The sequence below is a fragment of the Primulina eburnea genome, chromosome 12 (assembly GCF_022965805.1).
Source record: "Primulina eburnea isolate SZY01 chromosome 12, ASM2296580v1, whole genome shotgun sequence".
NCBI lineage: Eukaryota > Viridiplantae > Streptophyta > Magnoliopsida > Lamiales > Gesneriaceae > Primulina > Primulina eburnea.
The window spans coordinates 12,730,472-12,802,560 of record NC_133112.1 but is presented as its reverse complement, the minus strand read 5'-3'; the positions used below and the strand labels follow the sequence as shown (position 1 = coordinate 12,802,560).

General features: G+C 36.4%; 1 non-coding gene and 1 pseudogene across 1 annotated transcript; one reads left to right on the top strand and one right to left on the bottom strand.

The window, feature by feature from the left end:
* The first annotated feature begins 20,394 nt into the window (after positions 1–20,394).
* Positions 20,395–53,626, top strand: LOC140806668 (uncharacterized; annotated as a pseudogene).
* A 488-nt stretch (positions 53,627–54,114) lies between these two features.
* Positions 54,115–54,220, bottom strand: LOC140808503 (small nucleolar RNA R71). The gene has a single exon (XR_012112924.1). It is a non-coding gene; the product is annotated as a small nucleolar RNA R71 (small nucleolar RNA).
* Positions 54,221–72,089: the final 17,869 nt, after the last annotated feature.

Below are 72,089 nucleotides of genomic sequence, written 5' to 3'. Positions count from 1 at the left end.
AGAGCAGGATCAACAGGATATACAGAGAGACCGCCAGGGCAAGCGCCTAGTCCAGATGCCACACCGTCCTCCTCCTCAGCAGAAGCATCAGAACAAGAGGCCTTTCCATGGCCCACCCAAGAACAGAGGACAGCGGCAGCAGCAGCAGGGACGTGTAGTCTCGAGGACTTTTGAGCACCCAGTCTGTCCTAGGTGCACACGCCACCATGCTGAAGCGTGTATGTATGGTTCTGGGAAGTGTTACAAGTTTGGTAGTCCAGACCACTTGCTGCAGCAATGCCCACATTGGAGTCTGCCTACCCAAGGCAGAGTCTTTACTCTCCATGCAACAAAGACAAATCCCGACACCATGCTCATGAAAGGTATCTTAAAGCTTTAAGTTAATATTCGAAATTCAATGTTTTGGAAATTTACGTTTTGGGTTGAGGTTTTGAACATAGAATTGACGATAGGATTTCATGCTCTAATCAGTATTATTTTTGGGAATTTAGTTTAGGAGAACTCTAGCCTTTGCATGTCTATAAGTTTAGTTCTTGTAACTATGGGGTTCAACTTAGCGTTCCAACCTTTCAGGGAGAATTTTTATAGTGGGTTCAGCTACGAAACCCTTGATAGACTCAGGGGCTACTCACTCGTATATTAGAGAAACCTTTGCTAACTTTCTCAAGGTCAAGACCATTGGGCTAGATATAGCCTATTCAGTAGTATTGCCTTCTGGTGAGGAGATGACAGCTACTAGTGTGATCCGAGACATAGACCTCGAGCTTCATGGCAATCTTGTTTATGCGGATCTTATCGTTCTGCCGATGCCAGAGTTTGACATCATTCTGGGGATGGACTGGCTATTAAGGAAAAGAGTTTTGATCGACTTCCAGCGGAGATCTGTTCTAGTCTGACCGCATGGGATGGAGCAGTTCTTATTCGAGCCAGACAGGTACTTTCATTTACCGTGTTTGATATCTTCTGTCCAGGCTAGGAAGCTCATGCATAGAGGGTGTCGGGCGTTTTTAGCGACTTTTGTATCTGTCCCCGAGGCACCCAGTCAGTCAGCCTCAGATGTTCCGATTGTTAGGGATTTCCTAGATGTTTTTCCTGAGGACGTCTCCAGTATGCTACCCGAGCGAGAGGTGGAGTTTTCTATTGAGTTTATGCCAGGTACGGCTCTGATCTCAAAAGCACCGTACCGATTAGCACCGACAGAAATGGCAGAACTCAAGAAACAGATTCAGGAACTTCTAGATAAGGAGTTCATTCGCCTGAGTTTTTCACCATGGGGCGTGCCAGTCTTGTTTGTGAAGAATAAGGATGGTACGATGAGGCTTTGCATCGACTTCCGGGAGTCGAACATAGTTACAGTGAAGAACAAATACCCACTTCCGTGGATTGAAGATTTATTTGATCAGTTACAGGGAGCTTCGGTATTCTCAAAGATTGATCTGAGTTCCGGTAATCACCAGTTGAGGGTGAAAGATGCCGATGTTTCCAAGACTGCTTTTAGAACTCGTTATGGCCACTTTGAGTTCCTTGTGATGTCGTTCGGTTTGACGAATGCGCCAGCGATCTTCATGGATCTCATGAATCGCGTATTTCAGCTGTATCTTGATCAGTTCGTGATAGTATTCATAGACGACATCCTCGTCTACTCAAAGAATCAAGAGGATCATAGCAGACATCTGACCACAGTTTTGCAAACCTTGCAAAAGTACAAGTTATTCGCAAAGTTCAGTAAGTGCGAATTCTGGTTAGAGAAGGTGGCGTTCTTAGGCCAAATTGTTTCTAACAGTGGTATTGAGGTAGACCCAGCAAAAGTTGCAGCAGTCGGAGATTGGGTTGTGCCGTAGAATGCATCAGAGATCCGTAGTTTCTTTGGGTTAGCAGGATACTATCGGAAGTTTATTCAGGGATTCTCCTCCATCGCTGTTCCACTCAACTCATTGACAAAGAAGAATGTTAAATTTTTGTGGAGAGATGAGTGTCAGAAGAGCTTCGATACTTTGAAGCAAGCTCTTACCTCAGCACCAGTACTGGCCATGCCTTCAGGGCCCGGAGATTTTGTTTTGTATGCCGATGATTCGAAGCTCGGTTTAGGCGCAATATTGATGCAGCATGGGAAGGTGATAGAGTATGCTTCTCGTCAGCTGAAAATCCATGAGAAGAATTACCCTACCCATGATCTAGATTTGGCCGCCATAGTTTTTGCCTTGAAGATTTAAAGGAAATATTTGTACGGAGAGAAGTGCCAGATCTTTACCAACCATAAGAGCCTCAAGTACTTATTTATGCAGAAAGAGCTGAATATGCGTCAGAGGCGTTGGTTGGAGCTAGTGAAGGACTATGACTGCGACATTAACTACCACCAGGGTAAGGCTAATATAGTTGCGGATGCACTGAGCAGGAAGGTCGCAGTGATGGATCATCTAGCGATTTCGAGACCTCTTCAGTCTGAGATAAAGAGGTTTGATCTAGAGACTTATCCTCGAGGTAGAGTTCCCCGTCTATCTACTTTGACGATTTGGTCTTCTCTTCTAGGCCGTATTCGCAATGGTCAGTCAGAAGATGAGCAGTTGGCAAAGTGGAAGCAGGGGGATGAGGCCAAGGGCAGTATCTTGTATTCAGTTAGCGACGGTATTGTGAGATACCGATACAGGATGTGGGTCCTAGAAGTGATTCTATTCGAGCAGATATTCTATCAGAGGCCCACATGTCACCGTACTCTATTCATCTTGGGAGTACGAAGATGTACAAAGATCTGCAGTTGTTGTATTAGTGTCCCGGAATGAAGAAAGATATCAGATGTTTCATATCAGAGTGTCTGACGTGCCAGCTAGTGAAAGCAGAGCATCAGAGACCAGCAGGCTTAATCAAGCCTCTTCCTATTCTCGAGTGAAAATGGGAGAATGTTACCATGGACTTCGTGACCGGTTTGCCGAAGTCAGTCAGAGGATCAAATGCTATCTGGGTTATTGTTGATCGTCTTACCAAATTAGCGCACTTCTTGCCTATCAAGACGACCTTCACCATGATTCAGTATGCAGAGTTGTATATCCGAGAAATAGTCAGACTTCATGGTATTTTCGTTTCTATAGTATCTGACAGAGATCCTAGATTCCCTTCCGCATTTTGGAAGAGTCTGCATTCAGCAGTGGGTACGAAGTTGTTGTTTAGCACAGCTTTCCACCCTCAGACAGATGGGCAGTCAGAGAGAATTATCTAGATTTTGGAGGATCTTCTACGTGCTTGTGTCATCGACTTTTCTGGGGGTTGGTAGTCGAATTTGCCATTAGTAGAGTTCACCTATAACAACAGTTTCCAGGCGTCTATTGCTATGGCTCCGTTTGAAGCACTGTATGGTCGTAAGTGCAGATCTCCTGTTCATTGGGATGAGGTAGGGGAGAGATCAGAATTGGGTCCGGAGATTATTCAGCAGGCTTCCGATGTAGTAGTCAAGATCCGTGATAGGATGAGGACTGCTCAGAGTCGACAGAAGAGTTATGCGGATCAGAGGAGGAGAGATTTAGAGTTTGCCGTGGGCGACCATGTTTTCGTGAAGGTATCACCTATGAAAGGTGTCATGCGGTTCGGAAAGAAGAGAAAGCTCAGTCCGAGATTCATTGGACCATTTGAGATCCTCGACAGGGTTGGGACGTTAGCTTATCGTGTTGCTCTTCCGCCGAATCTGGCCAGAGTACACAATGTGTTCCACGTCTCTATGCTGAGGAAGTATATGGCAAATCCTTCTCATGTCTTGAACTTTGAGCCGTTGCAGCTTACTCCGAACCTGTCTTATGAGGAGAGACCAGTGCAGATCTTAGACAGACACGAGAAGAAGCTTCGGAACAAGCTGGTTAAGCGAGTGAAAGTCAAATGGCTTAACCATTCAGAGGAGAAAGCTACGTGGGAGTCTGAGCCAGATATGAGGAGTCGATACCTCGAGTTATTCGGTAAGTTTTAATTTCGATGACGAAATTTCTCTTAAGGGGGGAGAGTTGTAGAACCCGTAAATCAGACTACGTATAAGCTATGCATAATTTCTAGCATTTAAATTAAAATGATTTTTATGCATGTGAATTTAATTTTTTTCTTTAAATTTAATTATTTTATGCAGTAGTTTAGTTGTTATCTTTTCAGTTAAATAAGTGAGGCCGAACTGGAGTTGGAATAATGAGATAAATTTTAATATTAAGAAAAATTCCTAGAATTTATTTAAGATAAATAATAAGTTAATTGAATGTAAAAGAAAGTTTAAGAATTTAATTAGTTAATTAGATATAAGTAGTAAATAATTCTTTTGGGTTCAATAATTAATTAAAAAGCCTAAATTAAAATATGTGACCAATTGAGATGAGTTAATCCAGACTTATTTTAATTAAGAAATTTCAACGTAACATGTTAGTAATTTAATTTAAAGATTTAGCCATGGATGCAAGATAATGTTATTCCTTAATTAATTTATTAATTCAATAAAATATTTAATAGGTGGATAAAACTCTAAAGAATTAAAATACAATATTTTTACCTCCCATTTTATCTAGATTTTGGCCCTCACCATTGAAGATTGGATTTAATTTACAACTCACTATTATTTGATTCCTTTCCGTATCCCTTTCATGGTAATTAATCCCCTTCATTTTAGATCCTCATTAATTAATAATTAAGAAATTTTTCTCCCCACTTTAATTAGCAAAAAAAAAAAAAAAAATTCGGTCACCCTTTCTTTTTAAAAGATTTAAATTAGTTTGACAACTCAATTCCATGATATCTTTCCTTAATCTTTTCTAGGTAGATAATTTCCCCCAATTTTAAATCACCAACAATTAAATAATTAACCAATTTTCTACCTTGTTCCTAGACCAAATAATCGACCCAGTGCACCCTCATTTATCCTTCAAAAATCTTTTGATATCAAATCATTCCTTATCTCATAAACTAGAAAGATAGAAAGATTCATTCCTCCCTTTTATCTTGCAACCTCCTCCTTCACTTCCTAGACACTTTCTTTTCTCCATTTTCGAAACTTCAGAGCTTAAACTTCAAGAGAAAACCGTGAGAAATTAGTGAGGAAACAAGAGAGAAAACTAGTAGAAAGTAAAGCGCTCCATCTCCTCCGCGCCGCGTTGTCGTTTCGTTTGTTTTTCTTTCAAAAAAAACCAAGGCATGTTTATATTTTCTTTTACTCCTCAATCAAGACATACTGATTTTTAAACAACACATGTGCATGATTTTTTAACCATGAAAACCGAAATGAAGACAGCTTATTTTTCGAAACATGTACAGAAATTTTTTGTCTTCCTTGTGCTCTTCACGATTTCGGCTGTTATTGTTGTTTTAGGAGGGTGGCTCGATCCTAGGCTCCAAAGGCTGCACCTAGGCACGTACTAGTGTGTTTCAGGATCACGTTGGTCCATTAGTTCAAGCCCCATGCACGCTGGAATTGAGAAAATACAGCAACTCTTCCCTAGTGTCATATTGAGTCTCGATTTTCTGTTTTGCTGTCAAGGGGGAGATGATTCTGATCTTGGCTGCCCTAAGGGCTATAGCCATGGTTAGAACGTCTCCTTATTATGCCTAAGACAAGACCAAGTCGACCTTTCAAGGCTTGGTCCATGGTTGCATCGGTTTTCAAACAAAACAAGACAAGCCCCTTTGATCCCTTCATTTTCTGCACAAGTTGGTTTTCGGTTTTGTGGTTTGGTGTGGATCTTGGTTTGGATTCTGGCCCTTAGCCATGGTTCATACCATACCTCTTGATGTCTAGATCATGCCATGGTCAATCAAATGGCCACTGGAATGGTCCATGACAGCAAGAAAGATTGCAACACCACACGCGTTCATATGCGTTCTCGGGTGAACAGTTTCGGGTTGTTTTGGTGTTGTTTGGATTGTATCTGGCCTAGGGCCCTTAGCCATAGTTCACACCATATCTTAGGATGTCGGTAAGAAGCTCTGGTCGGTGGTTCAAGCCCCAATGGCCAATAGCCTCGCAAACAAAGCGATGCAAGTGCAAGCGCTGCTGCTGTAATTTTTGGACAGCAACTTGGTGATTCGGTTCAGAGACTAGTTTGATTTCTTGGTTGGATTTTAGCCTATGGCCTTGGGCTGGACAGTACCTCATCAAGTTAGAAGGTCATGTTTTTGGCCGTTCGTGATTTGGTTAAGTTTAGAGGTCGTACGAGAATTTACGGTGCAATGTGCCAAAGTGACTCTCGAAAGAGCGTTTCATGTTTTGGCCTCCATTTACCAAATTTCGACTTGTACAATTTTTAACAGCATTATTTCATCATTTTAGGTGTATTTTAATCATGACTAAATGATGATTCGATGTTGGTTCGGGTTGGTACGGAGTCATGGTTAGAATTTAAGTTGTTGGTCTAGTTGGCCCCATTTTTGGGTTCAATTACGAAGTCTTTCTCAAGTTAAGATTACTTGCATTTTTCTCATGTTAGAATTAGGTCACAGCGAGCCTGGGAACGATTCAACCCATTCGGTAAAATGATACAGGAAGTATAATTATATTACGTGCATAAAAATATAAAATGTTCATTTTTGAGATTTATGCGATATTGCTTGTGGTCACTTCACTATCATGGGATTGCAGCTTATCATGGGATATTACTTCATCCGATGGCCACTGACCGGTTCATGTTCATTTATTGGTACGGATATCCAGTCCAAGGGCTGTGATGATCTCTACCGTCCAGTATACTGTGGTTTAGTCTGATCAGACGATTCAGTTCATTTTATGGGCCACTTGCGTAGAACATAATCTCAACGGAAAATTATGATATACTATTTTATGATAGGGCTCGATTGAGCAAACATTTCACTTAAGATTTTCAGTTCAGTTATGAACGTATTTATAATTATTAATGACATGATATTCTCACGTTACGCCAGACTTATGATAATTTTTACCTTGCATGCTATTTTACTATATTAACTTGTTATTTACGATATATGCATGATGAGTCTTTAGACTCACTAGACTTGATTGTTGTAGGTACTGATGAGGTCGGGACCGAGGGCGTGGACCAGTGAGCCATCTTGGGTCGGCAGTAGTAGGAACCCGATGACCTCATTTTCAGCACTTACATTTTTATTTCAAACTCATATTTTATTTTGTTGAATTATTTTAAGTTGTTACTTTGAAACAAACATTTACTTCCGCTGCTACTTTAAACATTGAATATTTTTTTATCAGTTTATTTATGAATGAGGCATTTTATTTATTTTAAAAGAAAATTTTTAATTTTTGTGCAAATTTTCAAATACGAATTTCGGGCCTCTACAAATTACATGACTTATTTGTTGATCTCAAAGCTTATGAGTATGAACTGCAGACAAGAGAAAGAGAACCTTCAACACCAACAGTCACTACTGCTCTAAGTGCCATAAAACTAGAACCAACTGGTTCAATTAAGAAGACTGCAAAACAAATGAGTAATGACGCAATGTCATTATTTTTCAATAAATTTGGAAACTTTATGAGAAGAAATAAATATTATTTCCAGCGACAATATCAGAATAACAATTCAAAAGAAAATCCAAATTATTGCAAAAATTGTGGCAAGATAGGACACTTCATTGCTGACTTCCATAAACCAAAGAAGGACATTCAACATTCAACTGAAAAAGGAAAGAAGTCAGTTGATTTCAGAAGACGAGACAAGAATGATAAAAGATCATTCAAGAAGAAACATGAGGTCCTGATAAAAGCAAATCCAAATGGGGCTGAGACTGATAGTGAAGAGTCAGAGTCTGAGAGCTTGAGCTGCTTCAGCGATGAAGATGGAGTAATGGCCAATGAAGCAGAACTGGAATCAATGGTGAAAAGTTATTTGATTTCAGTTCAACTAATTTTACACGAGAATAACTCATTTCTACACTGCATGACATGGTCAATGAGTATCACAAGCTTGCTCTTTCATTTGAGAAAGCCAAAGCTAAGCAAACTGATCCCCAAGACAACAAAATTGAAACTGGCGAGTCGTTGAATTGTTGAGTCTAATAAGGGAGATTGCGAAGCAAAAAGCTGAAATGATTGAGAATCAAGATTTGATTCAGCAGTTGAAAAATGAAATTTTAAAACAAACTGATCTGATTCAAGCATGGAACAAGTCATCAATCACGCTGACTGAAATGGAAGGTTTACAAAAATCATTTGCTGACAAAACTAGTTTAAGCTTTAATATCAATGATGAAACCTCTGCACGTGATACAATGTCAAAGTTGAATGAGCACAAAGGAAAGTATATTAACTTTGTGAAATCAACTATGGTAAATGAACTTTCAGAACCAAGTAAACATACTGTCCAACCGATGGAAAACAAATCTAAACAATATGGAATTGGATATAGTCCCAAGAGTTCAACTGATTCACGAAGCTAGTCAACTAAACGGTTCAACTATAATCAGTACTCTAGGAAGGCTATTACAATTATTACAACTGTAAGCCAGTTTAGAAGAGATATCGGATGAACAATCAGTTGAAAAAGGTTAAAAATCATATTGTTTCTTCTGCACACAACACACCAAACACACACGTCGGGAAAAATCATATGGAACACAACAGCTGGAAAGTCAGTCAGACTGATTTAAGTCTGAGTTCCTAAAAGACTAATCAGTTTAGGACCCAAATAGATGTGAGTACCAAAACTATTCATTGTGTGTCATTGCAGGTGACAGGTACATTAGCAGAAAATCAATGTGGTACTTTGATATTGGATGCTCACGACACATGACAAGGGATGCTGATTTGCTATCCAAACTTATCAAATACTCTGGTCGAAACATTAATTTTGGAGACAACTATAAAGGTAGAACTCTGTGTAATGGTAAGCTTATCCATAGTAACGTTATTATTAATGATGTCTTAATTTTTGATAATTTGAAGTATAATTTGATTAGCATCAGTCAGTTATACGACAATAATTTTTCAGTTCAATTCAACAAACACACGTGCACAGTTAAGAACTAAACTGATGAAATCATTATAATTGGTAATAATTGTGGTAACACCGACAAGGTGAGTTGGACTAATCAACCTAATGCACCAGTTTGTTTTGTATTTTCAAAATCTTCTAAGAATGGTTGTGGCATAAAAGGTTGAACCACTTAAATTTGAAATCCATAGCTCATCTGAGTAATCACGATCTTGTAGCCGGTCTGCCTAAAATTGATTTTTCAAAAGATAAAATTTGTTCAGCATGTCAGTTTGGTATACAAGTAAAATGTTCATTAAAAAACAAGGGTAGTAAATCTTCTTCCGAGTGCTTAGAAGTGCTGCATATGGATCTTTTTGGTCCTATACAAGTCATGAGTTTAGAAGGAATGAAATACAACTTTGTAATCGTTGATGATTTTTCAAGATTTAATTGGGTTATTTTTCTCAAATCAAAAGACCAAACTGCTGCACAACTAATTAAGCTTTTCAAAAAATTATTAAAATAAAAATCAATTGGAATTGACAAAATAAGGTATGATCGAGAGACTGAAATTGTCAATCAAAATATTTCTCAATTTTTAGAAAATACTGGAATTAAGCATGAGTTTTCAGCAGCTAGAACACCTCAGCAAAATGGTGTAGCTGAAAGAAGAAATTGTACGCTTAAATAAGCAGCTAGAACGATGCTTACTGATTTCGATATATCTCAGAGATTTTGGACTGAAGCAATAAACACTGGTGTTATACTCAGAACAGATTAGTGATTAATAAAAATCATTGAAAACACCATATGAGATCTCGCATGGAAAGAAAAGTGTTGTATCCTACTTCAGAATATTTGGTTGCAGATGTTTTATTCATAATAATGCAAAAATCATTTGAAAACTTTTGATGCTAAATTTGCAGAAGGAATATTTTTGGGTTATTCACTAATTAGTAAAGTTTATAGAGTGTTTAATAAATGTACTTTGAATTTAGATGAATCAATTCATGTCGTATTTCATGAATCTACACTAACTGATAAGACAAATGATCCAGTTGAGCTAACTGATCGCTTTACATAAATAAGTTTAGAGGATGATAGTGAAGAAGAAGTTCACATCGATTGAAATTTCCTTCAATCACCAGAAGCAGAAGTAGTGGATCAAACGGTTGAACGAGAAATTTCTCCTAACAATCAGTTGGTGGGACAACACGATGATATCCAAATGCCAACTGAAACTGAGGGAGACATTCAGTTACAAACTGAACCAGTTGATGAAGTAGATCTGACTAATCCAAACTATAGATGGAACAAATCACATCCACAAGAATTGATGATAGATAAGCCATCTGATTCGGTAAACCTAGAAACCAAATGTTTAATTTATTTGTTCATTCAGCATTTTTTTTTCAAACTGAACAGAAGAAAACTGATGAAGCTCTATCTGATCCTAACAGGATAAATGCTATGCAAGAAGAGCTAAATCAGTTTACCCATAACAATGTCTGGACTTAAGTTCTAAGAGCTGTTTCTAAAACAATTATAGGTACAAAGTGGGTTTACATAAACAAACTGAACAAAGATGATTCAGTTGTGCGCAACAACGCTAGATTGGTAGCACAAGGATATAGACAAGAAGAAGGATTGATTACGAGAGACATATGCACCATTTGTACGACTGGAAGAAATCATAATATTCCTCGCCTATGCCTCTTTCAAAGACTTCAAAGTTTACCAGATGGATGTCAAGTGTGCATTCGTGAATGGTCAGTTACTGGAAGAAGTGTACATTGAAAAACCACCAGGTTTTGTAAATCACTATTTTCCTAATCATGTTTATCTCTTGAACAATGCTTTGTGTGGTCTTAAACAAGCTCTCAGAGCTTGGTATGAATCTTTATTAAAAAATTTAACTGATCATGATTTACTGTTTTAATAGTGGATAAAGTTCTGTTCAAATTTCAAAGAAATATCATATTTCACTTGTGCTAATTTATGTTGATGATATTATTTTTGGGTCAACTAACCCCAAATTAATCGAGAATTTTGCCAAGATAATGCATGATAAATTTGAGATGTGCATGATGGGTGAACTGAATTTCTTTCTTGGTCTGGAAGGGAAGCAATTTGAAACTTGTACATTATCCGTCAAACAAAATATACAAAGGAACAACTTAAGAAATTTGGCATGGAGACATGTTCAGTTGCAATTACTCCCATGAGTTCATTGATTAAATTAGGATAAAGATAAAGGGGGAATATCAGGTGAGACGACACTTACAGAGGTTTAATAGGTTCTTTACTTTACCTAACTGATAAATGTCCTGATATTCTATTTGTTGTTTGCATGTGTGCTAGATTTCAAGTTGATCCTAAACTATTACATTATACAGCTACCAAACGAATATTGAAATATCTTAAAGGCACACAAAATGTAGGCTTATGGTATGCTAAGGACTCATATTTCAAATTAGTTGGATATTCAGATGCAAATTACGCAGGATGTAAAGTAGATCGTAAAAGCACCAGTGGATCATGTTAGTTTCTAGGAGACAGACTGATTTCTTGGTTCAGCAAGAAGCAAACATCCATACCAAATTCCACAACTGAAGCAGAATATCTATCTGTAGGAAGCTGTTGTGCCCAACTGCTCTGGATTCAGCAATAACTGAAATACTATGGAGACATTGCAGAAGAATCACCAATATTATATGATAATACAAGTACCGTTGCGATTACAAACAATCAAGTTCTTCATTCAGGGACCAAACATATTGATGTCAAACATCACTTCACTAGAGTACATGCTCTCAAGAAGGAAATCAGACTGGAGTACATATCAACTGAACAACAAGCATATGACATCTTTACCAAGCCACTTCCCGAGACTAAGTTTTCTAACTTTCGCATTATTCTTGGCTTAATTGATTTGTCTTAATATTATTCGCTTGATTATATATTTTTGTTGTTATTTAGCTATTATCATTTTGAATGCAAAATAATAAAGCAGTAAAATAATGAACACCGATGAACAAAAAATATGAATTTTATTGATAATATGTAGCTGCTATTACACAATTTAGTTCCCTATCTACTACATCTTGCCAAAGAGACATCCAACTGGACATCTCCTCAGAGGAAGTTCACATGAAACTCTTTGAAAAGGAAATTTTGTCCAAAACTCTATGCTCCTTATTGAGCATAAAATAGTACAGACCTTCATCGGTGGCAAGGTCTGAAGTATGAATGACGGAGAGAAGCCGCATATATTTGATTTCAGTTGCCGTTTTTTCATCTGTGGCAAATATTCCATCTCTTTGGAGATTTTGCATCTCCTGAATCTTCCACTAGATTCAAACCAACTGAAGAAACGAACATAAAAATATGAAGAGACTTCAGTCAACCGTCTACATTTATATTATCCGAGGATGAGATTCTCTTACTCTATTTAATTATATTCGTTTGTTTAGGGGGAATGTTGATTTTTGAATTGGTTAGCTGATAAGACAATTATCAGTTGGTCTTAAACTGAGCTGAATCAGTTTTTAACTGATCACTCAGTTATTTACCTAACTGATCTTATCACGTAGGTTAACTGGTTATCGATAAAATTCCTCATTAAATGTTGTGACTGTCAAAATTACGTAATTAATTATCATTCCTTGTGTAGTGATTGACAACGTTGCCCCACGTAATACAATCTACTTATTTACAGTTACACAACACATATACACGTTTTTCTTTATTCACATGAATCTTGGACTGACACGTGTTCAAAAATTTGAAGAGTCAACAACATAAGTAATCGTGCCACCCTTATTCAGTTCTTTCTCATGTCATTTTATTTTCTCAGAGCTTCTATTCAATCAGAGCATTCAAATCTGCCGAACAGTTTTCTTTGCAGAAATTCACTACTCAAACAAATGGCAAGCCAAACACTATCATTCATTCTCAATGTCATGGCTATCGAATTCGAATCTGTCTTATCGGTAACAGATGAAGCAGTTCGGAGTGTACTTCTGAAAATCAAAGCTGCGGGTTTGAAGATATTTCTTAGGCTGGAAAAACATGCGATTTACCCCAAGGAACTTTAAGAAATCTATGCCAACAACACTATCTTCGACGACGGCAAATCCATTGAACCATCAACAACCAGATGCTGACCATGAATGAGGATTCCTTTAGCACCCTCTTCCAACTAGCATCTGATGGTTCATCTCCTTTCTCGGAGATAAAACTTGCCGATATTGAAGAAATGCAGACGCTGCTATCTGCTGATGGGAAGAAGATCAAGGTATCTGATCCCAAGAAGGAATTGAAGCCAGAAATATAGTTGATGGCTGACATCGTTGCCAAGGGTGTTCTTGCCAAGGCAGGCTCTTTTGCTGACCTCACCCTTGAGAAATTTAAGGTTATGATAGAAATAATGACTGGCAGGAGGCTGAACTGGTCGACCATCATCTTCAATATACTGAAAAATATGGTTCTGTCTTCCAAACAATCCAATGGCTTTGTTGTTCCACTCAGCTACCTGCTGAAGAAATCTGGCTTAGTGGATGACTCAGCTGAGAAGTAATCCAAATTCCAGGTCTTGAGTGCCAAAAATGTTCAGCAACCCAAGACAAAGCTGGACATCTCTCCTGAACAGTTTGTAAAGATCAAGAAGGAGATTGGGATGCTGCAGCTCCCAAATCTAAAAAGAAGGCCAGGACAAAGGACTTGGAAATGACAAAGACAATCAAAAGGAAATTTATTGTTAGCGAAACTGAATCGGAGAAAACTCCATCTACGAAAATTGCTAAAAAGCCAAGGTCCCAGAAGACCAAGCCAGCTGTCGGTGAAGAGATTCCAGCTGGTCGCCTAATGTCAACTGGAGCTGAACCACCGCTAACTGCTATACAAATTCGAGCAGTTCCAGTTGCATCATCAGTTGATGAACCTCAGCAAGCCAAACCAATTGCTCCTCCAAAGAAGATTGTCATCGAATCTAGTGAGAACTGAAATTGGTTGGACTTCGCGCATCCACCATCGTTGTCAATAAACCAACTGTTCTACCTGTTGCTTGATCCAAGGTTGTGGTGATTCAAGAGAAGTTGTGAAACGTCCGCCCTTTTTATTGCTTAAAAAATACTAGAATTTTTTTTTTAAACACTCAATTTTCGACCATATACATAAACCTCATGAAAATATTTTCTCCTTTAAAATAAAACATCATTCAACTAGCATTTTAAAAATAAAGTGAAATAGTCATAAAAATGAAATCGTCAACTGTTTTACCCAACCTAAAAAGCAATAAGTTTGAAAAGTGTAGCCCATACAAAACCTCTCAAAAAAATAAATAGTCTTAAAATCTTTAGCATAAATCATGAGTCATAAATCGTAAATGCGGAAAAAGTAGAAACGCTGGTCCTCGGGTTGTGTGCACCTTCAGTCCAGTCAAATCATCTATCAAGACCTCCATCAAATTCACCAGCATCCAGCACATGTAGTGAGTCTAAAGACTCAACACACCATAATCTTTATAACAAATAATACGTATAAAACCACATGCAACAGTGAAAATACTTTTACGTAAAAATAACTTTTTTCATGACATGCAAACATAAACTTTAACTTTTTCCTTTTTCCTCAACATTACATAAAACCTTTAACATGATCATAAACATTTTCCTTTTTCCTTTTCCTTTTCCTTTTTCTTTTTCGAATTCAGGTCGTTAATTATGACTTTCCTTAAATCTCAAAAGTCAATGGATCCATCTACATGTAACCACAGCACTGGGCGGTGGGGATATCAGCAACACTCTCATCAGTCAACTGAGCCTTGGCCTATCATCTTTCGAACTGAAATACGATCGTCGGGGTTCTCTCTGGGGCCTTTTCTCATAAATGGGTTGCTTCTGGGGCCTTTTCCCCTCACGATATTCCCATTCTTACTGTTACCTCATATTCGTAAGGATGGAAATACGATTGTCGAGCTCCCATTGGTACCGTCACCCTCACGATATCTCCAACATAATCGAATTAGTCACAATTACTTTACTTCCTTCAACGTTTACATTCTCATTACTTTATAAAAGTCATGCATAACATAACATTTTTGTTTTTGAAACCAAGAATGCAACATGTCTTTTAAATGTCTTCCTTAAATCATAAAAATCCCTTAGACATTTAAAAGTCATAATTTAATCATGAACATTACATAAACATTTAAAAATAATCACAATATCATAAAAATAGCATTTAGGGCACTGCCATGACCTTTACAAATTTCTAGGTGTAAAAAGACCGTTTTACCCCTAGACGTAAAATTCCTCGGTTTTGACTTTTTCTTGAATTCATGGACTCAAGCATGTCAGAAATAATTATTTAAGACTAAATTAATTTTCTCATAATTTTATTTAGCATAAATATTAAACTTTTTCATTTATCTTTCATTAATTGTTTTGATGGTGTTTTAATCCCGAAAAATCTCAAACTATAATATAAAATTTCTAAATTAAAAATTTAGTCTTTTTATATTATTTTAGCCCTTATGAACTACGACTCGACCCCCATGAGCCGTTTTTCAATTTATTAGTTAAAAACCCTAATTTGACACCTAAACTTCGACCCCGAGCCAACTTCCGATTTTTACGAGTCACCCTTGAGTCAAGTTGATCCAAACCCTGACCAACATCCTAGAGTACCCTACTGGACCCTAAGTTCCCCATGCACAAAAACTGTGCTTGCTCTCGAGTAGGAGTCCTTGTGTATCAGGACTCCTCCCAGCCCTCAAACCCGAGTCCTAGCTTGGCTAGGACTCTACTCTAGACTCAACCAAGCCCCTAGCCATCCCTGAACCCAAGCCAAGGCAATACGTCCCCCTTGATCAAGAAACCCGATCCCCTGAGCCATATGACATCAGAAATTGGTTCTTGCTTATTTCGATTCAAGTTGCTATGTTTGAGTGGTCCTAGGACACCTTAAATTCGTTCGTAAACTTCACCAGTTCATCACTTATGATCATGGCAGCGCCTTTACCTAAAAACAGTCATGAATTTCAAAACTCAAGTTTACCCATGTGTGCATGCAATATTCCGAAAAATAATGATAGAAAATTTGTGCCTTTCATGCATACAATAATTAAAACAATATATGATATGATGGAAGAGAAAAGGAGATGTATGGCATGCCTTTGCGTTTTAAACGCACGATTAAATGTTGATGATGCGAGGAACATTGACGTAGGAGACCTTAGGATGATTTTCTTCCAAACCTTGCTTGGTTTATCCTTCCAAGTTTCATGCGTGCCGTGTCTAGGGTGGGGAGAGTTTCTGAATATTTTAATGAGAGGGAGACGTGTACAATGGTAGGGTTTTGGGGTGGATTTGTATATTTTATACTAATTAAGTCACTAACCAGGCTTTAGTCCTATTAAGCCATTAAATTTGGCCCATTAGTCTTAATTAGGATTTAATAAAATATTACCAAGGTTTTTGTTTAAATAAATTTGTGAATTTATTAGCCGGATTGCCGAAAAAGCTCGCATTTTTATTGAAAACCGACACCGATAAAATTTACGTCTCGGTGTATAAAATCACCTCAAAACATCTTATTTTCAAAAATAAGAAAAAGCATCACCCTAAATTTGAATAAATAAAAACAATTAACCACTAATAACATTTTCTATTTTTCAGCCCTCGGTCTTCGTTCCTCCATCGCAACTCGAATAACCTTTAAAAATACCTTTTAATGAAACCATGTAGAAAAATTAATTTTAAACATGCAAATATGCACAACATAATTAATTCATAAAATTAAAACATTTAATTAAAATACAAGAGAATTTAATAATTACATGCATGTGGTTTGCGTGGACCTTTAAACTTTCGGGGCATTACAAGTTGGGTGTCACCACCTCAGGGCTGAGCATTTTTCACGCCCTAACTGACCCAAAAGATAAGGGCCAGTTGATTGAAGAGCCCAGACCGACCTGTAACTTCCGAAAAACCAATCTACGTAAACCACATGCATGCAAATTATTTTAATTGCTTTAATTAATTGATTTTAAAAGTTAGGATGATGTTTAGTATATGATTAAATGTATGATTGAATGATTAAATGATAATATGACATGATTACATGAAATTTAAGGATTTTAACCGAATAGTCGATAATAGGTAGGGGAAAGGAGACCGGGACGACCAAGACAAGAATATTTATTTTTCATTAAATATTGCAAGACTTCCCAATATGATTAAAATGATTTAATTTTTCTAAAAATGTTGAAGCTCGATTTATTTTACGATTCGAGACCGATTTTTCTCGGGAAGCTGGTTTTGGGCAAACAAAGAGTTTTAAAATAACAGAAATATTATTTTTGAGAAATTAGTTTTTTAAACTTTTATGATTTAATTATATAAGTGTCATTGCGCCCAATTTAATTATTTAAAGTAGGCCCAATTATCCTTAAGCTTGCAAGTCCAAAACCAAAGCTCGTTAACATGTTAATTAATTTATAAATAGGACTCTTAGGCTTTCAAAACTCCACAATTAAACCTTGTGGCAGAAAAAATCTCATAGCACATGCATACAAGAATTTCGAAAATATCAAGGAAGGAAAAATCTTGAGTTATTCGTCGTCCGGTCGTCCAACTTCGCACCCTCTCCCACGATCGAATACTCGAGCGTTATAAACACAAAGGCACGTTACTAAACTCTTTTAAACATCATAAAAATCAAAATATGTGTGTTTCATTTATTATGCATGAAAAAATATGGGTGTTCGATTATTTTACGGTATGATACGTATTTTCAACGTTTTTACGATTTTACGCATGTTGATGAAACGTTATAATTCCCGAGGGTTAAAGCTGCCAATATATGATTAAATATGAAGGAAATATGAGAATTTAAAAAGAAAACAAAATCTGCAACCGAAATGGAAACATACAGAAGAGGACCGTGGGTTTGATGGGATTGTACAAAATTCAAGGACTAGGATAGGGCGCATGGGGTCATGGGGCTCGACCCGGTCTCGAGGAAGGCTCTTACTGGTCATGGTTAGGTCCTAAGAAGAGTACTAGTAGGGCTAGGGCTTGAGTCATGGGCTGCGGAAGAGTCCACGTGAAGTGAAAGTCTCCCCCACGTGTGGGTTGGTGTAGCAGCGGTCATGGGGGCTCGCTGCTAGGGCTTGCGCGGGCCAGGTGGGTCCTATAGGGTCTAAGGAAGTTGGTCAAGGGGTGGGCCAGGGGTGTCACGGCTGGGCTCGCCGCTGGCTCGACCGCATCATGAGAAGCACCTCCACGCGCAACTGCTGGTTTCCTGAATTGGTGGCTCGATGCATGGGTTAAGTGGATTAGGCTGGGTCTGGGCGTCGTCCAGGGTTGGTTAGGGTCAGGTGGGCTCGGTGGTGGCTCGGTTGGAAGTGTCCTAGTTTGGCTAGCAGTCTTTGAGCGTCGATAGGTTCAAGGTGCGCAGCAAAGGGCTTCTGTCCAGAAGTGTTTGAGAGAGCTAGGGTGTAACGCCCGAAAATCAGTCCATATAGACCGCATGCATGAAAATTATTAAATTACAAAAATATTTTTATTAAATGATTTTGGATGAATGAACAATATATTATGAGTGAATAAATGATTAATTGTGTAATTTTGTTTGATTTCATGCTTTAAGGATTTTCAGATGAATATCGGTGGTTGGCCGGAACGGAGAACCGGAGACGATTAAGGTATTAAAGATTTAAAAGCTAAATTTTTATTTTTAGTTAAGAAAATAGTTATTTTAAGTAATTTTAGAATTATGAAATTTTTAAAGTCAAATTTAAATTAAATGGTGGGAACAAGGGAATTATATATTTTATAAGGAATTTTTTTGAAAATAGATAATTTTTAAATCTTTTAATTTGAGGCCTAATAATTTAATAAAACTTAATGGGCGTAATTTTTAATATTAAAGCTAGACTTAATTAAGCACATTAATTAAGTGATTAAAGAAGCCTTTTATTATTATTTTATTTTTAAAAGAAGAAAATAATAAATAAATAAGAGTCTTAGTCCTACACAAACCTAAACACACACACACACACACAACACCTACATGGACACACACATTCACGTAAAGAGGAAGAGAACAACGGCCATTCTTCTAGCTATCCAAGGAAGTTTTGATTTTTTTTCTCCGTCGTTTTCGACTTTTTTCCTTGTTCTTCTTTCCAACAATGATCACCCTACTCCTTTTCATCCCAAGGTGGGTTTTTTGTGGAGCTTTGACAAAAAAAAGAGTAGGAAAAAATAGAAATCGTCCTCCGTTCGTCACCGACTTCCACCGCTACGGTATTCGTATTTCGAGTGTTTTAAATGCAAAGGCACGTTTCTAAACCTTCTTTTTGCATCATTCAATCATATTATGTGCGTTTATTCGTGTTTGCATGAAAAATATGAAATCCTCTTTTTATTTTCGTTTTTATGGCATAACATGGACAAAACTTGAGTTTTTGTGTTTCTAAACTCATGATTATGATGCATAAAGGGGCTGCCATGGTAGGGCTACGGCAAGGGACGATTTTAACATGTTTAAGGGTCACTGGCACATTGCACATTGTCACAAGATAGTGAATTGGCGATAGTGCCAAAGTCTGTGACGGATAGGTCAAGACACCGGATGTTTGGTTATATCGATGTTGAATAGAATTGAAGTTTCTTCTATTATTGAAAATCGATATAGGAATGCCAACGTCTGGACACCGGGATCCCCAGAATAGGATTGAGTCTAGTCTGGGACTTGGAGTCACGAGTCTGATTAATGATTTTATATTGATTATGTTTCAGATTTTGATACATGTTGCTGATATTTTTTACATGCTTTTACATTGTTTATATGATTGCATGTTTCGTTGATTTATACTGAGATGTATTTCTCATCGGATTTATCCGGCTGTTGTCTTGTTTGTATGTGTACATGACAACAGGTGGGACAGGATCAGGGTCGAGGAGATGATGAGAGATCGTGATTAGAGTGTAGACTACGGACTTTGACGTTGCTGTAGATATGATTCAGCACTAGACATTTAGTTTTACAAGACATATACTTTTATACTGACATGTATATGAGATGAATTCCATTATGTTCCCCATTTAATATTATGTTTTAAAAAAAAATAGACCATGTTCATTATAATTGATTAAATTGTCCTAATAATGATTAAGAAGATGATTAGCGTCCATGTCCCCACAACAGGTGGTATCAGAGCGATAGATCCTTTAGACTGAGATAGAAGCTAGTGAGCGGGGTAGATTGGGTTTTCTTTCCTGCTATTGATTGCTAGCATGATTTACTGCTTTAATACATGTCTACCTGATTTATCTGATTTTGATATGGTAATGTGTATTATTGAGAATGGATCAGAACCGATTCTTGATCATATGTGGGATGATCAGAAAGGGGTTGAGACAGATTTGTCAATTGTGAATGCTAACCTTTTTGATAATCAAATATGCCTCCCCAAAGAGTACGGGAACAGGGTAGCACTTCGAATCCTCCAATGGATATGACAGCAACATCAATGGAAACATTGTTGAAGGGTACTGAGACTTCAGTTGATTGCGAGAGTTGGTTAGACGACATCGAGATGCTGTTCGAGTCCTTGGATTACACTGATGAGCGGAGAGTGAAACTGATATGGCAACAATTGCATGACGTTGCAAAGAACTGGTTGATTACAAAAAAGCGGGCATTGGAGCATCGAGGTACAGTTATTACTTGGAATGTATTTAGAATTGAGTTTTATTAGAGATTCTTTCCAGTGTCGTACAGGAAGGATAAGGGATCGGAGTTTGCGAACTTGAGATAGGGTCAGCTGAATATTGAGGAATATGTGGCCAAGTTCTCTACACTGCTACGATTTGCTCCACATGTTGCCGAAAATGACGAGGCTGTTGCGGACCAGTTCATTAATGGCCTGAATCCTGAAATCTTTACCTTGGTGAACACTGGGAGACCGAACAACTTTACTGATGACTTGAACAGAGCGAAGGGAGCCGAAGCCGGTCTGATGAGACAGAGAGGAGCTTCGTTTGTGCCTCCAGCACCGAGACCACAGCAACCACCTCCCCGATTTGAGAGTGGCAGCAGTAGTGGTGGAAAGAAAGAATTCCTGAAAACTAGAGAGAAGCAGTTTAAAAGATCTGGAATCAGTTCATCCAGTTCTAGTGGCTCGAGACAGACCGGTCAGGGCCAAAGTTATACAGGACCTTATTGTAGCACTTGTGGAGGGAAGCATTCCACTGAGCAGTGCCGAGGAGTGTTTGGCAGTTGGCGTATCTATAGACAGCAGGGACATTTTGCTCGAGTTTGTGCCCAGAGAAATACTCAGAGATCCCAGGGTACCGAGTCATCTGGATCAGTAGCTCATACTGGTAGACGACTAGCTGTAGTTCACTCGTTCCAGCCAGCACCAGATCAGTCACAGCAGAGGCCAGGAGAGAGCCAAACAGTTAGCCAGCCTCCTAGACAGAAGGTCAGAGTGTTCGCTTTGACTGAGGAGCAGGCTCAGGACGCACCAGACGATGTTGTTGCAGGTAACTGTTTTATTTCTGGTTACCCTACTTATGTATTAATAGATACTGGTGCATCGCATACATTCATATCTATGCGATTTGCATTAAGTCATGCATTGCCTATTGAGTGTTGTAGTGTATGTGTCTTCTCCTTTGGGGACATGGTTGATATCAGTAAAATGTGTGAAACATTGTATGCTAAAGTATGATGGGCATGAGATTGAGATAGATTGTATGGTGCTTGTGTTGTCTGATTTTGACTGTATTATCGGTATCAATATGTTAACCAAGTACAGAGCCACTGTTGATTGTTTCCACAAGATTGTGAGGTTCAGACCGGAGATGGCTGATGAGTGGAAATTTTACGGTAAGGGTTCTAGATCTAGAATTCCTTTGATATCAGTATTATCTATGACTCGATTGTTACAGAAAGGAGTGGAGAGATTCCTTGTCTATTCAGTTGATTTACTGAAATCGAGTCCATCATTGGCGGATTTGCCTATGGTATGTGAGTTTGCTGATGTCTTCCCAGATGAGATTCCTGGTTTGCCTCCGATTTGAGAGATAGACTTCAGTATTGAGTTGATGCCAGGTATAGTTCCGATTTCGAGGGCTCCGTACAGAATGGCACCAATTGAGTTGAAAGAACAGTTGGAAGATTTACTGGCCAAGGTATATATTAGACCGAGTGTGTCTCCTTGGGGTGCTCCAGTACTGTTTGTGAGAAAGAAAGATGGTTCAATGAGACTTTGCATCGACTACCGGCAACTGAACAAAGCAACGGTAAAGAATAAATATCCTTTGCCTCGTATTGATGATCTGTTTGATCAGTTGCAAAGTTCTTCAGTATATTCCAAGATCGATTTGAGATCTGAAAACCATTAGTTGAGAGTTAGGGATTCTGATATCTCGAAGACAACGTTTAGAACTAGGTATTCCATTTGGTTTGACGAATGCACCGGCTGTATTTATGGGGTTGATGAACCGTATCTTTCAAAGATATCTGGATGATTTTATGATCATTTTTATTGATGATATTCTGATTTATTCCAAGAATATGATTGAGCATGCTGAGCATTTAAGAACTGTGTTGAGAATTCTGAGGGCTGAGAAACTGTATGCTAAACTGTCGAAATGCGAGTTTTGGTTGAGACAGTTTGTATTCTTGGGTCACATTATATCTGGAGACGGTCTATCAGTTGATCCCAGTAAGGTTGAAGTCGTGATTTCTTGGCCGAGACCGACATCAGTGCCCGAGATTCGCAGTTTATGGGTTTGGCAGGATATTATCGACGTTTTATTATAGATTTTTCCAGCATTGCCAAACCTATTACTCAGTTGACTCAGAAGAATGCTCCGTTTGTATGGTCTGAAAAATGTGAGACCAGCTTTCTTGAATTAAAGAAAAGACTGACCAGTGCACCGATTTTGACGATTCCATCAGGTACTGGTGATTTTGTAGTTTATTGTGATGCTTCTCACCAAGGATTGGTTTGTGTATTTATGCAGCGAGGACATGTTATCGCTTATGCCTCAAGACAGCTGAAGCCACATGAAACCCGTTACCCAATTCATGATCGTGAATTGACAGCCATAGTCTTTGCATTGAAGATATGGCGACATTATCTGTACGGTGAAAAGTTTGAAATATATTTTGATCACAAAAGTTTGAAATATCTTTTTTCACAATCCGAATTGAATATGAGACAGCGAAGATGGCTTGATTTACTGAAAGATTTCGATTGTGAAATCAAGTATTATCCAGGTAAATCCAATGCAGCAGTTGATGCACTGAGTAGGAAGGTATGTTCTTTATCCCTTTCGACGATCGGTGTTTCGAATTTGATAGAAAATTGTTGTTTGTCTGGGTTAGATTTTGAAACAGATCGTCAGCCTCTGAGATTATGTACTATTCGAGTTGAACCAGAACTGATATTGAGAATCAAATAGGCACAGAAAGTTTATCAGATTGTGCAGAATTTGATTGCTATTGTCAGAGCTGGACATCAATCGGAATATCAGGTTCGTGACGGTGTTTTGTATATGAATAATCATATTGTTGTGCCGAATGTTTCAGATTTTAGATAGCGGATACTAGCAGAAGCTCACAGTAGTCGTTTTAGCATTCATCCTGGTGGCAAAAAATGTATAATGATTTGAAGACACAGTATTAATGGAAACAGATGAAATCTGATGTTACTGAATTTGTAGCCAAGTGTCTGAATTGCCAACAGGTGAAAGCAGAAGGAAAGAAACCAGGAGATCTATTGCACAGTTTGTCTATTCCTGAATGGAAATGGGATCACATTTCCATGGATTTTGTGACACAGTTACCGAGATCCTCCAGAGGTTGTGATGCGATTTGGGTCGTGATTGATCGATTGACCAAATCGGAATGCTTTATTCCATACAAGATGACATACAGACATGACCAGATGTCCGATATTTGTGTCAGAGAAGTGGTCAGATTGCACGGAGTGCTGAAGTCGATTGTTTCAGACCGTGATCCTCGGTTTACTTCGCACTTCTGGCAGAGTTTACAGCAGGCTCTAGGTATGAAGTTAAATCTGAGTACCACATATCATCCACATACTGACGGACAGTCAGAGCGGACGATTCAGACATTAGAAGATATGCTGAGAGCTGTAGTGCTTGATTTTAGCACTAGTTGGCAAGATGCCTTGCCTCTTTGTGAGTTTTCGTACAACAAAAGCTATCAGACGAGTATTGAGATGGCTCCTTTTGAAGCGTTGTACGGAAATAAATGTCGATCCCCTCTTTATTGGGATGATATCTCTGAAGTTCCTGAGACTGGACCTGATATGATCAGAGATATGAAGGAAAAGTGAAGCTGATACAGAAAAGAATGAAGGCAGCTCAAGATAGACAAGCTAAAAATGCCAATGTTCGATGTAGACCATTGATATTTGAGACAGGAGACCGAGTATTCCTGAAGATTTCTCCTTTCAGAGGAGTTGTCAGATTTGGCAAGAAAGAGAAGCTGTCTCCACGATACATTGGGCCGTATGAGATTCTCGAGAAGATAGGAGATCGTGCCTATCGACTTGCATTGCTGCCTTTTTTATCTGGGATACATGATGTCTTCCATGTATCGTTGTTGAGGAAATACCTGCATGATGCTTCGCATGTTATTCAGCCAGATGAGGCCGAGCTAGATGAAACTCTGAGCTATTTTGAAAAGCCGATTCAGATTCTCGATCGAAAGGAAAAACATCTCAAAACGAAGACAATTCCGCTTGTGAAAGTTCAGTGGAGTCGTCATGGCATCGAGGAAGCTACCTGGGAGACTGAATCAGACATGAAACAGAGATTCCCAGAGTTATTTCATTGATGTGAGTTTTCAATCTAGCTTCTGTTATACCTTCTTATTGATACGATCTGATTGCCTGTGATTTCGGAGACGAAATCGTATCTTGGGAGGGAGAAATTTAATACCCGGGATTTTATTTGATAATTTACGATTATTGATTTATAATTTGCTGTAATTATGGACGGAAAGGATCGGACCGGGAAAGATGAGAAAATACATGAAATGTGTGCGAGGAACAATACCCCTCGCGCATATGCGCGACACTGTTGCGCACATACGCGCGAAGTGGGCAGAGGACCTCGCGCATATGTGTGGTGGGTGTGCGCGCATATGCGCGAGCTGTGCGATGGTTCAAATAAAATTCCAGAGACCCTCGCGCATATGCGCGACAGGAGGGCACGCATATGCGCGAGCTGCCGAGGAAGTTAAATGTTTAAATAGTAAGTCTCGCGCATATGCGCGAGGCTAAGACGCGAATATGCGCGAGGCATGCAGAAGGGATAATCGACACTTAGTCCATTACGCAACGTGTATATATATATATGTATACTAGAATTATTTAGATGTTCAGAGGAAGAAATCGAAAGATTTAGAGAAGATTTTAAATTCTTGATCTAGAACTCAAATTGCGAGAAATCCGTCAGTTAGATTTTGAATCTGAATTCAGTTCTTTGTTCTTATCGACGCAGGCTACAACTGGACGTAAGTTTTATTAAGTTTTGATATGTCTTGAAATTATGATATTACCAGAATCGAATATGATTCATATATGATATTCTTGACTTGTTAGACATCGTAGAATCGAATATGATTCATATATGATGTTCTTAACATGTTAGACATCGTAGAATCGAAGTCAGATTGAGAAACAGATTGATTATGAAATTGTTATGATTTTCAGAGTTGAATTGATTGAGAATTGATATCAGAATTGTATTATTATCAATTATGAGGTGTTGGGATTGATATCTGATTGATGTTGTATCGCTGGGTATATTGAGACTGCGCCGCTATGCAATTGAAACAGAATTTAATTGAGTTCTGATTATATCCAGTACTGATTGAGTAGTGTATTGATATTATACTCCTTGATATTGTCATTTCCAGATTGAGTATTGACAGATTCGAATCAGATACTTCTACAGAATCAGATTTACAGAAAGAAAGGTTTAAGTCAATGTGGTACCGGGAGAACGACTCAAGTATGATATACTTGAGTTTCCCTAAATCACATACTTATTGTTATTGTGTGCATTGATTTGAATTGATATGCTTGTTCTATTGATTTATAGAAATCATGTATTAGACGAGTGATCTTGTGACATAGGTGCCGATAGTGATGGAATCGTCACTAGCACATTGCATATTGTCACAAGATAGGGAATTGGCGATAGTGCCAAAGTCTGTGACGGATAGTTCAAGACACCGGATGTTTGGTTATATCGATGTTGAATAGAATTGAAGTTTCTTCTATTACTGAAAATCGGTATAGGAATGCCAACGTCTGGAAACCGGGATCCCTAGACTAGGATTGAGTCTAGTCTGAGACTTGGAGTCACGAGTCTGATTAATGATTTTATATTGATTATGTTTCAGATTTTGATACATGATAAACATAAAAATTGTACATTAATTAAATTTTTTATAATATAAATATATAGTTTTTGTTTTTTAAATATTATATGTTTTATAATAAATTGTATAAAATATAAGTTGTTGTGTAATTATAAGTTTTTACTATTTTAACAGGTTCGATAAAAGAAGAATAACCTTGGCGTTGCAAATAGGATTATGATGATTCTTGGACCTGTATAAAGTTGATGATAATATCTACAATATTGGTGACAAGCATGAGATAAAAATCCTCTCACAATTGGTATCAAATTAAACAACAAATAAAGTTACCAAAGGAGTGGCAGTTTTACCATGCTCTAGTATTTTGACCATATCTCTCAAATTACTTGGTCAAATGGTTTGAAAAAAATACCACAACTAGACAACTCAATTATCCAAATGTTTCTTTTTATGTAAAGAAGCAAATTCGGAGAAGAAGATTTTCAAAAGTGATGTGTAATATAATATAATATCTTGGAACACCAATGAAGACTTATGTGTAAAAAAATAATATTTTATTTGTGGTTGTCTCCCCAAATTTGGCTATAAATAGGGGTGCATTGTAATGTATTGAGATATCCTTAATTATATGAACAAACCTTTGAGTTCATAATATTTCTCTCTATATTTTTCCTTTATTTCTTCATTTAAATATAATTAGCATGATAATTTCATATTCAAAGTTTTACACTTTGAATAATGAATAGCTAACTTCCTAAAGTTGAGATGAAAATGTGAAACTCTTGGCATGATAATAAGGTTACTAAAAGGTAAGAATCTATGTTTTATATTATTTAATCATTATTTATTGTTTATGTTATATTTATTTCTTTAAGTATTTTTATAACCTACTTATAAGTGAGAGTTTTGATTTATTGTTGCTATATGTTACACGAAATTCTTGGAACCATTTAAATGTTAGTTTGGTATTACCAACCATTTAAAATGGATGCCTTGATTTATTATATATGAATATATTATAATATTAATTTCTTGGTACCATTTAAATCTTAGTTTGGTATTACCAACCATTTAAAGTGGGAATCTTGATTTACTATATATAAATATATCATAATATTAATTTCTTGGTACCATTTAAATGTTAGTTTGGTTTTACCAACCATTTAAAGTGGGAACCTTGATTTAGTATTTACAAATATATATAGCACAATAAATACTTGACCACATTTATAAGTTTTAGTTTATATTATATACTTATAAGATAATAATATATAACATAATATAATTATGATTATTTAATATATTGGAACCATTTTATTAAGTGGATTTCAATATTGTTCGTTAATGTTAATTTTATTAAAATACCAAGAGTGGATCCTTTAATCTCAACTACTTAAATTAAAATTTGAACAATTAAAATTTACCCATTAAAGATTTAAACAATTAAAATTTAAAAAGAAAAAAAACAATAACAATAACAAAAAGACATTATAGTGGACTTGTAATTACCTTAGCTTCCCTGTAGATACGATATTCGGACTCACCGAATTATACTACTTGTGTGGACAACCTGCTCTTGGGAGTGCAACAATCAGAGTCGCAACAAGTTTTTGGCGTCGTTACCGGGGAAGTATAATTTAATTTCAAGTCTATTTAATTTCCTTTATAGTTCATTTTTATTTATTTGAATTTTTATTGCTTTTGTGTGTTTTTATTCTTTTGCATTTGCATTTGCATGAGCATTTGGTCACGTACACTTAGTGGTCGACTCATTCGAAATAACCCTTTATTTTTACAAAACATGGCGGAAGAACCCATCCAAGAAAATGAAGATGAAATTCAATCTCAACATGATCATGATAGACGAAGAACACTTAGAGATCACATGAATCCTACACGTACTAGTGCACCTTCATGTCTAGTTTTTCCCCCTGATGCATCTCATTTCAATTTTAAGCCTGGTATTATCCAACTTTTACCCAACTTTCATGGCTTAGATTCTGAAAATCCATACATGCATTTACGAGAGTTTGAAGAAGTGTGCAACACATATAATGATCTAAATTGTAGCATGAACACCATTCGCCTTAAGCTTTTTCCTTTTTCTTTAAAAGATAAAGCTAAAACTTGGCTACAAAATCTTAGATCGGGATCCATTCGAACTTGGGATGAATTGCAACAACAATTTTTGAAAAAGTTTTTTCCATCGCATAGAACAAATTCTTTCAAAAGGAAAATCATCACTTTCACTCAAAAACAAGGAGAAACTTTTTATCAGTGTTGGGATAGATACAAAGAATTGCTTAATCTTTGTCCACATCATGGTTTTGAAATTTGGAGAGTTGTTTCTCAATTTTATGAAAGCTTAACACTTAAAGATAGGCAAATAGTTGAATATATGTGTAATGGAACATTTGAAGATAAAGATCCAAATGAGGCAATTGAGTATCTCGATTTATTAGCTGAAAATGCTCAAAATTGGGACACAATAGGTACAATTGAACCATCAAATAAGATTCAATCTCCCACATCTGGTGGAGGTATGTACACTCTCAAGGATGAACATGATCTTCAAGCTATATTTACCTCTTTGGCAAGAAAAGTTGAGGCACTTGAATTGAAAAATAATGGTCAATTAAAATCTGTTCAAGAAATTGCATGTCACATCTGTGATACAAGTGATCATTCTACAAAAGATTGTCCCACTTTGCCCTCTTTTAAAGAATGTCTCTATGAACAAGCCAATGTTTTGAACAATTTCAAAAGGCCAAATTTTGAACCATTTTCTCAAAATTACAATCCAGGTTGGCGAAATCATCCAAATTTTAGTTGGAGGAGTGATAATGCTGGACAATTTTCACAACCAAATTTCCACAATCAACAAAATTTTCAAAATTATGCACTTTATGTTACTCTACCTAAAAGAAATTTGGAAGATACATTGAATTCTTTCATTGCAAAGCAAGAGTCTATCAATACTCAAACTACTCAAACCATGACAGATTTGAAAGATACTCTTGTTAAATTTGCATCTGCACTTAATGTTCATGAAAAAGGTAAATTTCCTTCACAACCTCTGCCTAATCCCAAGGATCATCATTCACAAACTGGAACTTCTGGAACTCAACCGATGGATCAAGTAAAATCTGTTATTACCCTTCGAAGTGGTAAGGTTGTGGAAAAATCCATTCTTGAACCTTGTGAAGATGATGATAAATCAACTCCAAAAGGTAAGGAAGTGGAGCCCATAATTTGCGAAGAGGAGGTTCAACAGACAGTGTCACCACCATTCCCTCATGCATTGAAAAATACAAAAAAATCAAATTTGAATTCTGATATATATGATATTTTTAAACAAGTAAAAGTTAATATTCCTTTATTAGATGCAATAAAATAGGTACCATCATATGCCAAATTTTTGAAAGACTTGTGCACTGTGAAAAGAAAATTGAATGTGAAAAAGAAAACATTTTTAGCCGAACAAGTAAGTGCAATCATTCAAAATAATAATACTTTGAAATACAAAGACCCTGGTTGTCCTACTATTTCATGTATTATTGGAGAACGAAAGATTAAAAAAGCCTTGCTTGATCTTGGAGCTAGTGTGAATTTACTTCCATATTCTGTTTATCAGGAACTCAATCTAGGCGAGTTAAAATATACTTCGGTAACACTTTTACTTGCCGATAGATCTGTTAAAGTTCCAAGAGGTATGGTAGAAGACGTATTGGTCCAAGTTGATAACTTTGTATATCCTGTCGATTTCATAGTTTTAGATACAGAACCTATCGAAGTTTGTAATGCAATTCCTGTAATTCTGGGTCGTCCATTTTTAGCAACTTCTAATGCTCTTATAAATTGCAGGAATGGAATAATGAAGTTGTCATTTGGTAACATGACCTTGGAGCTCAATGTTTTTAATCTTTGTAAGCAACCACATGACAAAGGAGATGAAAGTGAAGATGAAAATTTTAGTGAAACTCTTGTGGAAGAAAACATTCAAGAAGGGAGTATTCGTGATCAATTAGATATTTGTTCAATTGAAACAGTTAAAGAAAATATTGAAATTGATCTTGATGATTTTATCAGGTATAAATCGTTACCAGGATCAGAGAAAGAATTTGAGGCGAAATATGAGAACAAAGAGTTAAAACTCTTGCCAGAAGAATTAAAGTATGCATTTCTTGGAGAAGATGAAACATATCCGGTGGTAATTTCTTCCAAACTTTCAAGTAATCAAGAAGGTAAATTAGTTGATATGCTTAAAAGACATAAAAATGCAATTGGTTGGACACTAAAAGATCTCAAGGGCATTAATCTACTAATTTGCACTCACAAAATTCACGTAGAAGAAAATACAAAAACATCTCAACAACCACAAAGGAGATTAAATCCACACATGAAAGATGTTGTGAAAACTGAAGTTCTCAAACTACTTGATGTTGGGATTATCTACCCTATTTCTGATAGTAAGTGGGTAAGCCCAACACAAGTAGTTCCAAAAAAATCTGGCATCACAGTGATAAAAAATAAAAAAGGTGAATTGTTAACAAGTCGAGTCCCATCTAGTTGGCGGTTGTATATTGATTATAGAAAATTAAATTACGCCACTAGAAAAGATCATTTTCCATTACCATTTTTGGATCAAATTTTAGAAAGAGTAGCAGGTCATCCATACTACAGTTTTCTTGATGGATGCCATTTAGATTATGCAACGCCCCAGCAACATTTCAAAGATGTATGCTAAACATTTTTTGCGACATGGTTGAAAATTGTTTGGAAATTTTCATAGATGATTTAACTGTCTTTGGGAATACATTTGATAATTGTCTTGAAAATTTCGAAAAAGTTTTAAAAAGATGCGAGGAAAAAGGTCTTATTTTAAATTGAGAAAAATGTCATTACATGATTACTTCTGGAATTGTTTTGGGACATGTCGTGTCATCTCATGGAATTAAAATTGATAAAGCAAAAGTTGATGTCATTGCCAATTTACCCCCTCCAAAAACCATTAAAGAAATTCGCTTATTTTTGGGACATGCTGGATTTTATATGAGGTTTATAAAGGACTTTAGTTTAATCTCTAAACCCATTTGTAACCACTTAACAAAAGACATTGAATTTGAGTGGACTCAAGAATGTCAAAATGCTTTTGATAAAATCATTCGACATTTAACATCAGCTCCTATCATGCAACCTCCTGATTGGTCTTTACCATTTGAAATCATGTGCGATGCGAGTGATTATGCAGTTGGTGCAGTATTGGGTCAAAGAAGAAACGGTAAGCCTTATGTGATATATTATGCAAGTAGAACTTTAAACAATGCTCAAATGAATTACTCCACAACTGAAAAAGAACTACTTGTTGTAATATTTGCATTAGATAAATTTCGTTCTTATTTGATTGGATCAACGACTATTGTGTTTACTGATCATTCTGCTATTAGATATTTGTTGACCAAACAGGATGCAAAGCCACGACTGATACGATGGATTTTGTTGCTCCAAGAATTTGACATTGTGATCAAAGATAAAAAAGGAACCGAGAATGTCGTAGCCGATCATTTATCGAGACTAGTAACAGGATCATCTTGTGAAATGACACCAATTAACGATAATTTTCTTGATGAACATCTATTTTCAGTTACTACTACACCTTGGTTTGCTAACATAGTAAATTTTCTTGTGACAGGAAAAATGCCACTGCAATGGAGTTCTCAAGATAAAAGAAAATTTTTGAATGAGGTAAAAAACTTTTATTGGGATGATCCGTATTAGTTCAAGTATTGTCCAGATCAAATTTTTCACGTTGCATACCAGACAATGAGGTAAGTAGTGTCATTAAATTTTTTCATTCAGAAGCATGCGGAGGACATTTTTCTTCAAAGAAAACAGCTGCAAAAATCATGCAGTGTGGATTTTATTGGCTCACTTTGTTTAAAGACACCAACGAAATCTGCAAGATCTGTGAAAATTGTCAAAAATTGGGTGCGATTTCAAAAAGAAACATGATGCCTTTGAATCATATTATTGAAATCGAAATCTTTGATTGTTGGGGAATTGATTTTATGGGACCTTTTCCACCGTCGTTTGGATACTTGTATATTTTAGTTGCAGTTGATTATGTTTCCAAATGGATAGAGGCAATTATATGTCGAACAAATGATCATAAAATCGTCATCAAATTTTTAAAAGAAAATATTTTTAGTAGATTTGGAATTCCTCGAGCCATGATAAGTGATGGGGGAACTCACTTTGTTAATAAACCATTTGCTTCATTAATGAAAAAATATGGTATTACTCATAAAGTAACTACCCCTTATCATCCTCAAACAAATGGACAAGTTGAATTAGCTAATAGGGAGATAAAGCAAATTTTGGAAAAAACTGTTAACTCAAATAGAAAAGATTGGTATCTGCGACTTAATGATGCAATTTGGGTATATCGAACAGCTTTTAAAACATCATTGAATATGTCTCCCTATAGGTTGGTTTATGGAAAACATTGTCATTTGCCTGTGGAATTGGAACATAAAGCTTATTGGGCGATCAAAACTTTAAATTCAAGCATGGATGATGTCAACAAATTGCGTAAATTGCAACTTAATGAACTTGATGAACTCAAAATGACGCGTATGAGAATTCAAGGATTTATAAAGCAAAAATCAAATCATTTCATGATAAAACAATTCTTAGAAAATCTTTTGAGATTGGTAAAAAAATTTTGCTTTATAATTCTCGACTTCACATATTCCAGGAAAATTACGATCAAGATGGACATGCCCATATGTTGTAAAGCATGTGTATACTTATGGAGCTGTGGATATTGAAAATCCTAAAAATGGTGATATTTTTAAAGTAAATGGACAAATGCTTAAACCATTTTTAGAAAATGAAATCTTTGAAGAAGAGTTTATTTCTCTTTTTGATCCTTGATTTTTTTTTGTGTTGCATTTAAGTTTGTTTGTTTTTATTTCAGGTTTTCTTAATCTTTTTATTTTCCCGGTTAAATGGCGGATAACGGTACTCCGTGACTCTCATAGTCGGTTAAATCAGTTTCCCACAATTGCTGATACAAAAATAAAAAAAATCATTTCTTTTCTTTTCAAAATGGATGAAATTCTCTCAAAAATTTGTAAATATTTTCCCTCCGTTTCTGAAAATGTTCTAAGAAAAATTCATGCAGGAAGGTGTGAAAGATTGAGATTGCTAATGCAAAAAGGAATTCCAGAAGATATTCGTCTCGTAATATAAGCTAAGGTCCGATTAGGAGGAAAAGTTCCACAATCATTGCTCATTTGGTATTTGCCTGGATTAGGAAAAAGCACTTATGCGAAAAAACGAAGGGCCAAAAGTTTAGGGGTTTGTCATAAGTGTGCAAGATGGACTTGTGACAAACGATGCAGATCTTTGGGATGTGTTTCCAATAACAGAGAAGATAAAATTGGTTTCATAAAGAATGGGCTGAGTAAGGAGTCTTTAGATAACATCTTATTGACTCTTGAGACGCATTCTAGTGGACATGTGCATATTGAACTTCTCCGTTTATGGAAACAATTCCAAGATGAGCGTCATAGTCTTGGGAATCCGACTAAAAAAGACCTTGTTTGCCAATTTATAAGAAAATTGGATGGGAAGCATATCCTCGACTCATAGAAGGCGTTGAAGCCGTTTCTGGACGTAAAACCAGAGGAAAATTGTGAGCCACAATCACACTACTGTTTATATGCATGTGTCTCATTATTGTTTTTACTATTTATTCTGTTTACAGCTGTGACCCATAGTTTTGTTATGATAACATATTACCCCTATAAAATCTCTCATCTTTCTCTCTATTTTCGCAGACCAAAAAAGAAAGTAAAAACATGGCTGGTTCCTCTACACAAACATTGAAAAATATTTGTGTATTTTGTGGGTCGAGTCCAGGAAAAAATGAAGTGTTTGTAGAAGCAGCGAATAATCTTGGAAAGATATTGGCTGAGAGAAAAATTCACTTGGTGTATGGGGGAGGTAATATTGGGTTAATGGGATCTGTTTCAACTTCTGCTCATCTTGAAGGTAGTCAGGTTTTGGGTATTATTCCCACAGCTTTAGCTGAAGGAAATATTATAGGTGTTACGATTGGGGAGGAATTAAAAGTTTCTTCTATGTATGAAAGAATCACTCAAATGATTGAAAATCCTGATGCTTTTATCGCACTACCAGGTGGTTTTGGTACATTAGAAGAAATTTTTCACACTGTTTCTTGGGCACAACTTAATATCCATAATAAACCTGTGGGCTTGTTGAATATCAATAATTGTTATGACAGTTTGTTGACATTTCTTGCTAAAGGTGTGGAACAGAATTTCATTTTAGAAAATTCACGACGGATGCTCATATGTGCTTCGATTGCCGACCAATTAATTGATGATTTGGAAGATTTTGTTCATAAGCCTGATCCGATGATAACAAAGATCATTTGGTCGCAATCAAGCAGTAAGAAAAGAAAGTTGGATCATTAATTCAAAAGTCGTGATTTGTTTGCGTTTGTTTCAGTTTGTTATCTTCAATAAAATTTCAGGTGATATCTCTTTCATTATGTACTCTTTATTAATAGTTATTTTGACATTAGGGACAATGTCATATTCTGATTGGGGGGGAGAAAAAATTAAATATATATATATATATATATATATATATATATATATATATATATATATATAAATATTTTTTTTATAATAAAATCATGTTTATTGCTTGTATCTTTGTAATTTTTGCAAAAATATCTACATTACATATTTGAAAGGTTTAAATTAGAAAATTTATTAATCTATCTAAGGATGTTTAATTTTTATTTGGCAAAAAAAAAGTCACTTTTTATATTCTGATTACTATAAAAATATGATTTATAAAATCTTTTTGAGTGATTAACCATTGTGATAAAATCAGGTATTAAAGTATATGGCCCAAGATATACCTTATAAGAGTGCCTAAAATTTTAAACTCACACATATTTTGTGAGTGAGTGGAGAGGACTGAGAAAACAGCTTTCAATCCTTTATTGATCATGAGAGAGACTATCTATTGTTTAGATTTTAAGTTCTTATTTTGAAAAAAAAAATTATATTTCCTGGAGAAAAAAAAAGAGAAAAAGTAAAAAAGAAAGATATTGAAGATCTATGTAATTTTTAAGTTATATGCTACGACCCATATATCTCTCATAAAAAAATAAAAAAAAAAAAGAAAGAGAGAAATTTATTGTACAAATTAAATAAATAAATAAATATGTGGTCAAGAAGCATAAACTTAGTCTGATTCCATGATGTTACAAAAAAAAAATATACCAGGAAAAAATATATAATAAGAAAAACTAGATTTTGAATCAATGGATTTTCTATCTTTTGATTAATTTGGCTCGTTTGTCTGTCTGCATTCTGTAAACCATTTTTCTGAGCATTTATCTGTATTCCAACTCCATGAGAGAAATCGTTGCCATAAATTGAAACATTTATTAACCTGTGAGGATATGGAGTTGAGACTCTTACTAGGAATTTTTGAAGGGCGTGTACATTTAACTACCTGAAATAAGCTTTGAATTGATCATCTCAAATTATTTCATAAATTATAATTATGATGATCTTGATATAACTTTGACAGTTTTCAAATTTAATTCAAACACTTAGATAGTTCTGATTACATTTCTATTTAAATTCATCAATTTGTTTTGTATTGCTATTAACGCTAAATTGCTAGGGACTAGCAATAAGCTGGTTGGGAGGTGTGATAAACATAAAAATTGTACATTAATTAAATGTTTTATAATATAAATATATAGTTTTTGTTTTATTAAATGTTTAAATATTATATGTTTTATAATAAATTGTATAAAATATAAGTTGTTGTGTAATTATAAGTTTTTACTATTTTTACAGGTTCGATAAAAGAAGAATAATCTTGGCATTGCAAATGGGATTAAGATGATTCTTGGACCTGTATAAAGTTGATGATAATATCTACAATATTGGTGACAAGCATGAGATAAAAATTCTCTCACAATTGGGATCAAATTAAGCAACAAATAAATTTACCAAAGGAGTGACAGTTTTACCATGCTCTAGTATTTTGACCATATCTCTCAAATTACTTGGTCAAATGGTTTGAAAAAAATACCACAACTGGACAACTCAATTATCCACATGTTTCTTTTTATGTGAAGAAGCAAATTCGGAGAAGAAGATTTTCAAAAGTGATGTGTAATATAATATAATATCTTGGAACATTAATGAAGACTTATGTGTAAAAAATAATATTTTATTTATGGGTGTCTCCCCAAATTTGGCTATAAATAGGGGTGCATTGTAATGTATTGAGATATCCCTCATTCTATGAACAAACCTTTGAGTTCATAATACTTCTCTCAATATTTTTCCTTTATTTTTTCATTTAAATATAATTAGAATGATAATTTCATATTCAAAGTTTTACACTTTGAATAATGAATAGCAAACTACCTAAAGTTGAGATGAAAAGGTGAAACTCTTGGCATGATAATAAGGTTATAAAAGATAAGAATATATGTTTTATATTATTTAATCATTATCTATTGTTTATGTTATATTTATTTTTTTAAGTATTTTTATAACCTACTTATAAGTGGGAGTTTTGATTTATTGTTGCTATATGTTACACTAAATTCTTGGAGCCATTTAAATGTTAGTTTGGTATAACCAACCATTTAAAGTGGATGCCTTGATTTATTATATATGAATATATTATAATATTAATTTCTTTGTACCATTTAAATGTTAGTTTGGTATTACCAACCATTTAAAGTGGGAATCTTGATTTACTATATATAAATATATCATAATATTAATTTCTTGGTACTATTTAAATGTTAGTTTGGTTTTACCAACCATTTAAAGTGGGAACCTTGATTTAGTGTTTACAAATATATATAGCACATTAAATACTTGACCACATTTATAAGTTTTAGTATATATTATATACTTATAAGATATTAATATATAACATAATATAAATATGATTATTTAATATATTGGAACCATTTTATTAATTGGATTTCAATATTGTTCATTAATGTTAACTTTATTAAAATACCAAGAGTGGATCTTTTAATCTCAACTACTTAAATTAAAATTTGAACAATTAAAATTTACCCAATAAAGATTCAAACAATTAAAATTAAAAAGAAACAAAAACAAAAACAAAACAAAAAGACATTGTAGTGGACTTATAATTACCTTAGCTTCCCTGTGGATACGATATCGGACTCACCGAATTATACTACTTGTGGACCACTTGCTCTTGGGAGTGCAACAATCAGAGTCGCAACAATACATGTTACTGATATTTGTTACATGATTTTATATTGTTTATATGATTGCATGTTTCGTTGATTTATACTGGGATGTATTTTTCACCGGATTTATCCGGCTGTTGTCTTGTCTGTATCTATACATGACAACAGGTGGGACAGGATCAGGGTCGAGGAGATGATGAGAGATCGTGATTAGAGTGGAGACTACGGACTTTGACGTTGCTGTAGATAGGATTCAGCACTGGACATTTAGTTGTTGAACCTTAGTTTAAGTTTAATGTATGTTGTACAAGAAATGTACTTTTATACTGACATGTATATGAGATGAATTCCATTACGTTCCGCATTTAATATTATGTTAAAAAAAAATAATTTAGACCCTATTTATTATAATTGATTAAATTGTCACAATAATGATTAAGAAGATGATTAGCATCCGGGTCCCCACAGTTAGGGGCATGGACAATATATTAGAGATGAAAAGGCAATGGTTAAAGTTTGGGATTAAAATATACAAGTTTTGAATTATTTTGGGATTTAAAACGCCTTGCGAATTAGTAAGTAGGTTAATAAATAGAAAGGCTCGGGTTTACGTCCGAAAAAAAAAATATTAGATGTCAAATTTAAGCTTATATGATACTATGGGATAGGCTCGAGTCGAAAAAGGTAAGAAAAAGTCAAAATCGAGAATTTTAGAGTCCAAAGGCAAAACGACTATTTTACACTTGGGAAAATACGAGATAGCTTGGCAGCGTCCGAAGGATCATAATGCATGTTAAATGATATTTTATGATTTAAAATGATGATTTTGATGATAATATGATATTTTATGATTTATGGTAAAGTTGTGCAATTTCTACTGTTTAAAATGATATTTTTGGAAAGTTATGTTATTTTATGATTTAAAAAAAAGAAAAATATTTTGAGGGATGTGAATTGACTGTGACATATGATATATGATTTTTGGGGGATCCATTTATGTTGAGGACGGTGAACTTACAATTTTATGGAGATGTCGTGAGGGAAAAGAAGCCCTAAAGGGAACCCATTTACGGGAAAAGGCCCAAGAGGAAACCCATTTGTGGGAAAAAGACCCCGAGGGAACCATTCTATGGGAAAAGGCCCTCGAGGGAACTTGACGATCGTATTTCCATGGTGGGGCCTAGTACACACCCCCATGGGCCATGTGGAGCTGAAGACTGATCAGTCGACCGAAAGATAAAAGCTAGTCACTTTCAAGGATCAAACTTCACTTAAAATGATATATGATTGAAAACTTTATGATTAAAATGATTTTATGATATATGGTTTATGATGATGATTAAAGCAATTTTGAAATGATTTTGAAATGATTTATTTATTCTCAAAGCTTTATTTAAATGATTTTTAAAGAATTTATTTATGCTTAAAGTTATTTTAAAATGATTTTACGATTTATGATTTAATTATGTTTAAATGATTTTAAATTATTTATATATGTCCAAAATCTATTTTAAATAAAATTATGATTTTTTTAATGCATGTGATTGTATAAGTATTATTTGCTATTCATGTTTAGAATGTGCTGAGTCTTTAGACTTACTAGGTTTGTACGATGCAAGATTTGATGATTTATGAGAGGCGGTGACGATTGAGTGGATCGAGTGCAATAGTACAAATCAGAGGACCTTTATGTTTCTGCACTTGCTTGTTAGATAAATCATTTAAAGATTATGTTAAGGATTTTTATTAGAGATATTTATTATGCTTTATGTTATTGTTAGTTGATCTTTTAAAAGTCGATTAGGAGTTTTTGTTAGTCGATGATTTATGATTTATTTTATGCACTTGAGATTTTTTATGTTAAATTATTATGATTGTTGATTATGTTAAATTATTTTATTTAGATAGTATTTTCAAGTTTATGATTTATGACTAGTACAAAAAAATCGAGGTCGTTTCAGTTGGTATCAAAGCCAGATTCCCCAAAGGGTTGTGTATTGTCACTTCGAGAAACTCAAGAAGTCACGCCTAAAAAATGTGAGTCTTTATTGTTTTATATTTTATATGCTAAAATTCTTTTAAATGCTTATATGATACATGATATACATGTTAGTTGCATGTAGCATGAAAAATGATTAATGCATGTTGGTTAGTGGAATTAATGAAGAACTTAGAAAAAATAGGCTGCATGTACTACTTGAGCTGGATTTAAGAGTCGACTTCGGGAAATTTTGGGTTATGAATGCAATTTTCAAGATTTTGAGGGCCGAATTGAAGAATAAGATTTAAGTTCGAGGTTAAGTTTGAGATGGTTGAGGGAATCTAAGCTTTGCAATCATCAAGACAAGACAAATTTCGAGGACGGAATTTTATTTAAGGAGGGGAGAATTGTAACGCACGAAAATTAGTCCACGTAGACCGCATGCATGAAAATTCTTAAATTGCAAAAATATTTTTATCAAATGTTTTGGATGAATGAAAAATATATTTTGAGTGATTAAATGATTAATTGTGTAATTTTGTTTGATTTCATGATTTAAGGATTTTCAGACGAATATCGGTGGTTGGCCGGAACGGAGAACCAGAGACGATTAAGGTGTTAAAGATTTAAAAGCTAAACTTTTATTTTTAGTTAAGAAAATAATTATTTTAAGTAATTTAAGAATTATTGAATTTTTAAAGTCAAATTTAAATTAAATGGTGGGAACAAGGGAATTATATATTTTATAAGGGTTTTTTTTTTTGAAATAGATATTTTTAAATCTTTTAATTTGAGGCCTAATAATTTTATAAAGCTTAATGGGCATAATTTATTATTTAAAAAGCTAGACTTAATTAAACCCATTAATTAAGTGATTAAAGAAGCCTTTTATTATTATTTTATTTTTAAAAGAAGAAAATAATAAATAAATAATTAAGAGTCCTAGTCCTACACACACTTAATTGTTAGAGTAGTTGCCCTGCAAGTCAACGGTTGGCTAGAGAATTTATTGAATTAAGTGTAATAAACAATCTTTTTTTTAATATCATTTAACTTTTTATGGTCTTATTTTACTTTATCTGTATACTCATTCAATCAGCATAGATAAAGTCTTTGATTATGCTTTAATACAAATGAATCATAATTCGATGTTGAAACTCATTTGTAAACACTGTATTATCTAAATTCGTTCCTAGTCGATTCAGCCGCCTAAAACATAGATAAAGGTCGCTTGAGCTCTAGACTAGCATCTATGATGTTGTGTACCACGTTTCTTGGTAAGGGCATAGAGATGTCCAAACATGCAGATGGATAGTCATATGATGATTATACCGAACAACCCTCCCTTGGACTTTCCAAGTGATTATCATTCATCGAGAAGATAAGTCCGTGGTTATGATTGTACACCATTAGTCCTTATGACCCGAGACAATACTGAGGTTCTATATGCTATGGCTGTACTTTGACTCGTTTACCGACTCCAGGAGAGTCATCAGGTGGCGAGATTGAGTACAGTTGCGACACATATAGGAGCCAGTATATTGTAGTCGGGGATTCACCGCTTACCTGCGGGGTGTGGATAACCTATATGATCTGATAAAATAATAATACATGGAATCTCTGGCCAAAGTATGATATGTACATTAGAGAAGGAGTTCTATAGTTGTACATGCAATGCCGCTATTTATTCTCAAAGATGTGTCTCATAGTTATCGAATTATTATGCAACCTTCGATGAACCAATGGCTGTAGATTCGATCGGGATATATGAGATGAAGGGACCGTATTATACATTAATCATAGCCGACTGGTTCTTGCAGGCACTATCAGTGATATCTAGGGAATCATGGGGAGATGCTGCTAGACGCTCTTACCAAGATTCGATGGGTTTAATCAGAAAATGATTTCTGACATTCTCATGATCAATGGTTGATGCATAGAATGTGGCAAATTAGGGTAAGCCCAAATAAAAGATTATGTCATGAATCACAATGTAGAGCCCAATTTCGTACACGTAAAACCCATGCATTTATTTAAATTAGTAAAGCATTTAATTTATTTTAAAGGAGTTTAGTCATGCATAATTCATTTAAATGCATTATTTTAAAGTATCTACGTTTATGTGATGCACGTTAAAATTTCTTTCGAGTTTCATGTTTCAGGCGATCATTCGAGGCGGGATTGAGGAAAAGACCCGGGGACGATTTTTGGCAATTTAAAGATGGTATCTTATTTTAGTTGAGTTTGAGGGCATTTTCAATTAATTTATTGAATTTTAGCATTTCAAGTCTAAATCATGTATTTATCAATTTTAAGAGTTTAAAACTTTTAAAATCTAGCATGGTGTGTGTTATATTTTAATTAAAGAATTTTATTTAAAAGTTAATTGTGAGTTAGTGTTTTAATTAGTAGACAATTATTTTAGTAAACTAAAATTCAGTCTCCTAATTACACTAAAACACACGCCTCACACACACATTACACGCTTTTACACATACCTGTAACGCCTAAACACACACACACTCTATCATTCAGTTTTTATTATTTTGAGAGAAGAAAACCTAGGGATTCTCCTTCCCTACAGCAGCCGCCCCGTCCCCTTCACGATCCCAGCAAGTTTCGTGAGTTTTTATCGCAAGTTTTAGCGCCACGATCGTCCCGGATCAACCTCGCTTTCATCCCCGCTTCGATATCGCCGGTTCGGTAACGTTTAATATCAAAAAAGCACGTATATTCTGTTCTTGCTGTGTCGATCAAGTCATATATTGTATTGCGTTGTTTTTATGCGTAAAAGTTATGTATGATGTTAGTAGTTTGAGCGGATCATAGATCGGATCAATTTCGAAGGAAAAGTTTTAGATCTAAAACTCGTTTTCGCTGTCTTTTCAAATACTGCGATTTTTCTGTTCATATTTTGAGAAAACTTTCAACTAGAAAAATGTAGAATTTTTCGATGCCTTCGATTTGACATAAAACTCGAGATTTTTGGACGAAAAATGAGTGAGTTATGATGTTTTTCGTGAGACTGCTCAAACTGTAATTTTCAGAAAATGTGTTATTGATGTGTTTCTTGAAGTTTTACGTTGCAGGCTTCGTTGGGGCTCAACGGGTGATCGCCGCTGCACATAGGTACTTCGGTTATGATGTTGGAATGGTCATCGATGTTTTGTTTCGTGTCGATAGGCACTAAGATGGTTCTAGAGTCGTAGGAACAATCATTGATGTCCAATTCGTTGTTGTGTCGTTGGTTGTGAATTGTTACCCTCGGGGGTGATGTTTATGCACTTGGGTTTGGTATAATACCTTAGTGTTCTAAGAAGTGTCTCGTGGTGACGTTCATAGTCCGAGGAATCGAGTCTAGAAGACTAAGCAAAAACATGTTCAGAATCTCGTAAGTTTCGACCGACAGTAGCCACACGGACCTTGCCACGGACCCTGACACGGGGTCCGTGCATTTGTTTTCTCGTGAGTGTCAAATTTGCGCAGATACACGGACCTTTACCCGGACCCTGGCACGGGGTCCGTGCCTTCACTTTCTCACAAGTGTCAAAGTTGCGAGTGGACACGGACCCTTACACGGAGGCAGGCACGGGGTCCGTGCCCCTTTTTCTTTCCGAGTACATCCTTCACCGTAGGTAGACGGACCTGTACACGGACCCGGGTTAGGGGTCCGTGTACACACTGTTTGGGAAAAATATTATTTTTGGTTTCAAGGTTTGATGCCATGGTTTAGAGCAAGGATTAGTAAGGTCATGTCATGGGAAGTTATAGAAGGTCCTAAGATATGATCGAGCTTGAGAGTAAGTATAATTTTTCTACGTCTAAGCTATGCAAGTTAAGTATGAAATTCATGTTAGTATGTCGCAGCGACGGCCCCAGTCGAAGTCCAACGAATCCCTCAACGCCAAGTAAGTATGAATGACGTGCAAAGGAAATGTTTTAAGTTTCAAGGTATGCTAATTGTCTTGTGACCAAAGAAAGTTAGGATTGGAAAGCGTTAAATCATGAACGGGGACCAATCCGCCCGTTAAATTATGAACGGGTTAGATCGTGGTTGTGAAGCATTAAATTATGAACGTGGATCAACTGGCCTGTTAAATTATGAACAGGGATCTTATGTATGCGGCAGTGGATACGTCCCTGTCAGCCCAGTACTGTGGTGTGTCTGATCAGGCGTTTATCATGTTAAGGGTCACTTACTTTGAAACATCCTCTACGTAAAATTATGCAGCCAAGTATGTGAAGTATGATAGCATGTTTAAGAAAAGTTTATGATCATGGCACGTCGTAGTATATATGTTCAAGTTCAAGTTTATTTCAAGTTGAAGTTTATGCAAGTTCAATTTAAAGTTATGTATGTCCTATATTAAAGATGCATGCGATTTTATTATTTGTACTCGTTATTTCCACTTTATACGTGTTGAGTCTTTAGACTCACTAGACTTGATCGATGCAGGTGAGTACGATGAACAGGAGACAGGAGGTGGCGACCAAAGGGCAGGCTTGGGCTGAGCGGCAGGCTAAACCCGAGGACCGCAAGTTTATGTTTTTAAGCACAGTTTTAAATACTCTGAATTTTTATGATTTGAATGTGAGATGTTTTGAGACAGCGTTCTTTTAGCAACTTTTTAATTGGTGATGGATTATTTTAAAAATATTTTTATGAATGTTGGGTGATGACCGTATGGATGTTTTTATTTAATAAAATTTTTTAATTTTTCCGCAAATTTCAAGTAGTAAAAGTACGGTACGTTACACACAAAGAGTTGTGAACCCATGACTAGCTGTATCCATGAACAATTGAGGGTCACACAAGCACTGGTTTACTTGTTCCCGTTGAGATATTAAATTCAATGAGTTTAATTTTTAAGAAATAAGTTTGATAATATCAATTGATAAGCTTATAAATAAAGTTTATAAAAGCTTATAGAAATTTTGAGAGCATGACTGTTAAGACAGTCAAAGGAGTACACCTGCCTTATTTAGATATTGATGATCTCGAAATTAAAGTGTGCATCATAATAACAAACAAGTTGAAATTGTCACATTGATGACATTATATCGTCGATCGAGATTATGATGAGATTAATGTAATGGGAGCATGGATCATGGGCTTGCAAGAGTATAAGCTCATCATGGAAATTTATTAAAGTTCAAATGGGCTTTAATAATTAATTATATTTTAATTAAGTTAAAATATAGCTCATTAAGTTTTTATAAAATATGGTATGGATTTGTGTAATATGGAAATATTCATGATACCATAATTTTAGAAACTTGCACACCAAACAAAATAATGTTAATGCATGATATCCTCAAAATATATGTATTAATAATCGAGATTGGCGTTTGATATGGCATGCAATTAAAATCTATATTTAACTTAATTAATTGGATTAATTAAGTAAATGATGGATTAGTGAAATAAAAAGGATTTTATTATTTCTTACTTGCACAGGCATGCATTTCTAAAGTTTGGTAGGTGATTTGAAAAAGAAAAAAGGCTTTGATTTGGCATGCAATATTTTTTAGAATATTTAATTGACTTAATTAAGTAAATTGAATATTAGAAATAATAAAAAGAGTTTGATTTTCATTAACGTGCAGGGGCATCCGATAGCAAGGAACGAGATTTTTAATATTTTTCGGCTCTTCCATTCATTGTGCTCTCAAAAAAGTTTGGAACAAAATTGTGTTTTATCTCTACGAAAATATCTTCTATACTTTCTAGTGCAAGTTAGAAGAGGAACAAATATTTCAGTCGTGGAACAGATTAGGAGATCGAAGAACGTTCGTAGGGATTTACAACAAGAGCTACGTCCGCTAATACCGGAGTAGTTGGAGCCAAGTGATTTAATTCACTAAAGGTAAAAACTAAACATCCTATGTATGTTTATTTTATTAAAATCATACGAGTGTCCAAATAATATATCTTGAATGTCAAGATCTAAAATTTTTAAAACTTCCGCTGCGTTTGGGCACGAGGGAAACCGAAATACAAAAGTTGTATCAGATCCAAGTTCTCTAAATTGTATGGTTTTAACGGTATTGAATAATTTATTTTTAACCACCCAAGAAATTTTTTCAAAAAATTATAGCACCACAAAAGTTTTTATTTTTACAGAAATAAAAAAAATTATTTTCGGATCTGCCTGGAACTGGTCCGGACAGACGGCGCTCGCAGGTGCTGCGCGAAGTGCGCGTGGAGCGCGCAGCAGGGGCGTGGCCAGCGCGTCGCGTGCGTCTGCGGGCACAGCGTGCCTGCGATTGCCAGAAACGTTCGGGCAGTGCGCGGGCAGCTCGAGCGGCTGCCCGAGAACGTCTCGAGCACAGTGCTGATTATTGAGCTTGAATTGTCTGGGCCTAGGGTGCGATTTTCTGATTTTCAAAACTCTGTATTAAATTGATATTTTATGAAAATGAGTTCAATTTATTTTTTTGAAAAATTAATTTTTGGAAAATTAATAATTTTCTTGTAAACTAAATAATTGGAAAATGATTTTAATTATTTATGGTAAAAGTGAGTTTTACAAGAAATCAATTATTATTGATTTAATTGAAAATTAAATAAAGATGTTTATTTAATTTATTAAATTTTTTAATAATTGTGGTGGTTAGTGATATAATTATTAGATATATGATTTATCATTTAATTAAATTTGTTTAATTAAATTGATGTTAATATTTGATATTAAAAACATGAAGGATGATCGAGAGCCTTGACCAATGTGTTAGGTGTATGTTAGGATATTTTACTATTTTATTCATTTTGTTAATATTTGATATTATTAAAGTGAGCCTGGTCTATGACACGTTCCCACCCCATGAGATGTATCCCTTATGTGACATGGCTGTTTAAATGTAATTAATAGAAATAGTGGGAGATCAAGACTGGAAGATAGTGGACCCGATGCACAAGATGAAGACATGTAAAATATTGGAAGATCATGTAATAGTTGCATTTGCATCCCTGCATTCACCTAGGTTTTGGACCTGGATCCATGTCTGGCTCACATGGATCTAATAGCGTTGGCGATCGATCATCCTTATTAATTGTTGAATGTCATATTATGATATATGCGATATATAGTAGTATGCATGTATGTATATTATTAAATAATATAGGTGCATGAATCCGTCAAACATACAAACTCGTGGCACGCAATTTTAAATTAAAATGATGAGACAAATTTAAAATTAAAATCCCTCATTTTGAATATGATTCAAAATTTATATCAAACCGTAATAATAAAAATTAAAAAAGTGTAATTTTTTGTTGTCTTCCATCAATCGTGGTTTCACGTTGATCGCTAGTCGCGGACAATATCTGGCTCATATTATTTGGGAGGCCTAGACGTCGGAAAGCTGTGACTTCCACCGGACATATGATGTGAATTGAGTGGAACTCCCATGACTTCGGCTCATATTATTGGGGGAACTCATGGCGACCGTCTACTACAATTCAATATTGATGGGTTGGTTTGACACGTTAAAATAAACGGCGTCATATTATTGGGTCCTTATTAAACGTGAGGCAAAACACGCGGAGGTTGCATAGGGATGCAATTGGATTCTACCTTTTAGAAACTATAATTGGCTGATATTATTCGGGATTATAATTGGCTAATTGGACTCTACGTGCTCACTAAGGAAATACGATTTTCTTTTTTCATCAAAGGGTTGTGGAAATGCCAAAAGAGTGGGAGGGAATTTATAAAATAAAAATCCATATTTTATATCTTAGAATTATTTTAAAATTATCAGCAACCATTATTCTGTTTCCGTATCAATATATTTTCGATTTCGTCACGTAATCAATTTTTTTTATTTACAAGCTAATCGAATCAAATTTTCAAGACTGGATGGGAAAATTGTTCTGAATTCGGAGAAAATGGCATCCACACTATTTTCAGTCCTGTTGAACTGACAAAACATGCAAGATGGTAGGATAATAGTATGCAAGCTAAAGTGTAACAAGCTCGCTTCTATGTCAAATGAACTGTAGGGACAGTTTGAGGAAATTTTGAATGTTGCTGACATTCGAATGCACGTGCAAGAGTTGCATGGTGCATGAAGCTATACACGCCAATTTTAAGGAGCTCATGACTACACGCATGCAAGACAGGGCTTTGGCCCATGAGCATGGTGTACATATGAGTGGGATTATTGAGAATGTGGTGGGCCTGGAATATGTGATTCCTAACGAATTATTAGATAACATCAATTTGTTGTTTTTCTCTTCCTCATTTTGACGGGGTTATGGTGAACTTTAATTTGAATAAGATTTATGATAGCCTTGAAGAGCTAGTCAATATGCTTATAACTTATGAGATCAGCATAAAACAGGAAATTATTGTTTTTTCTTATGGGCCTCTCGTCAGTCGAAAATGGCCCACAAGATAAGGGAAAGAAATGTTATGCCCTTCACAAGAAAAACAATCCCAATAAGAGGCAGACTCTAAAGGACACTTAAAGGGTCTACAAAGCCCGATAAGTCAGAACATATTTATTTCACTGCAAAAATTCCGGACATAAGAAATTATATGCGCCAGAAATGTTTTGGAAATTATAAGTGAATGTCCAAGTAAACACGATTTCAACAAAAAAAAAGGAGAGTTTGATGATCCAAATACCGCACAAATATGGCACGCTAGACTATGTCACATTTCACAAAGAAGGATGCACAAACTAGTGGGAGAAAGCATGTTTGACTTGTCAAACATAAATTCTCTATTTACTTTTGAGTTTTGTCTAAAAGAAAAATGACCAAGACTACATTCGATGGAAACGTGGAACGTGCGCATGGTCCACTGAATTTGATCCACACATACGTTTGTGGTCCGTTAAGTGTTAGCAAAAAATATGGGCAATCCTACTTCATTACCTTTACTGATGACCATTCGAGGTATGGATACTTTTATATGATGAAACACAAATATGAAGTATTTAAAAAGGTTCAAAAAATTTAGATCTGAAGTAGAAAAACAACTAGAAAGAAGTATTAAGACACTTTGATCTAATCAAGGTGGAGAATACTTGAGTGCTGATTTTTTGGTTTATCTAAAAGAGAATGAGATTCTCTCACAGTGGACTCCACCAGCAACACCATAATTGAATGGTGTTTCTGCACGTCGTAATCGAACCTTCATGGACATGGTACGATCCATGATAAGATTCACTGAATTGACTACATCGTTTGGGGCTTTGCGCTTGAAACTACGACAATTTGTTGAATAATGTCCATACTAAAGCAGTTGATAAAACACCATATGAGATATGGATGACAAAAATTCCCAAACATTCTTACATGATATGGGGATGTACTGCTTATGTGAAGCAGACAGTGGGAGATAAATTGGATAGTAGATCCACTTTGTGCTACTTTGTAGGATATCCAAAGAATTCTGTTGGATATTATTTCTATTATCCTAATGAAGCAAAAGTGTTTGTTTCATGAAATGCTACCTTTTTGGAAAAAGAATTTCTATTAGATAGAAAAGGCAAAGATGATAGAACTTGAAGAAATTCAAGATACTTCCTCAACTGTAGAAGTTGAACCTAATCCCCAACAACCAGTAGTTGAAGTACACGCTCCTAGAAGGTTTGATAGGGTTATCAGACCACCTGCAAGATACACGCTTCTTCATGAAAAAGGCCATGATGAGCCTTGTGCCTGAGATCAATATATGGTCTCAAGCAGGCGTCAAGGATTTGGAACCTCAGATTTGATGACACTATCAAGGAATTTGGTTTTGCTAAGAATCTTGAGGAACCATACGTGTACAACAAAGTTAGTGGGAGTGCAGTGACATTCCTAGTAATTTATGTTGATGACATCCTATTCATTGGGAATGATGTAGGATTACTGCAATCAACTAAAGTATGGTTAGCAAATAAATTCTCTATGAAAGACATGGGTGAAACATCTTATATATTGAGAATACAAATCTATAAAGATAGATCAAAAAGGATGCTGGGGCTCACCCAAGCCACTTATATCGATACCATCCTAAAGCGATTCTCTATGGAAGAGTCCAAGAGAGGATACTTACCAATGTGTCATGGTGTTACTCTATCTAATGCGATGTGCCCCAAGACTGATGGAGAGATAGAGATGATGACACATATTCCATATGCATCAGCCATGGGTAGTATCATGTATGGTATGATATCACACATCCTGATGTTGCTTACGCTCTGAGTGTTACAATCAGATATCAGGCGAACCATGGTCTAATACATTGGAAGGCCGTGAAAGATATTCTTAAGTGCTTGTGAAGGACTAAGAATTTGTTCATGGTATATGGGAGTGGAGAACTAAAATTGGAAGGCTATGCTGATTCTAGCTACCAATGTGACGTAGATAATTCAAAATCGACCTCTGGTTTTGTATTCATGCTAAATGGTGTGGCTGTATCTTGGAAAAGTTCCAAGCAAGACACTGTTGCGGATTCCACCACTGAAGCTGAATATATTGCTGCATCTACTGCAGCAAAAGAGGCTATTTGGATGAGTAATTTTGTCCAAGAGTTCGGCGTTATTCCTATTGGAGTTGATCCAGTCCCGGTGTACTGCGACAACACTGGTGCCATTGCGCAAGCAAAGGAACTAATGTCTCATCAGAGATCCAAACATGTACTGAAGAAGTTCCACATCATACGTGAGATTGTGGGAAGAGGAGAAATATCGGTCGAAAGAGTCCCCTCTGCAGATAATGTTGCTTATCCACTTATGAAACCCTTGCCAGGACCATTGTTTGAGAAGCATCGCGAAGAAATGAGATTAAAGTTATGGGTAGTTGGCTGTAGGGCAAGTTGCAGATTGTTAGAGTAGATGCCCTACAAGCCAACGGTTGGCTAGGGAATTTATTGAATTAAGTATAATAAACAATCTTTATTTTAATATAATTTAACTTTTTATGGTCTTATTTTACTTTATCTGTATACCCATACAATCAACATAGATAATGTCTTTGACTATACTTTAATAGAAATGAATCTTAATTCGATGTTGAAACTCATTTGTATACACTGTATGATTTAAATTCGTTCCTAGTCGATTCAGCCACCTTAAACATGGATAAAGGTCAATTGAGCTCGAGACTAGCATATGTGATGTTGTCTACCGCATTTCTTGGTAAGGGCATAGAGATGCCAAAACATGTAGATGGGTAGTCATATGATGATTATACCGAACAACCCTCCCTCGGACTTTCCAAGTGGTTATCATTCATCGAGAGGATAAGTCTGTGGTTTTGATTGAGCACCATTAGTCCTTACGACCCGGGACAAAACTGAGGCTCTATATGCTATGGCTTTACTTTGACTCGTTTCTGGCTCTAGGAGAATCATCAGGTGGCGAGGCTGGGTACAGTTGCGACACATATAGGAGCCAGTGCATTGTATTCGGGGATTCACCGCTCACCTGCGGGTGTGCATATCCTATGTGATATGATGAAATAATAGTACATGGAATCTCTGGCCAGAGTATGATATGTACATTAAATAAGGAGTTCTCTAGTTGTACATGCGATGTCACTATTTATTCTCAAAGATGTGTCACATAGTTGTCGAATTATTATGGAACCCTCGATGAACCAATGGTTGTAGATCCGATCGGGATATATGAGATGAAAGGACCGTATTGTACATTAATCATAGCCGACTGGTTCTTGCAGGCACTATCAGTGATACCTAGGGAATCATGGGGAGATGCTGCTAGATGCTCTTACCATGATTCGATGGGTTTAATCAGAAAATGGTTTCTGACATTCTCATGATCAATGGTTGATGCATAGAATGGGGCAAATTAGGGTAAGCCCAAATAAAGGATTATGTCCTGAATCACAAAGAGTTGTGAACCCACAACTAGCTGTATTCATTAACCATTGAGGGTTACACAAGCACTGGTTTATTTGTTCCCGTTGAGATAATAAATTCAATGAGTTTAATTTTTAAGAAATAAGTTTGATATGATCCATCAATAAGCTTATAAATAAAGTTTATAAAAGCTTATAGAAATTTTGAGATCATGACTGTTAAGACAGTCAAAGGAGTACACCTGCCTTATTTAGATATTGATGATCTCGAAATTAAAGTGTGCATCATAATAACAAACAAATTGAAATTGTCACATCGATGATATTGGATCGTCGATCGAGATTATGATGAGATTAATATAATGGAAGCATGGATCATGGGCTTGTAAGAGTATAACTCCATCATGCAAATTTATTAAAGTTCAAATGGGCTTTAATAATTAATTATATTTTAATTGAGTTAAAATATAGCCAATTAAATTTTTATAAAATATGGTATGTATTTATGTAATATGGAAATATTCATGATACCATAATTTTAGAAACTTGCACACAAAGCAAAATAATGTTAATGCATGATATTTGATATAGGTGGATTTTACTTGTTTTTCATGTCATGTTTTGTCCCATTGTGTTGCATTTATCATTTAGATTGCATGCATTTTGTCATGTTTTAGTTTATATTATGTTTTATTATTAATCATGTGTCTCGGAGTGAAAATGCAGGAGATTCATGCAAAAAATGAAGAAAAAAGAATTATTTTGCGAAGGACTTCCGCCCGGGCGCATATTCACATCCGCCCGAGCGCAGGAGAGCTGTGGAAAAATTCATTTTGGCGAAAGTCATCCGCCCGGGCGGATGTTTATGTCAGCCCGGGCGCATCAAAGAAAATGAAAATACAGGATCTGCGAAATTCATCCGCCCGGGCAGAAACTTATGTCCGCCCGAGCGCACCTGTATTTTTGGAAAAAATTGTGGACGACTCCTGACCTTAATTCTTAATGGAGAGAATATGGAAGGGGGTAGAGGCACGAAAAGGGAGATCGTTCAGACATAATCTGAGAGCCGCCACAAGCTTGGGAGAGATTTTCGCACTTGGATCGAAGATTCGAAGATTTCCGGGCATCGTTCCTCGCAATTTTCATCAAATCTAGTATTTCTAACTTAGTTTTTATATTTAAAACGTTGTTGATTTTATTTTCATTATGAATTCTAGTAGCTAAACTTTTACATATTTTTTGGGATTTAAGGGGATCCTACCCCGAACTCTGATTTAGTTAATTCATATTTCGATTGTTACGTTATTCTTGATTATACTACTATTTTATCGTGTTGTTAAAGTGTAGCTAACTTTAACAAAGTTTTTATATTGCGAGTGAGTTTGAGAGAATAAATTGTGATAGGAACGAGTAATATAATCCGTGGATCTACAATTTACATAGACATATGAAATTAGATACGTGCCGATAGTCATAGTCCTAAGGGTCGAAAACTAGAGGATTTCATAAATCGACATTCGATTCACTCTTGATAAATAATTAATGACATTTAATTACTTCATTGAGTATAATTAGTTTGGAATAGCTCGAGAGAGTGTGTTCAATTGAATAGAAAATCCTGTCGGAAGCAGACAAACATTATTGAACGAATTAATAAATTAACGAGGGGTAGGTGAACCGAAATTCCCAACAAATTCATTTCTCATTGAATTTTAATCAACCATTTTTAGATATTATATTTCATTATTTAATTATTGAATCTTTTTATTTGCATGTTTATTCGAGCATAGTAGTACTAAAACAACTAATCAATTTTCGTTGCTAAAGATTTAATAACTGGAAATAATAATTGTCAAACACAAGCTTCAGTGGAACGAAACTCTTACTCCTGTACATTATACTATTATTTGACATCATGCACTTGCGATTAATTTTTGAGCATATAAAACCATATTTTTATTGAGGATTTCACAGTGCAAGTTTTGCTCGATCAAGTTTTTGGCGCCGTTTCCGGGGACTGTTAATTCAAAATTTTATTATTAGTTATTTTTTTTAGCATTGTTTCACTTTATTAAATTACACTCCATATTCTGTTACAGATATCTGGTGCAGTGCATGCCAAAGTCACTGACGTGGAGCTTGAGCAGTTCGACCCTTAAATTGAAAGAACTTTCCGCAGGGGAAGACATCAGCAGCGACTGAAAGAACTGATGGAGAGGCACGAGAACGATCGTGAGGAGGAACATCGTGAAGATAGACATGTTGAGATGCCGCTCCGCATACCAATGCGGGAGTATGCCCGACCCTCTTTGGATGGAGCACGCCCCAGCATTGTGAGGCCTACTGTGCGGGCAAACCATTTCGAAATCAAACCAGCTATAATTCAGATGATTCAGAACACAGTACAGTTTGGAGGATCTACAGTAGATGACCCAAACACGCACATCGCAAAATTTTTTCGAAATTTGGGATACTTTTAAATTTAATGGAGTTTCTGATGATATTGTTAGATTGCGCTTATTTCCTTTCTCCTTACGTGATAAAGCAAAAGAATGGTTGAATTGTTTGCCTGTAGGTTCGATCATCACATGGGACGATATGGCAAAGGCATTTCTCATTAACTACTTTCCTCCATCTAAGACCATGAAGTTGCGGGCAGACATCACCACATTTGCTCAATTCAACCAGGAGTTTTTATATGAGGCATGTGAACACTTCAAAGATTTGTTAAGAAGATGTCCTCATCACGAACTTCCACTTGGGTTAGTCTTTCAAACCTTTTATTATGGCTTGCTTACTCCTAATCGTACTATGATAGATGTTGCTGCATGTGAAAACCTTTTGAGGAAGAATGCTGAAGAGGGATATGAGCTGTTGGAGGAGATGGCTGCTAGCAGCTATCATCCTCAATCTGAAAGGAACAACCAGCAGAGAAGTGCAGGAGTCCACCAGGTAACTGACCTTTCTGCTATTACTGCACAACTTGATGTGTTGAACAGAAAACTAGATGGCTTGAACATGGGTGGCACAGTAATGCGTCTTCAAGAGATATTCTGTGAAAAGTATGGAGGTGAACATTATGTTAAGGACTGTCGAGAAGGGGCACCAATGAATCAAGTGGGAGTCCATAACCGTCCAAGGAATGATCCGTACTCCAACACATATAATCCTGGATGGAGGCAACATCCCAACTTCTCATGGGGTGGTCAAAACAATCAGAATCAACCACAAGGAGGACAACCATACGGGAAACAACCAATGTACAGATCTGATCCTCCTAGAGAAGAGAAGTCCAATTTGGAGCAGATGATGTCTAAGTTCATCTCATCTACCGAAACTAGACTCCAAAATCAAGATGAATCGATAAAGGGGCTAGAGAATCAGATTGGACAGTTAGCAAAGATGATAGCAAGTAGAGAATCGGGCACCTTGCCAAGCAACACCGAGACCAATTCAAAAGTGCAAGTGAAGGCCATTGAGTTCAGGAGTGGAAAAATTTAAGAGTCAAGAGAAAAAGAAAAAAAATCAAGTGCCGGATGATGAGACATCTAAAGGTAAGTCTTCTAACTCTACACCAGCACCCACTGCACAATCTAAAATTGTTATACCTCCCCCTTTTTTTGCAGCAATGAAAAAAGCAAAACTGGATGCACAATTCGGTAAGTTTCTTGAGGTATTCAAAAAATTGCATATCAATATTCCTTTTGCCGATGCTTTGATGCAAATGCCTAGTTATGCTAAATTTTTGAAAGACATATTAGCTAGCAAGAGGAACTTGGAGGATCAGATGATGGTGAACTTAACTGAAAATTGCTCTGCTTTGGTGCAAAACAAAATCCCACCAAAACTAAAAGACCCAGGGAGTTTTTCTGTTCCTTGCATGATTGGGGATGTTGTTTTTCACAAAGCTTTGTGTGATCTTGGTGCAAGTATTAATCTTATGCCTTTATCTATATTCAGGAAACTCGGATTAGGAGAGCCTAAGCCAACCAGGATGTCCTTACAGCTAGCTGACAGATCTGTCAAATACCCGTGAGGGTTCATAGAGGACGTCTTGGTAAAGGTGGCCAAATTCATATTTCCTGCAGATTTTGTGGTACTTGATATGGAGGAGGATGTGGAGATTCCCTTCATTTTGGGGAGACCGTTTCTTGCGACTGGCAAGGCCCTGATTGATGTTCAAGAAGGGACGTTGAGATTGAGAGTGGGCGAGGAAGATATTACTTTTGATGTTTTTAATGATCTTAAGCACACACTGCATTCTGATAGTTGTTATAGAATTGATACTTTTGATGCTCTTGTGTCTAACTATGTGCATGATGCTCTTAGGGACCCGTTGGAAGCAACTCTCACTACTGAATTGAGAGAAGATGAATTGGATGCAGAGAAAGCCGAAATAGTGGCATACCTCAATGCCAACCAACCATGGAAGAGGCCAATAAGGATGAGATTAGAGGACTTGGGAGATTGAAGAGACTTGATCCCACAGAAGTCAAGCCTGGAGGAACCACCGACGCTTGAGCTCAAACCATAGCCTCCACACCTAAGGTACGTATACTTAGGTGAGAATAACACTTTACCTTTCATTATTTCTGTTGCTTTGACAGATGTGATGGAGGACAAACCGTTGGAAGTTTTGAAAGTGCACAAGAGTGCTTTTGCGTGGAATGTGGCAGATATAAAAGGGATCAACCCATCAGTCTGCATGCACAAGATCCTGATGGAAGATAAGTACTCACCTCTTGTGCAACCTCAGAGAAGATTAAATCAAATGATGCAAGAGGTAGTAAAAGCATAGACTGTCAAACTCCTTGATGCGGGTATTATCTATCCTATATTTGATAGTGCATGGGTAAATCCTGTTCAGTATGTGCCGAAAAAAGGTGGGATTACTGTGATCACAAATGAAAAAAACGAATTGATACCCACTAGGACAGTTACGGGATGGCGTGTGTGCATTGACTATAGGAAATTAAATGATGCTACCCGTAAAGATCATTTTCCAATTCCCTTTATTGATCAAATGTTAGAGAGGTTAGCGGTTCATGAGTTTTACTGTTTTCTAGATGGGTATTCGGGGTATAACCAAATCATGATTGCGCCTGAGGACCAAGAGAAAACCACTTTCACTTGTCCTTATGTCACTTTTGCTTTCAGATGGATGCGTTTTGGCTTGTGTAATGCCCCTGCCACTTTTCAACGATGCATGACCGCTATATTTCATGACATGATAGAAACTTTCCTTGAAATTTTTATGGATGACTTCTCGATTTTTGGCCCTTCTTTTGATGACTGTTTGCAGAATTTGAAGGTAGTGTTGATGAGATGCGAGGAGACGAATTTGGTACTGAATTGGGAGAAGTGCCATTTTATGGTACAAGAAGGCATAGTATTGGGGCACAAGATATCAGGGCATGGAATAGAGGTGGATAAGGCAAAGGTTGAAGTTATCAAGAACTTACCACCTACGGCATCCATAAAGGGAGTTAGAAGTTTTCTAGGCCACGCTGGTTTTATCGGCGTTTTATCAAAGATTTTTCTAAAATTGCAAAACCTCTATCTTCTTTACTTATGAAAGATGTGCCCTTTGATTTTAATACTCACTGTTTACAGGCATACGAGGATTTGAAGGAGCGCTTGGTGACGGCTCCTGTCTTGGTGGCATCAGATTGGGATCTACCATTTGAGGTCATGTGCGATGCAAGTGATACTACGGTGGGACCTGTGCTTGGCTAGCGGAAAAACAAGGTATTTCACACAATTTACTACGCAAGTAAGACCCTAGATGAGGCTCAATTGAATTATGCGACAACTGAAAAGGAATTACTTGCAGTAGTATTTGCTCTTGAAAAATTTCACTCATATCTTGTTTTGTCCAAAGTCATTGTTTACATGGACCACTCTGCACTTAAGTATTTACTTGCTAAGAAAGATGCAAAGCCACTCCTACTTCGGTGGATTTTTTTATTACAAGAATTTGATTTAGAAATAAAAGATAAGAAGGGTGTTGAGAATGTGGTGGCAGATCACTTGTGTAGACTGGAGCTTATTAGTAATGATTGTGTAGATCATGCCATTAACGATTGGTTTCCTGATGAGCAGCTATTTGAGGTGAGACACTGTCCTTGGTATGCAAATTTTGCTAATTTTCTTGTCACAGGCACACCGCCACCGAATCTATCGTTTCATCAACGTAAGAAATTCTTTTCTGACGTGAAACATTATTTTTGGGAGGAACCATTTTTGTTTAAGATCTGTGCAGATTCTATGATCAGACGGTGTGTTGCAGAGGAGAAATTTGGTCAAATACTTAACCATTGCCATGACCGTGAGGTAGGTGGTCATTTTGGACCAACCAAGACGGCATCCAAGGTACTTGAATGTAGCTTTTATTGGCCAACCCTTTTAAAGATGCTCGTTCTTATGTGCTAGCATGTGATAGATGCCAACGGACAGGTAACATCTCTAACCGTCATGAAATGCCATTGAATAATATCATTGAGTGTGATGTTTTTGATGTGTGGGGGATAGACTTCATGGGACCGTTCCCCAGTTCGTTCACGAAAAAGTATATTTTGGTAGCGGTTGACTATGTGTCTAAGTGGGTAGATGCAGAAGCATTTGCCACGAATGATGCTCAAGTGGTCCTGAAATTTTTAAAGAAAAATATTTTTAACAGGTTTGGGACACCACGAGCAATCATTAGTGATGGTGGCACCCATTTTTGCAACAAACTATTTGAAAAACTTTTGAGCAAATATGGTGTCACATATAAGATATCTACTCCCTATCACCCCAGAGGAGTGGTCAAGTGGAAGTGTCTAACCGGGAGATCAAGCGGATTCTGGAAAACGTGGTAGGTGTTAGTAGGAAAGATTGGTCAGTGAGGTTAGACGATGCTCTTTGGGCATATAGGACTACTTTTAAAACACCTATAGGCACTAAACCATATAGTTACTGTTTGGTAAAGCATGTCATCTACCTGTAGAGTTAGAGCATCGTGCATACTGGGCAACAAAAGCATTAAACTTTAACTTTACTGATGCAGGTGAACGACGTCTCCTTCAAGTGGATCAGTTGGAGGAGTTCCGGAATCTGGCATATGATCTTGCACTGTTATACAAAGAAAAGACAAAGAAAGCTCATGATAGACGGATCATTGAAAGAGAATTCAAAGAAGGTGACAATGTCCTGCTTTACAACTCCCGGTTGCGACTGTTTCCTGGAAAATTGAAGTCGCGATGGTCTGGTCCATTCGTGATTTCTAAAGTTTACCCATTGGGAGCTGTAGAATTGCACGACGGAAAGGATGAGACATTTACGGTCAATGCCCGCGACTGAAGCACTACATAGGTGGCATAGTCGAGCCACAACTTGGAATCACCCGGTTCCAAGACAATCCGAACTAAAACTGACCGACAGTCCAGCTCTCGACTATAAATTGAGAACTACCTCTCTCCTCTTTATCTTGTATTTAATTCGATTTTTGGTTTATGTTCTTTTTGTTTACATTGATTTTAAAAAAAAGGGGGGGGGGGACCGTGAAGCTTCCGCCCGGGAGGACATTTACATCCGCACGGGCGCAATCTTTTTCAACCAATTTTTTTTTTTAAAAAAATGCCGTGAGTTTTCCGCCCAGGCGGATGTTTATGTCCGCCCGGGCGCGTTTCTTTTCCAAAATTTTTCAAAAAGCCGTGAGTTTTCCGCCTGGGCGGATGTTTATGTTCGCCCGGGCGTGCCCCTTTTTTAGAAAAACTTTTAAGGCCGGGAGTTATCCGCCCGGTCGGAAACTTACGTCCGCCCGGGCGGATCACGCAAATTTAAGAATCTGAAACTTTCTTTTCTTCTTCCTCACTTAAAACCTAGCCGCCCCTTCGAATTTTTCTCCCCTCCTCTCTCAATCTCGCTCAAATCTCTTGTCTTGTGTAAATTTCAGGTACAATTAGGTCTCACCACCTTTATTAAACATCAAGACATCAATTTTCCGGTCACCAAGTTGTTTTCCGACCACCTCTGAAAAACTCCGGCCACCGCTGTGTTATTCCGGCCGCCACCTCAGAGTTCCGGTGAGCATTCTCTCGGCGACAAACCCTCCGACTCCAGGCTTATTTTTCTTCAGAAACCATCTTCAACAATGGAACCAAAAAAGGCTCGGGTAAGTCACACCGCCTCTTCATCTTCATCCCATAACTCTTAGTTATTTGTTAATGATACCGCGAGGGAACGCTACGAAAATGCAAAAATACATAGAGCTCCGCTTCCCGAACATGGTTTCCAGGTTGAGCAATACAAATTGATCACAGAGCTATGTGCAGGAGCTGGGGTCATCTTTCAGGTTGACGATGAGTGGTTGCCACCGACCAAGGCCCTCGATGACGCTAGCTGGATATAGAAAATAGCAGTGCGGCGGAAGGCTTTACCGCAGTTTGGCCCCATCTGGGACGGTTTTACTTTTGACCTCGTGCCACAACAGCCCCCACCACCGGCCCCGCGACCACGACGTCGCCTTCTTCAAGAGAGGATGGATGAATTTGCTGCATTTGCTGATCATCAGCTCCAATGGCAGGCTGTGAGTCAGACTTATCAGACCGCCACTGACGTCATGCTACGTTTGTCCTTGAGCCACAGTGGTATTGACCCAGCCCTTATGCCACCGCCTATGCCTGCTTTCCTGCCACCGTTTCAGTTCCACTATGCCGATGCCCCAGAGTCGGATGCTAGTGTCATTCCCCTAGAGGCACACGAGGAGGATGATCTTTGAGAGGGGAGTCACTTCTGTCCTTTTTTTTATTTCTTGCATTTCGTTTAGATCATTTCACTTATTTCTATTTCTGTTTCATGCTTAGGTTATATTACACCTATTTTGTTATGCACTATCTGTCTCTTTTTCTATTGTCTGTTGCATTGGGGACACTGCTCGACTTTAGTATTGGGGGGTGGATGGGTGTTGTTTTATGTGTTCATTTTTGGTGTTTTTTTTTGTTATATTTGTTGGCATTTAGTGTTAGTCGTTTTTGCATTGGTGTGTGTCAGCCGACGGTGTTTGGAGTAGTACTTGTTAGCCAAGGATGATTAAGGAGTGATGAGACATGCCCTGTCTGTCGTGTAATCGCACTCCTTTCACACATACTGTGGTAAAGACATAAATTTTTATTTAAAACATTGAATTCTCTTTGCACAAATGTTAGAACTAGAAGCATACATGATAAGATGGTGAAAATTTAAAACTAAAGTGGGGAACAAAGATGGTTGAAGGTGTGAATTGAGATTGACTATATTCTCTCGAATCGAGGTAGTTATCAGTAGCGAAAAAAATATATGAAGAAAAAAAAGATAGATGGAGATGTAATGTGTGGGGGAGCCGAATAAAGGAATGAAATCCTATTCATGGCTAAAGTTGGAGATGTAAGGTGTTGAAGAGCCGAATGAAGGAATGCAATCTTATTCCTAGCTAAAAATGTTAAACACATGGATTTGAATCTGAGATGATAGATTCTATTATAGTCCTTTTATTACTGTATTCCAATTCAGTCGAAAAAAAATGATAGAAAAATGGGCGCTGCTGGTGATTACTGAGTACAGAGGAATAAAGGAGAGTAAGATTTACACTAACAAGCTGATTTAAATATCTGAAAATGGTTGAGAATGGATCCCTCTGTCATTTATGATACTAGGACTAACAACACACACATACACATTCAGGTTTTAATTGAAACAATGTCTAGACCAAAGAAAGTGCGAAGAGTTGTGTTTTTACATTGATCGACGAGGGAATATGTTGAGTTTCGCTGAGGCTAGTTGATGACTATGAATTCACTGTCGAGCTACTTTGTGTCATGTTCCGTTTTATTCTTGTCACCTGTTTTGCTCGAGGGTGATCAAAAGGTTATTATTGGGGGGTTGATATAGGTGGATTTTACTTGTTTTTCATGTCATGTTTTTGTCCCATTGTGTTGCATTTATCATTTAGATTGCATGCATTTTGTCACGTTTTAGTTTATATTATGTTTTATTATTAATCATGTGTCTCGGAGTGAAAATGCAGGAGATTCATGCAAAAAATGAAGAAAAAAGAATTATTTTGCGAAGGACTTCCGCCCGAGCACATATTCACAACCGCCCGAGCGTGGGAGAGCTGTGGAAAAATTCATTTTTGCAAAAGTCATCCGCCGGGGCGGATGTTTATGTCCACCCGGGCGCATCAAAGAAAATGAAAATACAAGATCTGCGAAATTCATCCGCCCGGGCAGAAACTTATGTCCGCCCGGGCGCACCTGTATTTTTGGAAAAAATTGTGGACGACTCCTTACCTTAATTCTGAATGGGGAGGATATGGAAGGGGGTAGAGGCACGAAAAGGGAGATCGTTCAGACATAATCTGAGAGCCGCCACAAGCTTGGGAGAGATTTTCGCACTTGGATCGAAGATTCGAAGATTTTCGGGCATCGTTCCTCGCAATTTTCGTCAAATCTAGTATTTCTAACTTAGTTTTTATCTTTGAAACATTGTTGCTTTTATTTTCATTATGAATTCTAGTAGCTAAACTTTACGTATTTGTTGGGATTTAAGGGGATCCTACCCCGAACTCTGATTTAGTTAATTCATATTTCGATTGTTGCGTTATTCTTGATTATACTACTGTTTTTTCATGTTGTTAAAGTGTAGATAACTTTAATAACGTTTTATATTGCGAGTGAGTTCGAGAGAATAACTTGTGATAGGAACGTATAGTATAATCCGTGGATCTATAATTTACATAGACATATGAAATTGGATACGCGCCGATAGTCATAGTCCTAAGGGTCTAAAACTAGGGGATTTCATAAATCGACATGCGATTCACTCTTGATAAATAATTAAAGACATTTAATTACTTCATTGAGTAGAATTAGTTTGGAATAGCTCGAGAGAGTGTGTTCAATTGAATAGGAAATCCTGTCAAAGCAGACAAACATTATCGAACGAATTAATAAGTTAACGAGGGGTAGGTGAACAGAAATTCCCAACAAATTCATTTCTCATTGAATTTTAATCAACCATTTTTAGATGTTATATTTCATTATTTAATTATTGAATCTTTTTATTTGCATGTTTATTCGAGCATAGTAGTACTAAAACAACTAATCAATTTTCGTTGCTAGATATTTAATAACTGGAAATAATAATTGTCTAACACAGTCTTCAGTAGAACGATACTCGTACTACTGTACATTATACTATTACTTGACATCGTGCACTTGCGATAAATTTTTGAGCATATAAAACCATATTTTTATTGAGGATTTCACAGTGCAAGTTTTGTTCGATCAATATTCTCAAAATATATGTATTAATAATCGAGATTGGCTTTTGATATGGCATGCAATTAAAATCTATAGTTAAATTAATTAATTGGATTAATTAACTAAATCATGGATTAATGAAATAATAAGGATTTTATTATTTCTTACTTGCAGAGACATGCATTTTGAAAGTTTGGTAGGTGATTTGAAAAAGGAAAAAAGCTTTGATTTGCATGCCATATTTTTTAGAATATTTAATTGACTTAATTAAGTAAATTAATTAATTAAATTGGATATTAGAAATAATAAAGAGAATTTGATTCTCTTTAACGTCCAGGGGCATCCGAAAGCAAGGAATGAGAATTTTAATATTTTTCGGCTCTTCCATTCATTGTGCTCTCAAAAAGGTTTTGAACGAAATTGCGTTCTATCTCTACGAAAAGATCTTCTATACTTTCTAGTGCGACTTAGAAGAGGAACAAATATTACAGTCGTGGATCGGATTATGAGATCGAAGAATATTCGTATGGATTTACAACAAGAGCTACGTCCACTAATATTGGAGTAGTTGGAGCCAAGTGATTTATTCACCAAAGGTATAATATTCTAAAGTCCTATGAATGTTTAATCTTAAAACCATATGATTGCTCGAAAAAATATTTTGATGGTAAAATAAAATAAACATTTTAAAACTTTCGCTGCGTTTGGGCACGAGAGAAACCGAGATCCAACACTAAACACACACACAACAACTACACGGACACACACACATTCACGTAAAGAGGAAGAGAACAGCGGCCATTCTTCTAGCTAGTTCCGTCGTTCTTCTACTTTTTTCCTCGTTCTTCTTTCCAACAACGATCAACCGACTCCCTTGCATCCCAAGGTGGGTTTTTGGTGGAGTTTTGACAAGAAAAAGGGTAGAAAAAATAGAAATCGTCCTCCGTTCGTCACCTACTTCCACCGCTACGATATTCATATTTCGAGCGTTTTAAACGCAAAAGCACGTTTCTAAACCTTATTTTTGCATCATTCAGATCATATTATGTGCATTTAATCTTGTTTCCATGAAAAATATGAATTCCTCTTTTTATTTTCGTTTTTATGGCATAACATGACAAAACATGAGTTTTTGTGTTTCTAAACTCATGATTATGATGCATAAAGGGGCTGCCATGGTAGGGCTATAGGAAGAGACGATTTTAACATGTTTAAGGGTCCTAGGATGAGTCGTTTTGAGATGGTTCATGGCCTGGAGTTGCAGCTAGATTGATGGAACTAGAAAAAATACAACTGCACAAAATTGAGGTTCATGTAGGGGCTGTAGGTGTTGGATCTTGTTGTTTAGCGTATGGATGGTGCAGGGCTCTTGGCTATGGTTTGGGGCATGTCTTAGGGTCCTATGATGTCTTGGTGTGGTGGTTCATGAGCTAGTTGGCTGTATAGAAGGTTCAGTTCGGGTCGGTTTAAGCATGAAGTTGTTAGAAGCGTTTATGTGTCGAAAAAAGTCTCTTTGGGCCGTTTATTTCATGGGATTCGGGTTCACGTTTTATGTTGTTTGAGCATGATTTGGGCCTTGGTTAGGGGCATGGACAGTAGATTAGAGATGAAAATGAAATTGTTAAAGTTTGGATTAAAATATTCAACTTTTGAATTTTTTTGGGATTTAAAACACCTTGCAATTTAGTAAGTAAGTTAATAAATAGAAAGGCTCAGTTTTAAGTCTGAAAACATTATATTAGAAGTCAAATTTAAGCTTATATGATACTATGGATATGCTCGAGTCGATAAAGGTAAGAAAAGTCAAAATCGAGAATTTTAGAGTCCAAAGGCAAAACGACCATTTTACACTTGGGAAAATACGATATATCTTAGCAGCGTCCCGAAGGATCATAATGCAAGTTAAATGATATTTTATGATTTAAAATGATGATTTTGATGATAATATGATATTTATGATTTAAGGTAAAGCTGTGCAATTTTTACTGTTTAAAATGCTATTTTTGGAAAGCTACGCTTTGTTATGATTTTAAAAGAAAAATAAAAATATTTTGAGGGATGTGAATTGACTGTGACATATGATATATGATTTTTGGGGGATCCGTTTATGTTGAGGACGGTGAAATTACAATTTTATGGGGATGTCGTGAGAGGAAAAGACCCCAGAGAGAACCTATTTACGGAAAAAAGCCCAAGAGGGAACCCATTTGTGGGAAAAGGTCCCCGAGGGAACTCCGACGATCGTATTTACATGGTGGAGCCTAGTGCGGACCCCCCACCCCATGGGCCCTGTGGAGCTTAAGACTGATCAGTCAACCGACGGACAAAAGCTAGTCACTTTCAAGGATCAAACATCACCCAAAATGATATATGATTGAAAGTTTTATGATTAAAATGATTTTATGATATATGGTTTATGATGATGATTAAAGCTATTTTGAAATGATTTTTAAATGCTCAAAGCTTATTTTAAATGATTTCTAAAGGATTTATTTATGCTTAAAGTTATTTTAAAATGATTTTACGATTTATGATTTAATTATGTTTAAATGATTTTAAATGTTTTATTTATGTTAAAAAGCTATTTTAAATAAAAGTATGATTTTAATGCATGTGATTGTATAAGTGTATTTGACATCCATGTTTAGAACGTGCTGAGTCTTTAGACTTACTTGGCTTGTATGATGAAGGATTTGATGATTTATGGGTGGCGGTGACGATTGAGTGGATAAAGTGCAATAGTACAAACTCGAGAGCCTTTATGTTTCCGCACTAGCTTGTTAGATAAATGATTTAAAGATTATGTTAAGGATTTTTATTAAAGATATTTATTATGCTTTATGTTATTGTTAGTTGATCTTTTAAAGGTCGATTTAAGAGTTTTTGTTAATCGATGATTTATGATTTATTTTATGCACTTGAGATTTCTTATGTTAAATTATTATGATTGTTGATTATGTTAAGTTATTTTATTTAGATAGTAATTTTCGATTTTACCATTTATGATTAGTATTAAAAAAATCGAGATCGTTTCATAGGTCTGTATCTAGGGCTGGGCTTGGTCAGTAGGGTGCCTAGGTGGCTTGGCTCGAGGTGGCTCGACCATGGCTCCAGTAATTTGGGAGATGGCTCGGGTTGTTCACATAAGGGGGTCAAAAACGAGATTAATAAGAATAAAATTGGAACCATGAGTCCACCGGTGAATTTCATGGCTCACAAGGGTAGATTAGGTATTAAAAAAGTTATGTTTAAAATTTGGGAAGAAAATAATCAGTTTTGAATTTATCCAGAATTTAATCGCCTATCGAATAGCTAATTAAAAAATTAATTGAAAAACCTTGAATTAAGACGAATAAAATTATGAAAAATTATATTTAAGCTTTAATAATTATTTGGAATAAACTCATGTCATTAAAAGTAAGAAAAAGATAAAATTGAGAATTTTTATGTTTAGGGGAAAAACGATAATTTTACACTTGGAGAATACGTAAGAGCTTAGCAGCATCCCGAAAGATCATAATGCATCTTAAATGATATTTTATGATTTAAATGATGATTTTGATGAGAATATGAAATTTTATGATTTATGGATATTTTATGATTTATGATAAAAGCTGAGTAATATTCACTGTCTAAAATGCTATTTTTAGAAAGTTATGACGATTTATGATTTTAAAAGAAAATAAGAAATATTTAAAAAGCTGTGAATTGACTGTGACAAATAATATATGATTTTGTGGAGATGATGTGAGGGCCAAGGCCCCGGAAGGACCTCGTTTACGGGCCAAGGACCCATAGGACCCCGTCTGTGGGAAAAAGCCTCAGAGGGACCCCGACGATCGTATTTTCATGGTGGAGCCTAGTGCCCACCCACATGGACCATGTGGAGCTGAAGACTGATCAGACGACAGAAAGATACAAGCTAGTCACTTTCAAGGATCAAATTCACCCAAAATGATAAAAGGATTGAAAGCTTTATGATTAAAATGATTTATGATATATGATTTATGCTTAAATTATTTTTAAATGATTTTAAATAGTTTATTTATGCTCAAAAGCTATTTTAAATAAAAGTATGATTTTTAAATGCTTGTGAGTGTATATATATTATTTGCTACTCATGTTTAGAACGTGCTGAATCATTAGACTCACTAAGTTTGTATATTGCAGGATTTGATGATTTTATGGGAGGAGATGACTGTTGAGTGGATCAAGTGCAGCAGTACAATCCCGATGGACCTTTATATTTCCGCACTAGATTGTTAGATATAAGATTTAAAAGATTTATGTTAATGATTTTATTAGTGTTATTTTATGCTTTATTTTTATGTTAGTTGATCTTTTAAAGGTCGGACGTAGGTTGTTTGGTTAGTTGAAGATTTAGAGATTTATTTTTTGTACTTGAGATTTTAAATGTTAATTTATTATGGTTATGAAAATATAAGTATTTTAAATTAGTATTTTTGAGTTATGTTTTCAAAATCGATGTCGTTTCAGTTGGTATCAGAGCCAGGTTCCTTAAAAGGTTGTGTACTATCCCTCCAAGAAGCTTAAGAAGTCATGGATCAAATATGTGAGTTTTTACTGCTTTACTTTTATATGCAAAAATCCTTTTAAATGTTTATATGATGAGTGATATAAATGCTAGTTGCATGCATCATGAAAAATTTTAAATGCATGTTGGTTATGTGGTTTGGACGACGTGTACAGAGATACCTCCTAGAAGGATTTTGCGTAGGACTAATGAGGTTAGACATGAGGAGGATATTCCACAGCCTCCACCTGTTCAGGATGCTTGTGCCCGTGTACTAGCCGGTATGGCACGTTTATTAGAGCAACACATAGGGAATGGAGCAAGGGTTAGACCAGAGGCTGCTTATGAGCGATTTAGGAGGATGGACCCGGAGGATTTTCATGGCACTACTGATCCATTCGTTGTTAAGGGATGAATTAGATCTTTAGAGGTGATCTTTCGCTACATGGAGATGGCGGACGCTGATCGAGTTCGTTGTACAATCTATCTGCTGAAGGGCGACGCTTCCTTATGGTGGGAGGGGGCGGAGCGAATATTTTTTATTTTAATGGGATAGTCAAGTACGAGTGAATATGGCGACTTTGAATTGGAGGATTTCAAGAGGGTGTTCTACGATAAATAATTTACTGCTAATGTTCGTTCTAGACTTAAGAGGGATTTTATGAGTCTCCGTCAGGGGATTTGTCTGTTGCTGACTTTGTGCAGAAGTTTGATAGAAGCTTTCACTTTGTGCCCTTGATTGCCAGTGATTCTGCTAAGAAATTACGACATTTTCTAGATGTCTTGAGGCCGATTATCAGACGTGATGTGATGCTTGGTGATTCTACTAATTATACTATTGTCGTTGCCAAAGCTTTTAGAGCCGAGTAGTCACTTAAAGATATTGATTGTGAGATACAACGAAAGAGGAACCGTGCTCAGCAAGCTAGTCAGATTAATAAAAAGCCTTATGTGGTACCACCTAAGCAACCTAAACCACCGAATCCACAAGGACAACCACCAAGAGGGAACATTCTGAAGGCTGATGAGAGACTACTGTGCAAGGATTGCAATCGTCCACATCTTTGCAAGTGCATGTGGGACACTTACAAGTGCTTAAAATGCGGAGATTTGAGACACAAGGCTAAGGTATGCCCAAAGTTCAAAGAACCCACTGCTGGAAGGGTCTATGTGATGCAAGATGAGGAGGTTGAGGCATAGCCGGCACTACACTGATTTCTATGTAACCTAGCTGCTTAATTTTTTTTCGATGCTTTTATTGCATGAAATGTTAAATTGGGTTAAGGGATTTGATTGGGATAATGAAGAACTTAGAGAAAAATAGGGTGCATGAACTCACTACTTGAGCTGGATTTAGGAGACGACTTTGGGAAATTTTGGGTTAGAATGCAATTTTAAAGAGTTGGAGGACCGAATCGAAGAGTATGATTTAAGTTAGATGTAAAGTTTGAGGTGGATAAGAGAATCTAAGCTTTGCAATCATCAAGTCCTTAGGGGGGGGGGGGGGGGGGTGGAATTTTGTAATGTCCGGAAAACCAGCCTACGTAAACTACATGCATGCAAATTATTTTAATTGCTTAAATTGTTTTACTTGATTGATTTTAAATGCTAGCATGATGTTTAGTATATGATTAAATGTATGATTGCATAATTAAATGATAATATTACATGATTACATGAAATTTAAGGATTTTACCCGAATATTCGATAATAGTCGAGGGAAAGGAGACCGGGGACGAGCAAAACAAGAATATTTATTTTTCATTAAATATTTTCAAGGCCTCCTAATATGATTAAATGATTTAATTTTTCTAAAAATGTTGGAGTTCGATTTATTTTACGAGTCGAGCTTGATTTTTCCCGGAAAGTCGGTTTTAGGCAAACAAAGAGTTTTAAAATATCAAAAATATTATTTTTGAGAAATTAATTTTATAAACTTATATGTTTTAATTAAATAAGTGTTATCGGGCCCAATTTAATTATTTAAAGTAGGCTCAATTACCCTTAATCTTGCAAGCCTAAAACCAAAGCCCGTTAACATGTTAATTAATTTATAAATAGGACTCTTAGGCTTTCAAAACACAACAATTAAACCTTGTGGCAGCCAAAATCTCATCGCGTATACATACAACAATTTCTAAAAATCAAAGAAGGAAAAAGCTTGAGTTCTTCGTCGTCTGGCCGTCCAACTTCGCACCCTCGCCAACGATCGAATACTTGAGCGTTATATACGCACAGACATGTTCTTAAACTCTTTTAAACATCATAAAAATCATAGTATGCGTGTTTAATTGATTATACATGAAAAAATATGGGAGTTAGATTATTTTACGGTATGATACATATTTTCAACATTTTTACGATTTTATGCTTGTTGATGAAACTTTATGATTCCAGAGGGTTAAAGCTGCCAATATATGCTTAAATATAAAGGAAATATGAGAAATTAAAAAGAAAACAAAAGCTGTAACCGAAGGGCAAATATACAAAAGAGGACCGTGGGTTTGATGGGATTGTACAAAATTCAAGGGACTCGGCTAGGGCGCATGGGGTCATGGGGCTTGACTAGGTCTCGAGGAAGGCTCTTACTGGTCATGGTTAGGTCCTAGGAAGAGTACTAGTAGGGCTAGTGCTCGAGTCATGGGCTGGGGAAGAGTCCACGTGAAGTTAAACTCTCCCCCAAGTGTGGGTTTGTGTAGCAGCGGCCATTGGTGCTCGCTGCTAGGGCTTGGGTGTGCCAAGTGGGTCCTATAGGGTCTAAGGAAGTTGGTCAAGGGGTGGGCCATGGGGTGTCACGGCTGGGCTCCCCGCTGGCTCGACCGCATCATGAGAAGCACCTTCACGCGCAACTGCTCGTTTCCTGAATTGGTGGCTCGATGCATGGGTTAAGTGGCTTAGGCTGGGTCTGGGCGTGGTCCAAGGTCGGTTAGGGTCCGGTGGGCTCGGTTGGAAGTGTCCTAGGTTGGTAGCAGTCTTTGAGCGTCGATAGGTTCAAGGTGCGCAACAAAGGGCTTCTGTCCAGGAGTGTTTGAGAGAGCTTGGTCCTAGGAAGATTCATAGGAGGGCGAGGCTAGGTCCTAGGAAGATTCATAGGAGGACTAGGGCTTGATTCATGGGCTGAGGAAGAGTCCACGTGAAGTGGGACTCTCTCCCATGCGTGGGTTGGTGCAGCAGCGGCCATGGGGGCTTGCTGCTAGGGCTTGAACGAGCCAAGTGGGTCCTATAGGGTCTAAGGAAGTTGGTCAAGGGCTGGGCCAAGAGGTGGCACGGCTGGGTGTTAGACATAGTTTTTAAGTGTTTTAATGCATTAGTTTGCGTGTGTTTGCATTGTGCATGCGTCCATTTCATTTACATTTTTGTTTGTTTTAGAGTAAGCATATGCATTTGATCGTTTCTTACTTGTGAGTGACAAATTTGTTGGTAAAACGACCGGAGAACCGAAATTGGAGCGAAGGATGCAATCGAAGAAGAAAATGAGCAGAAAAGGTGGCGCTCGAGAGGTAGAAAACTACCGCCCGGGCGCGAGAGTTGAATGCCAAAGGTGATGTCCAGATATGTGGCGCTTGGGCGGTAATTTTCTACCGCCCGGGCGCGGGATTTATCTTCTGAAGAGCCAACTTACCGAAGAATCGGCGCTCGGGCGGTAATTTTCTACCGCCCGAGCGCAACTGCCGCACATCCCAAGCAAGATTACGGAAGATGTGGCGCTCGAGCGGTAATATTCTACAGCCCGAGTGCCACCTACTTTAGGAAAAATATATTTGCCGATTCCTTACCTTAGTTTGAAAATGGAGAGGATTTGGGGATGATTGTTGGACGAGAAAAAAGACATTCAGACATAATTTCAAAGCCGCCACAAGCTTTGGAGATTTTTTGCGCCAGAAGTTGAAGATTTGAAGATTTTCGGGCGTCGTCTTTGCGATTTTCGTCCCGCCTAGTATTTCTGATCTAGTTTCTATTCTTTAAACTTTGTTTTGTTTAGTTTTAGTATGAACTCGAGCAGCTAAACCTTTATTATTTGTTGGGATTTAAGGGGATTGTACCCCGAACGTTGATTTGAATTAATTTATATTTCGATTGTTGCGTTATTCTTGATTATACTACTATTTTATCGTGTTGTTAGAGCATAGCTAACTTTGACAACTTTTTTATATTGCGAGTGAGTTCGAGAGAATAACTTGTGATAGGAACAAGTAGTATAATCCGTGGATCTACAATTTACATAGATATATGAAATTGAATACGTGCTGATAGTCATAGACCTAAGGGTCGAAAACTAGGGGATTTCATAAATCGACAAGCATTTCACTCTTGACAAATAATTAAAGACATTTAATTACTTCATTGAGTAAAATTAGTTTGGTATAACTCGAAAGAGTGTGTTCAATTGAATAGGAAATCCTGTCGGAGGCATTCAATCATTATCGAACAAATTAATTAATTAACGATGGGTAGGTGAACCAATATTCCCAACATATTCATTTCTTATTGAATTTTACTCAACCATTTTAAACATTATATTTCATTACTTGATTTTGAATAATTTTATTTTCATGTTTATTTGATTATAGTAGCAATAAAACAATCATTCAAATTTTCGTTGCTAAAGATTTAATAACTGAAAATAATAATTTTCAAATACAGTCTTCAGTGGAACGATATTCGTACTCACGTACATTATACTATTACATGACATCGTGCACTTGCGATAAATTTTGAGCATACAAAACCATATTTTTATTAAGGATTTAACAGTACAATTCTTTCTCAATCAAGTTTTTGGCGCCGTTGCCGAGGACTGTTAAT